We start from the raw sequence: 54,200 nt of genomic DNA on the forward strand, positions 1-54,200 counted from the left end.
TCAAAATTATTGTCGTTGTTTAGGGTGCCTCGATCGACCAAGCTAGTCATTGAAACTTTAGGGTTTCTCAAGAGATGCTTGGGTCAATCCTCAGTCGGCTGAACTTCTGACAGAAAGTTTGATAGGATTTTGGTGACCTTCGATAGATCCTCAGTTGATCCCATATTGACAAATATTAGTTAGAACAAAGAGAATAAGATTTTATTGAGGTATTTGAGGATCTTAATATTTGTCTAAGGTTTAAGGTTTTGAGTAAAGATATGAACCTAGTCGTTATAAATGATATAATGCAGTGAAAGTACTAAGTTTGTTTACGGAGGACCATTTCCAGAGAATAAACTTAAGTTATAAGTATAAACTTACTAACCTTGCATTATTTTATAAAAGCACGAGATATATGATTCATTGAGCCATGCTATTTTATAACAAATATAAATGATATTGTGAAACATCTTTACATGCGTGTTAACATGAAAATGTGAATTACAAAGGAAAAATATTTATGAAAATGTTAGGTTTTGAAAGGAAAACAAGTTTTATGCAACAAAAAAAAAATGTATAAAGTTATGATATTCCATGTGGAAATAAATGACAAAGTATGTGAACGGTATGCAAGTGAAAACTATCGGATAGTCATGTGGGGGCAATAAGCATAACAAACAATTGGATAGTTGTGTGGGTATAATATGCATGACAAACTCTCAGATAGTTATGTAGGGGTAATATGCATAACAAAACCCTCAAATAATCATGTGGGGGTAATACACATGACAAAACCCTCTTATTGTTATGCAAGGGCCAAGGGGTAATATGTATGACAAAAATGCGTTCGAAAATGTGACGATATATGTATTTAAGTGAAATGTACATGAGTTATATGATACGTATTGGTTGGTATTTGAAATGGTGTGTTAAGCATGATATAAATTGTTTTATACACTTCATATAACAAGGGTATTGGCGTCATATATGTAGTAAAGAAGGTTCAAAGGAAAATTAAGGAAATTTATGTATATATAAATATATATACAAACGTTTCAATGCGAGTGATTATTTTAACAACTATGACATTTTCGTGGCAAATTATATTTTATAAACTCTATAAACTAATAGTTGTTATAAAACTAGTTAGATGCATTTTAAAAAAGGGGCTCAAATTATGAATGGTTAGTTTGTGTAAACTTGCTTAGTCGTGCACTCACATATCCGCTTGTGAAATTATTGTTATTTTACAAATGGTACAGGTGAAGAAGAGAATAAAAATTGATACGCGTGTCTGGTATCTTAACTTTTGTGCTTGAGGCTGACGGGAAGTCTCAATTTTTTTAGAATTGCTGACTTTTGATAGTTAGTTTATAATATTTTGGATGTGTCGCTTGTGGCACTTTTGATAGATAATTATTAGATACGTGCATTAAGATTTGTAATAATAGTATTGATATAAATTTATATAAGTTAAAGTTTATCTAGATATGAAGCTCTGTTATATTTATTTGAGATGAGTTTACGATGTCAAAAAAAAATTAAAAAAAATTGTATATGATAATTTTCGGTGCGAGAGTTACTAGGTTATTATTTATGTAGTATCTACATATGAAAAATCTAAATATGTTTCACTCGCTACTTGTTAATAAGTATGAACGCACGTTGTTTGCGTCTACTTCTTCCTCTTAATTCAGTTCCGATGTGTGTGACTTCATCTCATTCCCCCTTTCCCTATTTTTCAAAAAAAAAGTATGAACACACGTTACACATTTTTTAATGCTTACCCAAATTATAAAAGTATGGTAGATAAATGCATATGGCTTTATTCATTTCTCTTTCCCCATCAAAGAATAAATATATGCATGCTTGGAAAATAAATTAAAAGAAACTATATAAGAAAATAATAAATAATCAGATGAGACTGCACTTGAAAAGTCATTAATGTTTCTTTTAAATTAATTATTTTAAAAAAGGAAAGAAAAAAAAAAAAAAAACTCGTTGTGATCAATTGAAATCCAACTCCAGCACGTCTCCTGCTGGCCTCTCCCATCCAGACTGGTTTATTTTAAGCTTTCCGTCATTTGACTTTGATGCCGACGTACTCATGTTCACGAGGTCAATCCCAATCACTCTGCGTATAGTTTTCAACCTTTTCGTCCGAATAAAACACGCTTCATTACGCTTACCGTACGTCTCCGATCAATCTGTGTGTTTAATTTTGCTCCCCATTCAAAGAATCGGAATAAAAGTAAGCGGCAAGTTGGGGAGATCGTTGGATATATCACATGCATGTGCTCCTTCGATCTCTTCCAATTCCCGCCTGGTTTTGGTTACTTTGTTAGGGCCAATGATGTTTAATTAATAAATCTTAATAAATTTCCATGCAATCCCGTGACTCCTATTTTGGAATTTTACAACCTCTCTTTTTCTCTTGGTTTGGGCTAGCTCCTTTAACGGGGTTGAAATTACTTCAATTCCCTGGAGCTACCGCAATTAGTGCACCTGCTCCTGCTGTTTTGACTGTGGTCGCCAACTTTTCCTCATCTTCCCGGCCGTCTGGTGAACACTATTTGACTTCGTTGTCGGAAAAAAAAAAAAAAAAAATGGTAATGGAATTAAATATAAATTGTTGAAAAAAATTATCTTTTAACACCCGAGTGAAATTCCCCGTAAACATTAAATAGTGCTAACCATGAGGGGGAAGATGAACCAGTTCATTGTTCTTATACATTGCCATTTGTTTGTTGAGTGCTGTCGGGGGTAATGGGTATATTTGTTAATTTGTTTTAGAGGGCGGTTTTTGTGTTTTGTTTCATAAATGCGAAAACGGTTTTAACGTTTTGAAGATTGTTTTGCGTGTTGGGTTGTTAGATATTAATCTTTGACCTGAGAACAAAAAACAAAAAACAAAATTGTTAACAAACATTAACTACAATTTACGAGATACTTACTACATTAATTACTAAACAATTAGAATTTAATTACTAAAATCAAAATTTTTTCCCCTTAATTTTTTTTTTTTTTTTAAGTTTCCTCCGAGCCTAAAATTTTAGTTCCACCCGTGCATATATACTGTATAAGACAATTAATTAGAAAACTCACACACACATGATCATGTGTTTTATAAAAAAATTATAGCACCAAATATTTCAATTCCCTCGTTTGTTTATTTTCTTTGCGTAGAATATAATGCCATTTTTTTTTCCCCTGAGCAGAATATATGCCATTTGATTAAAGAAAAAAAAAAAACAAGAAAACAAAAGGCTCGTTTGTTTGACTAGTACCATGTGGTTTCTTTTGTTTATTTACTGAAGATTCGAGCTTTCTGCATTAACAGAGAGTGATTCTTGTGCACGCAAAGCAAGCCCATGATCTTGGACAAATGATGACAAGCTTATATGCTAACCTTCCCTTACACCCTTTTTTTGGTTCTTCGATCTATTAAAAAACTGCACCGTACAGTCCCACTCTCTACATGCATCATGAATGAGCCATTTTCATGCCATTTTATACAGGAGGCCACCAACTAAGGCATCCAAGGGGCAGAAATCAAAATTTGAGATGTTTTAGACCTTTATTAAAAAAAATTAAATTTAATATTATTCGTTCAAGGCTACAACAAGTAAGAGGAAGGGGCTATCTCAAGAGGAAAATCCAATTGTAAAACAAATTTTCCTTAAATCAAATTAAATTTAGGTAAAAAAAGATCATCATATATATATATATATATATATATGACTTGTTGCTAGCCATAGGTTAAAACATTCTAAATTAGCCATAACGAATAGTTTTCATTTAGTGTGTTTACAACGTGTATAGGCAATAGAGTCACTATTAAGAGAAAAATATCTAACAAAATCAGTTCAACTAATTGAGATTATGCCATAGTTCTGTTGAAAGACAGATCCGATAAAGTGTCACAAATTCAAATGATTTCAAGGACATTAAATTAAGAGCGATGAACAAGGTGGAGGATACTTTAGTAAATTAGTATCAAATCTATAACGCTAGTGGGTCTGTGATAGAGAAAGAAGAAAAAAACGAGACAGTTTTTCAATAAATTGATTTTTTTTTTAAACTAATATATATTTAAAGTACACTTACAAATAATTATATACGGTCGAACGAAACCCAATTTAAAAAAAAAAAAAAAAAGAGTAAAAAACTTTGTCGAAGCCAAAAAATAAAAAAATAACGGGGATTGAAAAATACCACAAAAGCAATAGACAACCTTAAGAACTACTCTAATCAAAGTACAAACCAGTTGCATACACAGAACAAAAGTCAACTCTACCGTGCTGTCAATAACTGAATAACTCACCGTTCTTTTTGAACATCAGTCACACAAATCGAATGGTTAAACACTTAACAGCGTTGGTTTGACCCGGTGCATTCCCATCTCTTTAACGTTCGTAAGGCGGAAAGACCAGATTAACCTCAACAGGGCCCCACAACATTCAGAGCAGGTCAATGTCGTGACGCACAACGTTTAGAAAACCAAAAAAGAAAAGAAAAGAAAAAAAAGAAAAGAAAAAGCGTATCATTTTGTGCACGGTAATCAATAAAGCTTGTCACGTAGTTGGGGGTCTTATTCGCACCTACGGTTTGACGGGGGACGATAGCGTGACAGGCCGGTCACGCCGTGGGCCAGTAGGGGCTAAAATATAATGGGAAGCTCTTTGACCAGAGACTCCTTTTTATCAATTAATTAACAACGCTTCTTTCTCTCTCTTTTAATTTCTTGTTTCTCTTTGTTCTGCGGTCTGTGATGGTCTTTGAGACATGGCCGTAGAGTTCGTGATGGAGTACAGGAACAACAACAATTTCAGAGCGCAAATGGAAGAGAACGCTGTGCAGGAAGCAGCGTCTGGGCTCGAGAGCGTGGAGAAGCTGATTAGATTGCTTTCTCAGAGTCAGCAGCACCAGCAACAACAGCAATACCAGTCGTCCTCCTCGAGTTGTTCGAAACCGTCCATGGAAATGGAGGCCGTGGCGGACGTCGCCGTTTCAAAGTTCAAGAAGGTTATTTCTCTTCTGGGTCGGACCAGGACCGGCCATGCTCGCTTCAGAAGAGGTCCTTTGGCTTCCCAAACCCAAGAGAAAGAGAAGCCCGCAGCTTCTGAGCCCACCAGAGTCTACTACGCCACCCCGATCCAGCAGATCCCACCTCTTTCTCACCACCACAACACCAATCAATTCCAATACGGCGAGTCGTTTGTGCCCAAGAATGGTGTCATTGAGAGGAAGGAGTCGTCGACGACGATTAATTTCTCCTATTCCTCTGCGGCGACCTCGTTCATGTCGTCCTTGACTGGAGACACCGACAGCAAGCAGCCTTCGTCGTCTTCGGCTTTCCAAATCACGAATCTTTCTCAGGTTTCCTCAGTCGGAAAGCCGCCTTTGTCTTCCTCCTCTTTGAAGAGGAAGTGTAGCTCCGACAACTTGGGTTCCGGCAAGTGCGCTGGCTCCTCTGGTCGCTGCCACTGCTCCAAGAAGAGGTCGGTCTCTCTCTCTCTCTCTCTCTCATTTGTTTATGGGTTTTTGTTTTTATTATTTTCAGTTTGGTTTATGAATTTGATGGTTTTTATTTATTTGGGTTTAGCAGAAAAATGAGGTTGAAGAGGGTGGTGAGGATTCCGGCTATTAGCTTGAAGATGGCTGATATTCCACCCGACGATTATTCTTGGAGGAAGTACGGACAGAAGCCGATTAAGGGCTCTCCTCATCCAAGGTATGCCCAAAGGTTTCATTCAGTTTTTTATTTGACTCTACAGTCGTTCATCAGTATGCTTAATTAATCATTGACCTTTTCTTTTTTCTTTTTTTTTTTTCTGGAATTAAGAGTTTATGGTACTTTTTTTTTTTTTTTTTTAACTTTGGTATACTAGATCTGCGTCTTGCAACTGAGTTAGAGAATCTTTAAGAGTGGGATTTCCAGATTTCAGCTACAGTTCTGTAATACGTGTCTTTGTGTAACAGGGGTTACTACAAGTGTAGCAGCGTGAGAGGGTGCCCAGCACGTAAACACGTGGAGAGAGCTCTGGATGATCCATCTATGCTAGTTGTGACCTACGAGGGCGACCACAACCACTCTCTTTCTCTTGCCGAGGCATCCAATCTCATCCTAGAGTCCTCTTAACTCTTAAGATAACCAGCATCCATCATCATCATCATCAGAAAGATCAATCACAATGCTGCAGAGAACAGTAGTAGTTGTAGCAGCACTAGCTGGCTGAGTCAGAACCAACTCTATCTCGAAGGAGATTAGTGGGTTAGTTCGCTGCCTGTAATATATTGGATTCCTCTCTCTCTCTCTCTCTCTCTCTCTCTCTCTCTTTTAAACGCTATGGAATCATTTTAGAAGAGAAAAAAAAAGGAGAAGATGGTGGATTTGGTAATGGATTTCAGTATGAAAAGAAGAAAAAAAAAAAAGGTGGGTTCTATTCTATTCTTTTCTATTCTCTTTCTTATTGTATTGATTGCTTTACCTTTGGGTTTGGTCTTGGATGCCTACCTCTTAGACTCTCTTACTTTATTTTCCCATCACCCGAAGTTTCTCTATGCTTGAATAGTGGTAACGGAGAAAATATTAAAGAAACGAAAGGGACCGGGTCAAAGAATTCGAAAGAAGTGGACCAACATGTCGTGTTAGGGGCGGTTGACCAAAGCAAACGGGGGGGTTGGCAGTTGCCGGTTGGGACGGCCAATTTAGTGAAGAAGGTGGGTGATGGGTGGGGAAAACGAAAGAAAGAGAGAGTTTTTAATGCAATTTTGTTGGCTTGTTTGGGTCGTAGGAAAAGGTTGGCTGGATTTGGAGAAATGGTTGGTCCAAAGGGTGTTCAAGCCCACTAATCAAATGACAAAGTCAAAATGGGTGGGTGCTGAATTGATAAGTTTCTGCACTGGGAGGGCCCCTCCGCAACGTTCACTTCTTTGTTCTTTGCTTTTCCTTTGCCTTAACGTCAACCTTGTTATGCACTCGTGGTCCCCCTCCAGTGCTCCATGATTTAATTTATACAAATTCGTCATTCACACATGTGGCTGCGGCCTCATCATATGATAGAATGTATACCAACGCAAAGCAATTTGGACCATTTGGTATTAGTGGGTGCTTCACATGTAATGAACCGACAACATCTTGCGCCCACGCAATGTTGTCAAGCCACCACACGCTTTTCAACCCTTAACCCCCTTTTTGGGTTCATATTTTCTATTCAACTAGTGCTGGCTTTTTTCTTTTTTTCTTTTTTTTTTTTTTTTGAATAATTTTAAAGTTCTTTCTAGTGGTTTTTTTGGTGTTTATCTGAAATGATATAAATGTAATAAAAAAAATTATATTTATGTCCTTTTGGATGATATAGATATAATTTTTTAATTTTTTTTATTACACTTATGTCATTACAGATGAACACCAGAAAAACACTAAAAAAAAGTTAGAACATTTTTTTTTTTTTTTTTTAAAGTTTAGGGTTAATTACTTTTTCTTTTTCTTTTTTATATTCTTTAAATAATATCGCAAACAATACTTATGAGTGTATATATATATATATGTTGCGTTAATATTATTTAAAAAATAATAATAATAAAAATTAGGAGCTAATCGCGCCATGTGCCACCCATTTGGCCCCTCCTATTTGACCAAAAATGGCCGGCCAAAGAGTCGCTTATGACGTTGTCAATTATAAACACTTATGGGCTTGTTTGGCAAGTGAAGAAAAATTTTCTCTTTATTTATTTTTTTTTCAAAAACAATAAACTTCAAAACATTCTAAATTTATAGCACATTAATAATTTTTTATTACTATTTAAATAAAAAAATTTTACTACAATAGAAATTTTTTTCACTTTCTCATACAAATTGTTTTGACTTTATATCATATCTATCAATTTTTACTACCATAAAAAAAGATAAATAAATAAAAAATTCAACTCCCACTCCCTTCCCTTGACAATGGATATCATCTTACCCTTTATTTCTTGCATGCACAGAAGCACAATGGAGGCTTGCTTCTATGCGAAAAATCTGAAAAAACCTATGTAGGGAAAAGTACTTTTTATCTACCGGACCATATTTCTATTTTCTTAACCTGCCCGCAATCGTCGAATCATGAATATGTACTTGGGTGCACAGGTTTGAGAAGCTTGTAATTGAAATAATACAAACGACTTATCCACGGGCGGTAGACAAACATGAAGAAACTAGACAGCTTTTGATCAATCAATTTCATGCATTATTGGCCTCATAACATGCTGGAAATTGGAAAAAATAGGAAAGACGTGTTTTTTTTTTTTATTTAAAAGAAAGAAAACGAGAAAAGCTTGTGAAAACGGCACTATTTTTCAGTACCACGAAAACGATGACTCAGGAGTCATGACAGGTTTTGTTCACATTTTCTTTTTATTAATTATTATGATTGCGATATGGCTTGGCTGCTGTAGACAAAACAACGTTACATTTGCTGTAAAAAAATCAACGGTTCAGATTTAACGAAAAATAAATTTTAAACCAAACGACAACGTTTATCACCCAAAAAATACTCACCACCGACAATGTCCACTCAAAGTCCAAAGCCACTGTCAGCCATTTTACTGGAGGGATTATTTTGATTTGTGTTTGGTATAAAATGATTTAGTTCATTAAAAAAAAAAAGCAAAAAAAGATAAAAATAAAAATAATAAAAATAATAAAAATAAAAAGAGAAAGTATCAAAAGAGGTAAAATTTTCACCTATTCATTCAGTTCAACACTTATGCAATAATGCATTCTCTTTGAGAAGGACTATGACATAATTGTCTATTAACTTAGGCATCAGAAATATCTCCGGCTGACTCACCTTAACAAGAAGCCAATATTTTTAGTGACTTAAAATTTTTCTCTGCGTGAAATTAGCCGTGCAGATTTCAACATTATCAATAACCAAGAGAGATTTCAGCATTAAATATTTTTTGGGCAAAATATGCTAGAGGAGTGGATCCATTCCAACAATTTGTTATTTCAATAAACCATAGTTCCTAATTTTTTAAGTGTTAAATCACCACTTATTTTAAAAGTTAAAGTTGATAAGAATTAGTAAATTTAATAATTTAATTAGTATTTTAACTCTTTCTTTCATGTGTTGGCTCAAACTTTTCTCAACAAGTGAAATTCAACATGTAAAATATTTAACTGAAAACCATGTTAAATTATCACTTATCCAAAAAAGTTTAGACATATAAAAATAAATGAATTTAATTATTTAATTAATATTTGGCCACAATTTAAATTGAAATTAAGAAAATTAAGTTTATCAATCATTACTCAAACGTATATTTTTGAGGAGTGCCAGGAAAAGCATTTCAAATATATAAATCAGTAGGTGTGAGAGAATTAATGTGAATCCGCAAGGATAAATGATTGATTTCCCATTTAAAGCAATTTATGGGAAAATAGACTTGCTATCGATAAGGTAATCTCTCTCTCTCTCTCTCTCTCTCTCCACAATAATTTTTCTTGAATAATACAAGAAGTGGCACAAGTCAATGAAAATCATTGCTATCTTCCAACAAAGAAAAAAATAGCATAGCGACTTAGCGAGAGCCAATTGAAACTTCAAACTTAAGATAATAGAATAATCACAACACATGATTCCAATTATTTAAGGAAACATCGTCATACTTTGACTAAATTAGAAATTATAAAAGCAACATGTTCATATCCTTTGAAATTTGTTGGGTCTGTCATAAATAATTCTTTAGATCCTAATCATTAATTTTAAATTATATGGTCGAGATTTGGCTACACAAATATTTATAATAATAAAAATGATAAATATTAGATTGGAAAAAGTGACAAATATTTATACTATAAAATGTCAAATATTTAATCCATACAACTTTTTAAAAATTTTAGTTCAAAAGCAACACATTAAGACTGCGTTTGGAAGTGCAATTTTAAATCAAGTCGTAGAAAGACGGAAAAAAATAAAAAAAAAATTAAACGTCATTCTCCCTATCCTTCTTCCACACAATTCTTTAAAAACTAGCAATTAGATTTATAGGAGTAAGACCCACAAGGCTGAATGTGTGGGTCATACAGATTTAATTATTTACTTTTTAAAAAAATTGTATGGGAGAAGGACAAATAAAAATTTGCAAAAAAAATATTATCACCCAATATTAATGGAGAATAATTCAGAAAATCCTGGAAATAATTCAAAAATCATTTATAGCATTCAAGATGCTTGAGAATAAATTGACTCGTATTTGAAAATTCTTTTGAATAACATCAAACATCAATTCGGGCCGAAATCCTTAAATGAAAAAGGCCTAGATGTATGGATATGGGTCAGCGGGTGAGGCCCAAACTTTAAGCAGCCCTAACTTTGAAAACATAGCGTGAAGCACCAGCACAACCACGTAGTAGCAAACCTCGAAAGCTCGTTCACACTCCTAACCAATGGCGGCGATGGGCTGCCGTACAGTGCCCACCGTCCGCTCATGAGACCCAAAATTCCCTCTATACCCCTCCTCTCTTCGCACAGTTCCTCCTTCCCAACACTCAATTCTCTCATGGCCTCCTCTCTTACCCGAACCCACCATTCCGACCCTCCCCAAGACGACTTAGACGACGGCCTATGCTCCGACCCGCAATTACAAGAGGAAAGAGAGCGGTCTGCGTCTGATACGTCGCCTTTTGGCTTGGGTTCGCCGAGCCGATGCTTGACCGGAGAGTCCCGGGTCGAGCGGGCATGGGCTCACTGGGCCAAACTGGGACGGCCCAAGCTGATAGTCGCTCCGATGGTGGATAACTCGGAGCTGCCGTTTCGAATGCTTTGCCGTAAGTACGGCGCCGAGGCCGCGTACACGCCCATGTTGCACTCTCGCATTTTTACCGAGAACGAGAAGTACCGTAGCCAGGAATTCACCACTTGCCAGGTAAATTCAAAGCATTTTACCCCAGTACAAATGCGATTTTAGGGTTAGATTTTTTTAACTAATGTGAGTAATTTGCAGGAGGATCGCCCATTGTTTGTCCAATTTTGTGCGAATGATCCAGAAATTTTGTTGGAGGCTGCACGGAGAGCTGAACCTTTTTGTGATTATGTTGACATCAATTTGGGGTAATGATTTTTTTGTCCTTCATTAGTGCTAGATTGTGTTTAGAATAATGGTTAAGTGAGTAGAATCACTTTAAGCGTAATAATTTAAGATGATTTTAAGTTCGAATCTCGATTCCCCTTTATCTTTGTCCCACTTATTTAGAGGAAGTCTGGGCTCGTGAAGAGAGTATTAGAATATGGCAAAGTGATTAAATTCACTAGTGTTTTTTTTTTCTTTTAATCAATTTAAATTTGTGGAGCACCTAGTAATTTATAAGATTGGTGATGCATTATTGGCTTCATAAACATATAGACTATTACTATTGGATTAGGATCCTTAAGATTTTATGTAGGGCAACTTCATTGTAGAGTTCTTGAACTCCTAATCATTCGTTCATATTTTGTCAACAGTTTTTATTACTTCTAGAGGATTTTTAGTTTTTCCTTAATCTAATAGTATCTCATGGGATTGAAAAATACTACCGTGGTAAAATCTAAAGCATTTATTTGAAACTAATGATTAATATTTTAAGAATACCATGGAATTACCTAGTAAATGTAGTGAATACTAATCCGTGCTATTGAGCTTTAGGTGAGAATATAGTTAAGAAAAACTATCTACACTGGTAGTTGGTCACGGATAAAGCATTTTGATTAAGCTCATCTTCAGCATTGTACTGAAAATCTTGGTGAAAGGTAGGCACTGTACAGATTTATTTTGAACAACAATAGTGAAGAAGGAGAAGAAAAAAGAGGGAGGGTGTTTACCTCTGTATTCCATGAGATCAAGAACTGATTGCCTAAGCTTGTCCACACCTTCAGTAACCAACATTTGCTTCTTGTCGTGTTTATCACTTATTTCATTTCTGTAAAGGCTTATCTATTTAGACAGTGACTAATGACCAAGAAGATTTTGATACCTGTAACACCTAAATAGTTTTCAAAGCCCTCTGTGTCCCCTAAAAACGCCTTCTTGAACACTTTTAGAAGACTTAGGAGTGACTGAAACCTCTAGGATGTTTTAAAGCATGACACATGAGTCTTAAATGTTTGTTGATATTTCATTAAATACTTAAACTTGCATCTAAGGAACAAAGATCACTTTATTTGCTCTGAATGGCAACTAATATGACCCTCTTTATCCTAACCGAAAGTAACATAAATTCTACTCTTAACTTTTTGTAGATTGTCTGGTTAATGTAGCAACTGTTATGGCTTTTGTGCAGTTGTCCTCAGCGTATTGCTAGGAGGGGCTATTATGGAGCTTTTCTTATGGATAATCTTCCTCTCGTAAAATCTCTCGTTCAAAAGTTGGCTCTCAACCTTCATGTTCCTGTGTCGTGCAAAATCCGAGTATTCCCAGATTTGCAGGATACAATTAACTATGCTAGGATGCTAGAGGATGCCGGTTGCTCTCTTTTAGCTGTGCATGGCCGAACCAGAGATGAGAAAGACGGAAAGAAATTTCGGGCAGACTGGGAAGCTATCAGGGCTGTGAAAAATGCGGTTGGTATCCCAGTCCTTGCAAATGGGAACATTCGACACATGGATGATGTTCAGGATTGTTTGGAGAAGACTGGTGCTGATGGGGTGCTTTCTGCTGAGTCTCTACTTGAGAATCCAGCTCTTTTTGCTGGATATCGAGCTGCTGAATCGGTAGTGGGCAGTGAAGGAAATGATAAAGAGGGAAAACTGGACCAGACAGACCTACTGGTGGAGTATTTGAAGTTTTGTGAAAGACACCCTGTGCCATGGAGAATGATTCGTTCTCATGTGCACAAGATGTTGGGAGACTGGTTCAGGCTGCATCCAGATGTGAGGGAGGATCTAAACTCCCAATCCAAACTGACATTTGAATTTCTTTATAACATAGTTGATCGACTTAGGGAGCAGGGCACAAGAATTCCACTTTATCTGAAGGATACTCATGAAGAGAGAGTTCCAGCAGATGGACTAGCATCCAGAAATGTTTGAAACGGGTTGACTGGGTTGAAGGTCCAAATTTTTGATTCATTGCTAAATTATAGCTGGCAATCAGGTTCACAGTTATGATTTTTGTCATAATTTTTTCACATCAAATGTTTACATTTTTCGGCATCTTAATTGTTATTGCAATAGTAGTTATTGGCAATCTAATATGCTGAGGAAGTAGGAGGGTATAATAGCGAAGGATGAAGATGCTTCTTTTTATACTAGGTCTTTTCCTTTTTTTGGTATATGATTTATTGTGTCAGTATCTCAGGTCATCCATGTTGTATCAACTCCCTCTGTTAGGGAAAATGAAAAACATCTGCAGATGTATCGATTTTGGATTGATTTTTCCAAAGTGAAATTATATTTGATTGGTCCTTGATATTAGTTTAAATTTATAAGATGTTATTGTTAGGTTTCTTGGTTTATTTTTTTGTAGCTATGATATTTTAAGAAGTTTCTAATACAATTAGGCCAGTCGATTTCTTTTTATATATATATATAAACAATTAGGTTCAGCTGTTATTTTTCAAGAAGTTTCTAATTTAATTATGTGACGCCTGAGAATCCTAAAAGATTATTCCGTTTGATTGTACTTGAGTAAAGAAAATCTAGATGCCCGTGTCTGGATGCCCTTCCCATTGCCTTTTGTTGGGAATTTGAATTCCCTTCTAGAGGTGAGAATCCCCTATTCCTTTGGGCTTGGGAAACTTTTTTTAAAAGGACAAAAATGCTGGCATTATTTTGCTTTTTTATTAATAAGGCGCAGTAAACATCTAAACATCTTCGCTTTCTCAATATCCAAACCTTGCAAAAACTCTCTCAAATGATTATATATTTTATTTTAATCAACTTTTTGGGTTTCATTGTGACCGTGCAAAATATGTATATAAAAGTGAATTAACTATTTTATTCTGAGAAAAAGGAAAATGAATAGGTTTTATTTGGTTAATATATTGGCAAATGGGGGAAAAAAAAAAAAAAGAGAGAGTATATAATTCTTTTCATGCCATTTTTTGTTTAGTTTTTAATTACTTTTGTATCAAAGCCTTGTGCACTTGAGGAGAGAAGTAAACCAAAGATGAGAATCTCATATATTTTCGCCAAACGTGATTTGAAGTCAGATTTTCAGGAATCAGACATCATCATATTCCTGAAAATGTGAATGCTAGAAAGAATGTTATACTCTTCAAACCAAATGCCAAGTTAGGTTCAGCGTGGATGCTGGAAGCGTTGCCGAAAGTGTGAGAGCAGGGTGTTAAGGAGGTACGTCTTGTCAACCATAGACAAACATTTTTATCGAAAACTTTTTCACAAACTTAACTATTTATATGTTTTCTTAGATAACAACTTAGAATCATTACACGTTGGCACAACAAACCGCAGTTTAGCCAGAAATCTCAATGGCCTTTACATAAAGGCCTTGATTTCCTCCTTTTGGAAGCATCAGAGTCCGAAAATAAGCAACTTCTCTATGATCTCATATTTTTGTTCTTCATTTATGATAGTCTACAAGAATTTGCATTAACCCATCCTTATAATTATCATTTCAGAGGTGTTGGGAATCTCATATGTTGTTTATTTTACGAATTTCTACCAGACTAGGAAAATAAAGAACAAGAGAAATTCCAATAATCTAAGCGGATCTTGTCAATAGAACTTGACATATTCCTATTGGATTATAAAAAACAATAACGAGATTAACAGGTCAAAGTTTCAGCCCCTAATCGAAATTTGTCAGGACCTTGCTCACTAAATGCTCTCCATAAACAGCTCTTTCGAACTTCTTAGCTCCTGCTGTCCTCTGTATACAAATTTCCAAAGGCTCCACTGCGGTCTCAAAGTTTGTCTGTTCATGCAACAAAGCCATGTTATCAGGTATGGGAACAAATCCATTCAAGAAAGAAGAAGCAAATGGAGAAACAGACCAACCTCATAGAAGTAGGCTACACAGACCCGATATCTTGGAGAGTTGTTGGTAACCCGGTGCAAGGTTGAGTCATACAAACCATTTGAGTAAATCTGCGCATTCTTCCAGATTTCATTAGACTTTGAATTAACTTCGGAAGAGGTCCAGAGTTTTGGGATGATTATTTTGCAAAGTCATACCTTCAGCATGTCACCAATGTTGCAGACAAATGTTCCAGGAATTGGAGGAGCTGATATCCATTCGCCAGACAGGTTTCTTACCTTCAACAACGTATCCAATTAATGTCCAACAGAATTGGAAAAAAGCAGAATGAACCAGAAAAATAAAAAATAATAATAAAAAAAGATGGAAAAACTTCCTACAAAAGCCTGCCTCTCTAATTATACAAATGCCAAAGCTTCCATAATAATTTAGAAGGTACTACTATTGTAATGCAAATTAGAGAACTGCTCTTTTGACCTGTAATATATATTTTTAACTTTTTAAGCGGCTTTAAGATTAAATTAGACAGCATATATTAGTTGATAAGGAAATTAAGGTTACATGATGTATATTGTGATAGCAGCTATACATCAACAAACTTTATTGAAAGCAGAAGATAAAAGATATTAGAGGGTTTTTTTTATTATTAATATTATGAGGCTTTTTAATATCAGGCAAAGCAAGTCTTTTTTCTTTATATTTTTTTGGGGGGCGTGGGTTGGAATAACTAAAGAATGCAAATTTCAATGTATATAAGGACCACATAATACGCAACCACTATTGTATCTTCAAAAATCAAAAGAAGACTCCAGATAAAAATGCTAAAGGATTGTACCTGTAGTGCAGTTATATCATCATCCTGATTAACCAATGTCAACAAACCTATTGAACATATTAAAACAAATGAAATTGATAAACAAGATTTCAGGGCCTTTGATCATCTAAAGGACAAGAAACTTACCATAGTCAGTGTGAGCTCCACTGGATTTATTCAAACGGAAGACATGGACAAAAGAAAAGGACATCATTTTCATAAAATCCAGTAATAAATGGCAAAGTGGAAGCATCAACAGAGCACTATTGCATTACCATCCAATGTCATTTCTGGGGTCTGGACCATTCGTTGTTGGCACGCCTGGGTAACCTATAATTCGCATCACCCAAAATGCATCCCCAGCTCTTTCACCTTCAAATTCATCTGGTGACCCCCCCAATGCTAAAGCAACTCCCCGCAAAATTTTCCTTGAAAGGTCTGACAATACCAAAAACTGAAAGTTGTAAGTAGAAAACATAAAAAGAAATAGATAAGGTGAAAGGATGTAAAAGAAGAGCAGTCCTTTTGAATATCATGCCTTTGCAGAGGCTAATATACTCCTCCATTAGTTCTTTAAAGTTCGGAGGATTACTTGGCCTGCATAATGGACCATAAGAAGAAATAACTGTCAACAAGAAATTCTTTCATGTGTAACGAAAACCATCATTGAGTTAAGAAACTGTATTTTCAAAAAGAGAACCAGCATCCAACTGTCTATACTACTAACGTGAAAACTTCAGAATCACCAACCAGATGATTCAATAGGATACTTTCTCATTGAGGACCCATAATTGAATGGAAGGTACGCTACTGAGATTTAAAAACAATGAAACAGATGTCATATATATTCAGAGTTCAAACTGTCGACATTAATTAGCTATTCTCAAGATCAAGTGACAAATAAAACATATTTTAACGTGTTTAGTGGCTATTTATTGGCAATTGGGTGTTTTACATGCCCAACCACCATGGTAGCCCCATGTACACAGGGCTAGCTTTACTTATGCAAAACAGGAATACATACTGGCAATAGGCAAGCACCATTTGTTTATCATGATCAATCAGCCCATCAATCTCACTGATATGGTAATAATCCTTTGCTAATTAGTACAAGAAGTACAGTTGTTATATTGGAGCATGTTTTGTTGTAGAAAAAATTGGAGTGAAGGAGTTACGTGAGAAACCTTGATTTCCACTTACCATTGGTTACATCCTTGCATAGTTTTGCCAAGCTCTCCATACATACCTTCTTTCACTTCTCTATAGCACTGTTATAGGTGAAACAAAATCATATTATTAGTAGTAAGAATAAGAACTAGAGCAGAAGCAGCAGCAGCAATGCCAATAGCGACCATCGTAAGAAAACTTGGAAATTCATATAGACTAAATAATATATCACACTTATGCACACACCTAAAGAGAGCAACATTGAATTCAAGTCAAGCTGTTAAATTGATATGACATAGTTCCAATTAACCGGCAAGCAAAGAAATTAACACGGCGCAATCTTGAATTATGATTAGGGGTAGGGATGTACATGCGGATGCTGTTATTTGCAATATCTCCAACCGCATCTGCGTCCTTGACATGTTTTTACTAGGGGTGTGCAAAACCCGCAATCCCCGCCCCGCCCCGCAGAGGACCGGGTTTTCGGTTTTTTTGCGGGTAGGTTCTTAATTTGAGAAATTTATGCGGGGCGGGGCGGGTTGCGGGTTTAGCTTTAAAAAATGCGGGTCCTTGCCCCGCCCCGCACAGAAGAGAAAAAAGAAAAAGAAAAAGAAAAAGAAATCATGTTTCTTAGAATTTTATCTTATAATTAATAGGGCTTTTAATTTAGTTTACAAGGCTAATTCCATGGAAAATGTTCTTATATAGAAATAGGAACGATTGAAAGATATGTGTTAACATGTTGAAAGACTAAATTTAAGGAGTTTTGAAATTATAATTTTTTTCTTTAATGAAACAGAGTGGTTTCCCTAAAAATCTGACTTTGCATTCATAAGATTCTGTGAAAAAATAATATGAATTTAATTTTTTTATTAAAAAAATCAGTATTTTATTGAATTTTTATTTTTTACAAAATAAAATCAAAATTACGTAAATGCCACTCAAAATACCCGCCCCGCCCCGCCCCGCACAGGTTGTCTTTATTAAGTGCGGTTTGCGGCTTGGAAATTTCCAACCCGCATAGGTGCGGGGCGGGGCCAAAAAAGGCGAAAAACTGCCCCGCCCCGCCCTGCCCCATGCACACCCCTAGTTTTTACTAGTCGCATCCATGCGTTTGTTAAATGCAGTTATTATCCGCTATCCGCATATAAGGTAATGACCTTTTTGGGTATTCTTTGAATCTCTATTAGGGCATATTTTAAACGATTTTGAAAATAATTTAAGTCGATTTTTAGTGTTTTGGACTTGTTTTGATTTTTTTAAGCTTTAATATTTTGAAAATATATTAATTTCACATTACTTGTCTTTTTGCCAAAGTGTTACACGAGAATCATGCACCCCCGTCACAAGACTCAACATGTTCTTATTGTTTTTATTCTTTTTGGATGAATATGTTCTCATTGTTGACATGCATAGTATAACATACAAAACCATGTACAACATCATTAATATCATTTTCCAAACAGCTTAGACCATGGATATATCACATGATTATAATTCAATGTGTGCACAAATACTCCTATATATATATATATATATATATATATATATATATTGTAAAGCATCTATTGTTACTTACATCAATAGCTTCGTGCATGTCGGGCACGCCTTTGGTTATATTTTCTCCGATTCTCTGGTATCCTCTGCATTCAAAATTTACTTCCATTTCCTTAATATAAAGCTCCATATCCAACTCATAAATAACAAATTGATGATTAATCACAAAAATACATATGTGGGATGTCATTCCACTAGCAAAAACCTGAACCCAGTTGCGGCAGTCATCTTGATTTTAACTTTTTCTTCATGTGGAAGTTGAAAAAAACTGTGGCTCACTTTTTTCACCTCTTTAATGAGGGAATCGGGAATACCATGGCCCTTCTACACAAAACCACAAGCATCTTGAAATCAGAAACATTCAGCCACAAGTCTATGAAGAAAAGAAAAGAAAAGAAAAGGGAAGAAACTGTGCAACAAAGAAAAGAGCATGCTTATAGAGAGAGAGATATATCATATATCTACCACGTAGAAGAATCCCGCCTCTTTGCAAGCCTGGTCTAATTGTCTAACAACTTCAGACACGCCTGGGTCCTCCGCCATTTTTGGATCATCACACCTGGCCAGAAGAGGACTTACATCTGCATCACAATTCACAAACAAAATGTGTAGTTGGTGGCCATGGCTTGCTGATATGGGTATGGACAAAAAGAAGCTTAGAACCCACCGGAGACCAAATTTGCCTCGGATAAACGATGATCGTCAAATCAATCAAACTAAGTGAGTGAATCCAATCAATTTCAAAACTTTTTGGGATTGATTGGGCGCTTACCGATTATTGGGATGGACTTGAAATCGGTGGCCATGACATGCAGCTTAATACTTGGTACGGTACGATCGTACTGAAAATTTTCCCTATGGCTTTCATTGCTTTCCAGATCCCCAAATCGCCATGTTTGAAGGGTTTCTTTATTGTCGGATGACGTGGCGCAATTGGAAACTCGTTAGTGGGGTTTGTTAAGGACACGTAGGAAATTTTTGTCCGTTTGTTAATCTAATAACACTCAAAGGGTAACGAAAGTACAGATTACATGGACTCAACATAATACAGAAGCCCCATTACAGTTACCCAAATCACAGATTATACCAACAGCTGCTACAAATAAGCCTAACCAACAAAAATGTGCTCTACGTTGAGATATGAACCTCTACTTGCACTATGAAGTCGGTCACAAAACTGTGCTTACAAGCAATTACCAGGCCAAATTAAACCCAATGCAAACTGTTAAATACAATCTATATAAATAAATTGTACAAATAAATCATTTGAGAATTGTTTTTTAAAAAAATTATGATTTGAAAACGTAAAAATTATGATTTTTCAAATTGCAGGTAATTGGTGCTTTTGTTAAAATGGAGAATTTTAAAATCAAACCTTCAATTTTAAATGTCAAACTACGATTTTACCATACGCTTAATTGAATTTTTAAAAAACATTTATTCAAATCACATTTTAAAATCGCAAACGCAAACGAACCCTAAGTTGTCCCATAACCTCATCACCTTAATAGAAACTTCGATGAGGGGGTTAGTTTCTATAAACAGCTTCATCATTAATTTTTTTGGTCATTTGTAGAATATTCATTTCATTTTACGGTTATGATTTAAAGGTGGTACAATTAACGATATATACAAAGTCAATCTTAAGAGAAATGATTTTTACACATCTTTTGTCAGGGACAAAACCAGAAGCTTTTATGGATAAGGGCCGAGGGCCAAAAAATTTTTTTGGTAGGAGCCATTAGGCTAATTTTTTTATTTTTTTTTAACATTATAATTTTTTTTACCCTTTTTTTTTTTTTTTGAAATTTGGGGGGGGATGGCCCTTGCCAACCCCCCTTTAGTTCCATCCTTGTCTCTTGTCCATCTTTTATATACCACTGTTTTATATCAATTATTGGACCTGTAAGACCCATATGTGGATCATTGTGTGTTCTATAAATTCAATGGTTGATTTAAAAAAGTGATGTACAAGAGATGTGCATGTAATATGTCTCCAATCTTAATGTCTTTTAAAAAATTTGAAAAAAAATTAGAATCATGTACAAAGTTAGATATATCAACTTTAAATCTTGACCATCATGAAATTGATATCCATTTCATTTGAAATTGAAATATCAAATTATCAGACAATTTGAAATGTTTTTTCAAACTATCAATTAAAGTCCTCCTCAAGCTACCATAAGATTGAAATATAGTCATTTTGAATTAAAAAAAAAAAATGACAAAAATGCTCTAATGAAAAATTTAGAAAAAATAAAGTCGTGACCCACCCACAACCACCACGGGTCTTCACAAGACCCACTGACACCGTGGGTTTCTTTTCTTTTCTTTTTTGAATTTATAAGGGTATGTCGTTTTTAGAATTTTAATGAGTATTTGTCTTTTTGTGGAACAAAATTGATACATTGCAATTTTTTTAGTAGTTTGGAAGAAATTTGCTTCAAAGTTTGAGAGAGAAAATCACAAATTATCTAGTGATTTGAGAAGCTGTGTAATTTCACCTTTTTTTTTTTTTAATGAATAAAACTCTTTATAAAGCCCAAACTCAACATTCTTACACTCCAGTTAAAACTGGATACCAATCCTGCACAGGACGATCCCCTAGCTAGGAACACTACTTAAACAAAAAAAAAACCTTTTAAATCACTACTGCAGGCAACTGACAGTATCCAAATACACTTCAACCCCCTCCCACAGAAAACCGAAACTGCATAGCAGAAAAGAAAAACTGCAAAAAATACCATCAAACAGTCCATCATCTACGATTACAAGGGAATTTCAGAGGAAATTTATTAGTGGTAATATATTTTGTCAATCAAACTTGAATGATCTTAATATTTCAAGATGAATGGTTGAATTTAGTTCGGACAGTCGATTTTATTGACAATTTTTTGAAAATTACCAATTATATTCGCTATAATAAAATGATAAAATTTATATTATTAACTAAAATATGGAGAAAAATATGCAGAAATCAAAAAATGAAGAGACAAAAATATTTACGTTGGCTCAACTTTAGAAATCTTTATCCATATAATGTCCGAGTATATGTTTGTTAAATTGACTTAATTCCATTTTTATTACTAAAAGTTGTAATTATATAGAATTTTATCCGATAATAATAATACGAATAATATATTATAATGTGTACGTGAAACATATTTTAGTACTTTAATAGAAAATGCCAGATTTATAATTTTTTTCTTGATCAACCATAGATTCGCTAATATAGTGTCAGAGAAGTTATCTTACGAGACATGTGACATATATAAGAAAAAAAAAAAAAGTGAGTAGTTATAGTAAATTTTTAAAGGTTACAAGTCTGGATTGGGATTCTCTCGGAATTTTAGTCCGAATTTTAAAATTTGAATAGAGAACGAGTGAAGAGATATCGAGTTCTGAAGTGTTCGGACAGGTAGGCCTATCATTTGGGCTGTTCGCCTCTTCCCCTCTAGTTGATTGAGCTTGAAGAAGAAATTGGTGACGATTTGCAGAATATGGAGCCTCCACTATCTTGGTGCACTGTCTGAATCCATAGCCTTTGGATAGTGTAGGAGATTACAAACAACGCTGGTCATTAACAGTAGTAGTTTGAGTAAATTTTTAATAGTAATTATGTCGCAAAAGATTGATAATTTTATTTCTTTTAAACACATGTCTTTTATACGAATTAAAATGAGAGGAAATGAAGGATTCAAGATGGAGATCAGAGAAAAATTCTTCAAACCTTATCAGATGTGACACTTAAAGGCAACAAACGAAGAAGAATTCTCTGGAAAAAGAATTGTTCATTATTTAAACCGCATATGTAAACAGATTATTGGGCACAAACTTTAATCATTATGTTTGACAAAGCAAAGGAGATTAAAGACTCAACAACATGTTTATGGTAAGAGATAGTAAAAGGTTGTTTGTTATTGAAATTCCAATTAATTATACATGTAGTGCAGATCAAATTGAAAAAGCTTAAGATTTGTTTGGAAACATGGCGGCTAGAAAAAAGCTAGACGACTTGGCTGGCGATTTGTCTTTATTAGCAAATGACATAAAATCTCTACGTCACCTTGATGACAGTCAATGCCTTATTTCTTTATCTTCACTAAACGACATAAAATATTCAATCTTATCAACCAGTTGGAAGGATGAGATCAAACATGCAAGAAACTTGGTGAACCATTTTGAAAAAAGCAAGTAATCTGCTAGCTAAAAACCATAAAGAAAACTTTAATTTAACCGAGAGTAAAGTACAAAGAGGACAATCAATAAAAGAAAGGTTGCTTCAGTAAAAAAAAGCCTTTCTTCGAAGATAATGTCTTGTACAAAAACTTATATTATCTCTACGAAAAATAGAAATTCTCTTTTATTTGTTTTTTTGTCCTTTACTCTTCCATTAAAAAGTGCAACTAGTTCTTTTGTAATCATCTAATGTAAAATAGCTTGAGTGTGTTATAGGAAGAGTTTTCTCGAGTGTTTTTGTATGCTTGAACTTTCCGATGCTGCTTTTTATCCATGGTTGTTTAATATGCTTTAGAGAAGCTTTTACTATCCTACACACGTAGTTAATTTCAGTTTCTTGACTTTTAATCACCAATTCATCTGGGTAGCTCGGTAGAAGGGCAAGGTTGAAGATTAATTGTAGCCACTGGGCTTTGAGTTTGGAGAAATGATAGACTACCGTTCCCCTGTCCGGCATTTTATAATAAAATGTATCCTTTATGCATAAAATCTTGTTCTTTATGCATTTTTTTTTTTTCATTTTTTTTAACAAAATGAATTTTGTTATTATAAAATGACGGATAGTCAACCGTCCCATGTCTATCATTTCTCTTGAGTTTGATGATATGGGATTGGGCACCCACAACTACGGATTTGGGAACATCCAACTATTGGTCTAGTAGTGACTCATTGCGTCAGGAATTTGATACTCCAAGGCGTCAATGCTGGCTTGCAAATGATTACATCATTGCAAGGCTACTTTACAAGGAAAAATGGAGATAAGAATTGGAGTGGCCTGTGGTCAAAAGAATGGAGAAAATGAGGGTAGAGAGGGCAAGGAGATGATTGACAAGGCAATAGCCTTTTTTTTTTTTTTTATGAAAAGTGGAGCAGAAGCTGAAGAGATGAACGACCCAGCAAGGGAGCTTGGTTTGGTGAGCAAAGGGATGGGTAATCTCAGTACAACTTGGGCATGATCGAGATAATACATGCAGCTTATTCTGTGGTGCAATGATATATTCTCGGCTTTCAGAAGAGTTTGAGCTTAGCGTACACTAGCTTTATCTGCAATGTGTTCTATTCTAGTATCATAACATAATACAAAACACAGTGCCACTATTAAGGAAAATCTAACCAGTGGGAAACACTGCCATGAATGTTTAGATAGCTTCTTTCTTAGTGCCATAAAACAGTTCTATGAATCAATTATCAATAAGATAGCTTCTTTCTCACTTTTAGATTTATCTGTAATTTGCACTTCTTCTATGTTACATGAATGGTCTTCGCTTTTGCTACTGTTGATGAAACGGTGCGTCAGCGTGCCAATGCTACAATAGCATTGCGGTGAATAGCGTCAATGGGGCGAGAACAGAGTGTTCAACTCTACAATGGTGCAACTTTTTCTTAATATAACACCACTAAAATTTTAAACAAATTAGTATTTTGACACTTCCATCATCAGATTACACATTCTGTAATTTCAAATTCATATCAACTAGATGCCATTAATTATTAAATCCATAATCTCATATTCTTGTATATTTTTAAAATGTCAAAGATAAATGCTGCATGTACTTCTAAAGTAATTAATCTCAAATGCTTATTCCTTGATGTAGTAGTGAAAATGTAATTAAATTTCAAGATTTTCACTGCCACATCAGAAAGTAAATATAACATTTCTCTAAACCTAAACCCTCTAGCGGTGTCTTTAAATAAAAAAAAAAAAAGAAAAAAAAAAAAGTAAAACAGAGCCGAGTCAAAGAGACAAAGAAGGCAAGCCCATTGATGTCACACTGCAATGTCTAAAAAAGCAACAAGATTCCCAAAACATTAGAAATGGGGAAGTTCTTACAAATATGAAGACCAATGAGTTCATTGGTCGACAGGTACAGTGTTATATATTAACAGAAGTTAATCCAAATCTAGAGAGAAGAAACGTCTCAACATGTAGTCTCAACATGTAGTCTCAACATAATGGCAACTTACATTTACCAAATCCCGACGATCTCTTAAAAGAGCATTTTAATTATCAAACAAGTGGTCGCCACTGACAATGTCCATAGCACGGTCTCTGAAAACATGGATCTAATCTTACACAAGAGCTGGGTATTGCCTGGCCTGCTGCCGGACCCTTTTCTTATACTCCACAGCGTCCTGTTGAGAGTTACATAAGCAAATTTACTTTCTTTTTTTAACAAGTCAAGAATATAGACCCAAGGAAAAAAAAATAAAATGAAAAGTTAACCCATGTACAGTGTTACTTCTATAAACGGATTCAATATTCTGTAGTTAAAACTCTACTGTCCTACATTCAGTCACCAATGACATAATGAGAATGTGTATGATCTGCAGAAAGAACTGTTCCCTTGTTTACCATATCACCCAGTCATATTGTATCTCATCAGGCAAGGAGGGCTTTGCATCTAGACAACACAGATGTACGTCACTACTACACCTGCTTTACCTCATTGAAAGAAATGAATGAGCCCTTTTCTACCCTGTTGAGATAGTATGTGACTGGACCTGATGAAGCACACAGGCTCATTGAAAACATAATGGGATTCTCGAAGAAGAAATTCAGAAAGTCGTGGCAATATATACCTGGATGAAGAGGTGATACCCTTCTGTCTGTGCAGGATCAGCAGGATTTGGCTGGTCAAGCAAGTCCTGAATGCCCACAAGAATTTGCTTCACTGTTATGGCTGGTCTCCACCCCTACATATACCACAAGGTTTTCCATGTTATCCCAGGGCTTCACCGTTATGGCTGGGCTTCAACCCAATGTATAACACTATTTTCAAATTGCTAAGAAAAGCAGACGGTACTTACACTATCCTCATTAAGAATAGAAAGACAGACAGTTCCGGACGGGTAGACATTAGGGTGGAAGAAACCTTGCGGGAATTTACATTTAGGGGGCTTGCTAGGGTAGTCTTCACTGAAGTGGAGCGTTAGTGGGAAGTAACCACCCTCCCAATCAGTCTGCAGCATTACATGTGCGGAAAAAAAGGTCATGCCATTCAAAATAGAAAAGAAATGTTGTTATAACTGAAAGTCTGAAAAGAAGTTGCATTTTCATTGTCATTTCCATTACAAGAATTTTACTAGTCGTTTAGGCTTACTTTTAAAATTCAAATACATCCAAACACAAGAAAATGTAGCAAGAATTCAACAACAAGCCCATGTTACAATATTGATTTAGACATCCCTTTTAACCAGACACACTATACATTAGCTGATGCAGCCACTGGAAAGGGATTCAGCTGTTTTTCATGTGTGATTTTTTCAAATTTGGCAATTTTTTAGTTTATTGTGTCTGACCTGCATGGCATCTTCTATTAAGGAATCTCACCAAACTATGAAGATCAAGTTACAAGTAGTAAGTTTATTGGTGTAGGAGTCATTACTATACTATTCACCCACAGGATTGTAAGATATCTGAATCCTGCACAAAATAATTAAGCAATTTTAGTGATATTTTTGCAAAAAAGATGGATCTAGAGTTTTCTCGTAATATTTAAAAGCCATTGGAGTGTTTTCTTCAATTCCAGGTTACTCGTTTCTCTGTTTATTTCACGGTGAAAAAATTAGGATTCCAGAAGTCTACTTGTATGCTTGGTTGTACTCAAAGGAAACCAGATTTTAACAAAAGGAATTATAAGTTTTTTGAATGTAAAGGTGTTGTAGCCTAGGGTATATTTCGTCTTCATCATCATCTTCTTCCTATTTTCTCTAGAGCACCATATTCTTCTCTCAACTATACTACTAGCCCCAGACTTCTCTACCTTTCCATTAGAAACCCTAGTATTACAACCTTAACTCTGCTCTATACTAATCCATCACTCAAACAGCCCAAAGTCCCTACAGTATCAGCAGTCCAGAATTTGGACAAGTGAAAAATCATCATACAGCTGGAAAGCAACATGCTTTATGGTAGACAATATGGGGGCTTACAGAATCTAATATATTGGTGACAAAGCTATAAATTCATTCTGTCATGCTGGAATCCAATGCTCCAATAAAAAACCTCCAACCTTATATTTCAAAAATAAACATTTGATTCCAGATGTCTATCAGTTCTCAGATAATATAGCACCAATAATTATTATGCAGAGAAAAGCAGGCATATTTACCAAAAAATTTATCCAAGAGAAAATCTTAACACAAAAGTTGCCCCTGCTTCATAGGGATTTACCTATCACAGAGATGTACATAAGTATTCTGCAGAAAAAGGCTGACATATTTATCAAAGAATGAAATCCCATCTCTATGGAATACACTACAAGATGTGAATGACCTTAAATTAAAACAGGATAAGACACACTAACACTGCAATAGAAGTACAAAAAGAAGACCTACTACTTTATTTAAGTTTCTAAATCACTCTCCATGCAGATCAAAAGATAAGAAAGAAAGAAAGTAGTCACATCCTTTAGCATGTGAGAAGTACATAAGACAGAAATTTCCTCCGCAACAGTATACAAATTTGTCACATCCTTTAGTATGTGAGAAGCACATAAGACTCATTTGTTAATGCTTTTTAGAATGTGCTTTTTGCTTTTTTGTTGTGAAGTGATATAAAGATGAAACTACTGTTGAGAATTTTGTGAGTGTTTTATGTGTTAAGTTGTTTGTTAATGCTTTTAATTTTTTGCTAAAAAGCAAAAATCAGTCCAAAAAAGAATCAGCAAACGAGCCCATAGTTTTTTAAAGCATGTGCTTCTCACATGCTCAAGGTCCACATGACAAATTTATAGACCGGGTTGAAGCCAGTTTGAAGGAAATTTATGTCCTTACCAAAATGCCTAAAGATAAAAGGAACGTTACCAATGTATTGAATTTTCAGTAATTATAGGAAGATGAATAAATGTTTTCACTTTTTGAAAATGGACACTCAAATTAGAGCACTGAATTCGACACACTCATTGCATCCTACAGTACAAGAAGCACATGCACCCTACTAGCAGACAAAATGTTCCTGAAAGAATATAAGAACTACAATACTACATTACATAAAATTCAACAGTGAACCTGAATTATCTTGAAGTCCAAATTTCAACCTGAAGGGGTAATTATAGGATGATGAACAAATTTTTTCAGTTTTTGAAAATGGAAACTCGATTTGAGACATTGAATTTGAAATACTTATTGCTTTGCACCCTACTAGCGGACGGCATATTCCCAGAAACATAGGCACTAGCATACCACGTTATATCGAGTTACATAATCCAAAAACGAAAGAAACATAGTAATTTCACAAAATGTAATCAGTACACGCTAAGAACACCAAAGATTAATAGTAGATTAAAAAAGAAAAGAAAGAAAATTAGGGTTCTGAAACAGAAGCTGAAGAAGAAGAAGACGAGAGCTTACACCAGGCTTGCCAGGGATAGTGCAATGCCACACCATCAAATTGACCGTACCATCGGGCAGAGTCTCTGGCTTCGCGACAAAACCCTAGATTGCAAAACAAAAACAAAAACAAAGAAATTAAAAAAAAAAAAATTAGAAACGCAAAATTACAAAAATGAAACGATCGGGATTGAGAGAGAGAGAGAGAGAGAAAGAGAGTTGTACGGACATGTGGATGGTTTTTACGCCAAGCCTTTCGCTCCTCAGCAAGGCGACCACGAGCAATACCTCCAGACATGGCTCTCTCTCTCTCTCTCTCTCTCTCTCTTGCTCGCTGTGTGGAATTTCTCTTAGGCTCTCTCTGACTCTCGCTCGCGTTTGGAGCATTTAAAGGGGCGGAAAGACAGAGGTGGAGAGCAAAGTCGCTTCGCTTCTACGGTTCCGATTCTACCCCGAATGGTGAGGACCTTTTTTGCAAAGCTTCTTGCAATGTACGGCCCAGATTTCATCGAGGCTAGTGCAGAGCAGCAAATATGCTGGCTTCTTTGTCCTTTTATGTTCCGGGATTAGTAAAATATTTCTTCAGAAAAGTCAATCAATTTGGATTTTTTTTTTTGGCTATTCTCGCGTGAGAATCACGCCACTCTGTGCCTTCACGTGACGCACGCTTTAAACGTAGAAATTGACTGATGCGCACGCGTGACCTCATAACCACGGCCTTGGTTGGTTTTAACTCGATCTTCTTTATTGTGATTAATGGGCATGGGATAATGGGATTAGGGGCTTGTTTAGCAAAGAACAGAACAGATCATAGTAGTGGATTATTAGTTTTGAAATTAGTAAAAAGTGATGATGTGATATAAAATAAAAAAAATTTATATAAAAAAGTGAAAAAATTTAGTATTGTAGTTAATTTTTTTATTTGAATAGTAATAAAAAATTATTGATGTGATATAAAAAGTGAAAAAAATAAGAATATTTTGATGTGAATTGTTGTTGGAAAAAATAAAAAAGTAAAAAAAAGTACAGTAAATAGTGCCAAGCACTATCCTGTTCTGTAACCATGCTTATCAAACAAGGCCAGGATTTCTATGTAGTTTTTTTTTTTTTTAAACAAGAAAAGAAAATTACATCAAACTAAGGTTGGCAACTCAAAATAAACAAAGAATGTAAATATGTAGAGGCAATATTTCAAAGATGTGGACCTAATGATTCTTAGAACGGATGCAAAGAAATTGGACCATCAATAAGTGTGGTTTATGGTGTATGAAGAGTCCATAAGACTCAAACACCGATACAAAAATAAAAAATAGAAAAGATACAGAAAACAAAAAGCTCAAAAATATAAAGGAGATAAAAATAAACATAACACAACATTGATGAGTTGGAAGTCGCCGGAGCTAGCACGTGAAGACAACTCGCCAGCATTCGGCGACCTCTCTCTGGTCGAGGACGTCACGGACTACCACAATTCGCCAAACAACAAAGAAGAGGGACGGCTTAGGGGAGGAACATAGCCTTCACGCGTCAGAGAGAGAGAGAGAGAGAGAGAGAGAGAGAGAGAGGCATATTACAAAGTTTCTTTGGAGTTAATTCTATATTCTTATGGCATATTACAAAGTTTTTTACTTTGAATGAAATAATTTAGATTTTATCATCTTAATATTTATTCATATAAAATATTCTTAATTTTTTAATTTATATTATCTCGTAAATAAAATATTAAAATTTAAATATTTAATTAAACACACTTAAGATTTTTATTATGAAATTATCTTGGAAAGTAGAAAGGATTTCAAAGCCGAATAAATATATTTCTCCTATGAGGCCCACTAGCGACTTTGTTGTGGGTTTATCTTTACCCAAAGAAATTTAACCATGCCCATCCACTGAGCACAATTTAATTGGCCCATTGAATGAACCATGTTTTAGCCCATTCGTTTCGCAGCCTATTAACTGGCCGAAGTGAATAGCAATTCCTGGGCAGCTGTGTTTAGCTTTTTTCTTTTTTTCTTTTTCTTTTTTCAATTCAGCATGGGCAAAGGGGAAATTCCAGTGCTTAGCTTGACTATGTTGCTTGCGGATCAGGAGATTGTCTATTTTACAATTTAGATTTCATTTTAATTTTATAAATCTAATAGTGTATATATTGCTTACAATATTAATAGCCGATTAAACCATTAATCAGAACGAATTAATCGATTATTATTATTTTTTGTTATTATGTTATTTCGTCGTAACCTTACCCCATTCATTGAAAATTTTGGCTCAAACTCTTTGGTGCCGGGTGAAAGATGCTCCTCTTTGTATTTTATAGCTGTTCTTTTTTCGTGAGTATTCTAATTGTCAGATATTATCTTAACCTCTTTGTCTATAAATGAGCTCATACTCCATGTATAAATTGAGACCGATTATTTTCTTATATAAGTTAATTTGGGCATCAGAGCGGAATCTCGAAAGGATCTCAAGTCTTGAAAAGCGTAAAGAACAAAGAAAATAACGTGCAACTCATCACTATATTGAAAACTATACCAACACTATATAATTTTTGTACATATGTATATGAATATGTTTTCGTTTTTCTCTCTAACCATCTTCCTACTCATGATTAACATCTTCAGAATATATTGTCACTATATATACCGTTTCTTATAACAAAACAAAAATATTGGTCTTAAAATAAATTCTTTGCATTTTACTTGGAATGAAGAGGATTCTGTTAACAAATTCAATATAGGTTACGAGTAAAATCATTGTTGCTACCGGACCAAGAGGCCGAAAAATTAGGTTGTGAAAGGAGCTCCTATGTTTTCAAATCATTTCCATTAATGGATTCTAGACTATTAATATCGCAATCAATATGCAAAATAATTATGCTTTGAAGATTAAACACTGCAATTATGTCTTAAGCGTGGCCAAGTACAATTAACATGGTTAGGCCCTTGCTTTTCTGACCAAGATCATTATGGTCAACTGTTGTTGCTCTCTTTCAAAGTAAAGCACCGGATTTTAAATTGCATTCTTTTTTATATTTTTATATCAATTATTAAGACAATATATAGTTAAGTTATTAAATTAATTATCTCTTTTTTTTTTGTTATTATTATTTATTTAATTTTGTTGCATCCATCGCTACAAGAAATAAGCTTGTAAAATTGAGAGTGTATGATTAATAAATTATCACTAACTAATTAAATTGACAAGCTAAATATTTTATTTAATCGTCTTATTAATTATATAGTAAAAATTGTAGTAACAAAACAGCACTGATCTTAATGTTGAGAAAAAAGAGCTTTTACACGTGATGAGACTTCGTTGTCTATATGGGGAATTAGCCATTAGGCAGTCATGGCCCACTGGTACGCACCCTAATCTGAATTCGCCAATCGTCATCTCTATGCATGAAAGAAAAAGCTTGTCTCACACATTGTGTGGCCAAAACTTAGCATTCCAAATGCTCTCAAAGGATCCTCATCTGGTTGTTGCCATGTGTTTTCCACGTACGTAGCGATGAGTATCTTCGGCCGAGAATGAACTGCTTCAAAGTCGAGAAAGCTGATCAGTGCATAGTGCAAAGGCACTTTTTCATTGAAGTGCTGTCAAACACTGCCACTAAAGGAGGTGGATCATGTCAATTAAGTGTCCAAAACAGAGCATCATGGGAACTCGCAGCGGTGCACATGCAGTTGTTGACAACTGCGCGCTTTGAGCTCGACCTGGAAAGCTAGAACGAAAGAAAGAAAGAAAGAAAGATAAAGCTGATCTCACAGCTATAATTATTGAAAAAATAAAACCCATCTTTTCTCTCATTCTCTGTATCTGATATGACCAAGCTAGTCTAGAACTATATATGCTATATATGCATATAACTTTAGCACTCATATCATCATATGGTAATGGATTAGAAAGTCTGCGAACCGGAAATAGAATTGATTCCACTATCCGATAAAGAGTACTGTTTGTGGGCAACGGTCAAGTTGAAAAGGAAGCGAAAATCGGTGATCGAATCAAAAGGCGCGAGCACGTGATGAGAGGCCCACATAACCCAGAAAGCACAATGAAAAAAGAAAGGTGGATTATCATTCACCACCACTCCTATACTGTGCATTGAAAGGAACCGAGAGAGAAAGAGAGAGAGTTTGCTGTGCATGAATGTAACTCTTTCAAAGAAATAGGCAATTTAAGGAAAAAAGTTTGTCGAACAATTATAAAGTCTACAATTTTAGTATATATTGAAAATGTGAGACTCTTACACCCTCTTCACGTGTTATGTTATTGTCTAAACACATATACAAGGAAAGAAATGCCTAACATTGTCCAAAGTTCTAAAGTTATAATATTATAATAAAGTCTAATGAGCCTTACTCTTCTATAAAATGCATTTTAAAAGAAAAAGTTTGCTAAAAAATTATAAAGTCTACTACCCATATATAATTCTTGAGTAAACCGCTTCATCTAAAATGCATTTTTGTAAAAGAATAAGACAGTACAAACTTTATCAATGAATTGGGTAAACTTTGAGGGTTTAACGATGTCTGAGGATCTTACCACCGCTAAGAAAAGCAGAGCAGTACACGGAATTTGGAGTCTGCCAAAAAGTCACTTTACCTGGGATCATGCTTTTTCTCATGAGGCCAGGCTTTGTCTTGACTTGATTAACTCTTATCCTTTGATTTTTATTTTTATTTTTCTTCTTTCTAAACAAGTAGGGGAAAAGAGAAAGGGCCAGATCTTCTTCTTCTTCTTCTTCTTCTTCTTTTTTTTTTTTTTTTTTTTTTTTTTTTTTTTTTTTTTTTCCTTCTTTTTTTAACAAAATAGTATGTACTATCATTAATACTGCAAACAATCCATAAGCTCTCTAAGCCAGAAAGATCTGACTTAGTATAACAGCTGCCTAAATAGAAATACAAATTTTACAAGAAGGACATTTGAGCCTCTCTTACAATAACGCTCATTCTCTAAAGAAAAAGGGTTGATCTAGCAATTTGCCAACGAATATTCCCATAAAATTTGATCCAAACACAAGTAGGCTGAGACTGGACACAACAGGATAAAAAACACAAACACAAAAAGCAGAAAAACCCAATAAGCCAAAAACAAAAAGACAAGAAAACAAGTTTTTTTTTTTTTTTTTTGGGTATTAATTTGGTGGCGGAACCACCTTGAACGCTAGTTTAACCAACCCATTAAGCAGATTTTAGAGATGATCGAACCACTTTCAAGCACTTGAAGGTGATTCGGCCCCCCTCAAATCACTCTTCTAAGTGGCCGAACCACTAGTTTTGAGTTGTTCGGCAACCACACATTCATTTCAGAACACCACTCAAACATTTTTTTATTATTATTAATTTTTTGTTTTTTTAAAAAAAGGTATTGTGCCCAACGCAATATCCTAATTTTTGCATGAGATCTCAATATACACTCATGCTTTTATTTCAATGAGTAATGTTTATTACATAATTCTTACACAATTTTTGCATAATTTTAACTATTTTTTTTTTTTTATGAGCAATAATTTAATTTGTTTTCCTACATGGGGCCCTAAATATTCAATGGTTGATTTTAAAAAAAGTTATTAGAGTTATACAAAAGTTAAGTTATGTAAGAAGTGCAATAAATACACTATCTCAATTTGTGCATTCAGAGCAATGCCCTTAATGCGCGCGCATATTGCCATTCACCACAGGTAACGAGAGCCCAGACATTGGAGTAGCTCTAGAGAGTGGAGTTTATGACCATTTCTTTGAGTCTGAACAACCTATAAATTAGGCCTCTATTTTATTTATTTTTTTAAAGTAGTTGAGCAAACTTTATAAAAAAACAAATTAAGCATGTTACTCAACAGAGATGACATGAGCAATACAATGAGAGATTTCCTCAATGAAAATCCGTTCCTCACTAAGGTTGAGGGCTTTCTTCACAAGACGGTAGGCAGTTTCATTGGCGATTTGCTTGGTATAAGATATATTCTACTGTTGAAGACTGCTTAATAGTTAATACTAGATGCTCATATTTACTATATATTATTTCAACCTTTTTTCCGTAAGGCCTGTAAGAGCATCTCCTTCCAACCCCATTCGACTACAGAATATATTTCAACAATAACATGGTCAGTGAATCAGTGATGATATATTCCTTCTAAGCAAATGAGGTCTCTATTGCTCAATAGGCACTGGCACTTTGAATATGTGTCTTACACTAGATTTTTGCTCGGCTGCTGTTGAAGCCACTCTTTGCTTAAATCTACATCATGCGACAAGAAGCAAGCCTTTCTTTCTATCTACAAAAGTGAATGGATTTTTATGTCTCCGAGACACAAACAATGTGATGAAAAGTTTGTTGAAATTTTCAGTTGTTTTCACTCTTATTACCCAAAAACTTAAAGCTGATAGTGAGTAATAAATTAAGGGTTAAATACATTTTAGCCCCCCAAACAACCACAATTTTTTCGAATGGCCCCCCAAACTACCAATGCTTAGATTCTGGCCTCCCAAACTACTACTTTCTGATTTTTTGGCCTCATCCGTCCATTTATGCCGTCAATTCTAAACAGAAATTTGAAAATACCCCTCCTACACTTTGAAATTACCACAGTTAAGGGAGGGGTATTTTCGGATTTTTGATCAATTTCTGTTAAAATTGACTGCATAAATAGACGGATGAGGCCAAAAAATCAGAAAATGGTAATTTGGGGGGCCAGAATCTACGCATTGGTACTTTGGGAGGCCATCCGAAGAAAGACTGGTAGTTTGAGGGGCTAAAATGTATTTAACCCATAAATTAATTATTTAATTTATACTTCAAGTAAAAGAGATGAGTCGTTTTACGATCAAGATTTTGTTTTGTTGTATTTAACGGTGCAGATTCCACATGCATGGTGCCATATCATTTCCATTAGATGTTCGAAATTTAATCTTGACCAATAAATAGTTCATCTCTATTTTATTTTTGGATATTCAATTAAATGAAGTAAACCGTGAAGTCGATGTTCAAATATGTTAAATCCCATTAATTAAAAAAAATTAGTTAATAAATTTAATCAATTAACATGTTGCCCCTCTCTCTCTCTCTCTCTTCTTTTATAACTCAACCCAATCCAATCACTCAAAAAAAAAAAAAAAAAAAAAAAAGAAGAAGAAGATTAAGCTAACGTCAAATTCTTAAAACTAACCCAATCCAAATCAAATTCGGCTAGCTGAAATCATTCAAGTGGGGGTTGCCTAATGGTTGGAGTGGGGAGAATCCAATGAATTGAGAGTTAGGTACCGACAAGCTAGGAAACTTGAGGTTTGATCTTTGTATTTTGTCTTTAATTTTCTTAATTTCTCCATTTTTTCTGGACAAGGTATATCGAAAGCTACATCTTACAGAGAACAGTTTGCTTGACTTGGGTTTTACCGTAAACAAATTCAAGCAATGTGTTAATATGAAGACACAAGTAGTTTTCTACCATTATTTTATGGGCACGCCAAATTGCCAATACACAAAAAGAAAGGGGAAAATTAGTTGCTATTTTTATCAGCACACTATATATATAAACAAATGAATATATATATATATATATATATATATATTAAATGTTTCAATAAATGAATAAAACAAAAACCAATGTTCCTCCACAATTTAATGTTGGAAAATGCTTAAACTCACCTTTATAATCGGTTAATATTGTACTTAAACCATGTAGACACTTAAGATATAGTTACTAACTAATTAAGTTGACAAATTAGAGTTATCGTCTAATCATTTCATTAATTAGGAATTGTTACTTCAGTTTACAAGAAAACTTAATTAAAATACTCCTAAGAACACTCTTTTAATAAAGAACTTGTCAAGCATAAGTCGGAATATTGGATAACCCTCGTGAATTAATAGAGACTTTTTTTGTGTGGTAAGTATGACTTAACAGAGATTAGAAGATAATTGCAAAAAGAAAACGGAAAATTGTCTCTAGAAAATGGAGTTCATGGGTCTAACGGAGACTTTTGGGATCATTGCTTATTAGAGTATGAGAAGTAGACCAGGAGGCATGTGAATGAGGGCCCGAAAGCTGCTCAATGCTTAAAACAAGTTTTTTTGTGGTTGTGGCCATCGCTTTCGGTCCCAACCTTTGAGTCCAAACTGCCATCTAGGCTTTATATTATCTCCAAACTTGGACCCCTGTTTTTTTTTTTTTTTTTTTTTTTTTTTTTTTTTTTTTCTGAAAATTAAAAACTAGACATAATAAGCGGGACCCAATATGTAAAATATTTAATTAAAATTGGATATGAGTAAGTAAATGACGGAGTCAAGATTCGAACTCAAGACTTTTAGATGTTAAATCATTTTTTATCACAAAATTTTAGACTGATAGGAACTTTAACATATTGTGAAGGAGCTTGGCAGCTAAATAAATCTCTACTTTGTTGCTAATGTTTTTCAATCTAGAATGTGTTTTTTGTTTTTTTATAAATATTTTGATGTGACATAAAAATCAAAATAATTTTGAGTATTTTGTGTCTTGAATTATTTATTAATAAATTTGTTTTAAAAATGACAAAAAAAAATGTTATAAAATAAAGTCCACCTATTTTCCCTGACAAGGTTCTTCGAAATATATTCTGTTTATTTTTTGCGGATTATACGAACAATTTTTTTATTTTTTTATTTTTTGGAAACGAACACATTTATATATGTTAGAAACTATAAAAAGATTATCAAGTCATCAAAATTTCAGTCATATATATAAACTGAAAGAAGGAATCATTATACACAAACAATTGACTTTAAAAATATTTATTCAAGTTATATTGAAGATTCACATAATTAGTTGGAGTTTTTAAAATGACTAATGATAATAGTAATGAATGAATAATATCATTATTATATTATTTTGGATGAATAATATCGTCATTATTAAACCTAGACTTAATAATTTAAATTTATTTTTAATGTGTTATTTTAACGTCTTTTGTATATATTCTGTGGACGTTTTTCTCTCTCAAAAAGGTTATATCAGGACAGAAGTGATGGTTGGATACGATTGCGGTAGGACAACGACTTCATGTATTTTCCAGAAAAAGAAACAGGTGTTGGAGGTGGAATACTGGAGCTTGACAATTGCCACAACCACAATAAACAAATACTACTAGTTATACCAAAAACAGAGGAGAGAGACAGAGACAGAGACAGTCAGAGAAGGCGCCCTTTGAGTGTGTGAGAAACCAGAGAGTGAAGATTGTAGAACAAGCGAAAAATATGAAATAAAAGCAGAGTAGTAGTTGTTAATTTGTTATAGTGCTTTGCAGTTGGGTCTTCCATCTCTCTCTCACTCTGTGTGTGTTAGGAGTTGAAATCCACAACCCTACCTACTGACCAAACAATAACAAGATCAAATTCCTAACAGAATCAGCATTTGGTACATAATATACGTGGCCACCTGTCTATCTATCTTTTTGTTTCTTGGGTATCTGTTTTTTGTTTAATCTGGTCTTGTTCGAAGGGCAACATATTTCATATGGAAGCTTCTGAGAATTGTTCTGTCAAGGTTGCGGTTCATATACGCCCTCTTATCGCTGATGAACGCCTTCACGGTTGTAAAGAATGCGTTACTGTTACACCCGGGAAGCCTCAGGTAACTATGCATTTTTCGCCGCTTGAAAGGAACAAGGGGTTATTGAACTCGGTGCATGCTCTGTTTCTACAATCTTAGTATATGAGATTGTTTCTTTAAGCTAAAAGCTGACACCTTTTCTGTCATTTCGTGCAGTATCTATTGAAGTCTAGGTGTTTTCGACTTGTATTTTCGGTTAATTAAGGGCGTTTAGTAATTTGTGTTGGTTTAATTTCTATTGGTTTGTTATTTCTTTTCCGAGGAACTGGGGTTAATGAACTTGGAGCTGCTTTGTTTCTACATATTAGCATATGTTTTTTTTTTTTTTTTTGGGTGTTATTTTATGCTTTAAAGGTATCAGCTTTTCTGTTGTTTCGTGCAGAATTTGTTGAATGCTAGGTGTTTTGGTTTGATGTTTCTCCTTTTATATTTACGCATTGTCTCTATTGGTTTTTGGGTGAGAGCAATAAGGAATCCTACTTTGTCCTTTGTTGCTATTATTGTTTAAGAACAAGTATAACCCGGTTCCTTCATTCTATATGTGTACATTTGTTTCTTTGACAAAACTTAATTGGGAAATGCTCTAGTTCCCAACTTTTTATCCCAAAAAGTGGTTCCCAAATGATGTGTCATCATCCCATGAGATGATGACACATATCCCAAAATGATAAATCACATGAGATTGTGACACATCATTTGGGAACCAAATTTTGGGAAAAAAATTTGGGATGTGTAGCACTCCTCAACTTAATTTGCTCAAATGGGCACATAGAAGCTGGATATGAGCTAAAATATTTGGCATCTAATCTATTATTTTGTGCACTTTCTGCCCATTTGTAAGTACTCCTTTTGAAGTATCTGTGCCTGTTTTGGGGTCAGTTGCATGTGCTGAATCCCAGAATCCGGTCGTTGCTGCTCAACTAAAACAAACCACAGTTTGAGAAATTGAGGTCTGCTGCAAAAATATTTATTTTGTTTATCATCATCCTGCTTTGTATAAGGCAATTTTATTTGGTAAACCGTAGGTTGTTGAGGCGTTGATCCAAGGTTCATTTTTGGTTAATATTTATTTTGTTTATCATCATTTATGTTTAGACAAGAGGGTAAGTGCTAACAGAATCAATCTTCTCCCATCCCCTAACCCCTTCCTCCTTAGTGGTTGTGGGGTTGGAACTTGGGTGTAATGACCCAAGAAAAGCGTAGCCATATTTGCAGCATCACTCCAAAATAATTAGTTAGTTTGGAGCTTCTTAAAATCACTTATAAAGTCCAGTTTAACTTAGTAAAGAATTAATGTGGGACTTAACACCCATGAGTGCTTTTATAATCTGCCAACTCTATGTGGTTATTCATCTTGCTAATTTGGAACTGAGGTGTTACAATCTCTTCTCCTTCCTCTCCTTCAATCCTTGACATCTTTGTTAGGGCCACTTCATGCAGTACTTTAGTACCACATGATGTTACTAGGTTGCTTTGATATCATTTATAACGACTCAAGGAAAACATTAGTCCCATTTGCGCTATCACTCCAAAATGATTAGTTAATTTGAAGCTCATTATAATCACTTATAAAATTCAGTCTCATCTATTAAGGAACCAATGTGAGACTTAGCACTCAAGAGTGCCTTTATAATCTACACACTCTATGTGGGTTATTTGTCTTCTCAATGTGGGACAGGGTTGTTGCACTAGATCTTTGGTACAACACCAAGGGTCTTTACTATCTGAGCCAGCTTTCACCTACGATTGCTAATTTTGTAATGATATGCAGCTATATGCCATCTAAGTATATATTGCATCTTGGGAGTTCGGGCATCTTCACAATGTTTCATATCATAAACTGTATTTCAGTTTGTGAAATTTGTACATGTTACTTGCTGATATAATGAGTCGGTTGTAAAATGTAAAGTACTTAGCCACATTATGAAATGTGGCTTTAATGCCTCCTGTTTTTAGAGGAACATGTTTCAAATTTATTTTTGCAATATGCGAAATATTTTATAATGATATTTCCTGCAACATTTTCTTTACTGCCTAAGTTGCTGAGAATGTGATCTTAGTTTTTACTTTGGAGCAGGCACAAATTGGCACTCATTCCTTTACATTTGATCATGTCTATGGAAGCGGTGGATCTCCTTCATCTTCCATGTTTGAAGAATGTGTTGCTCCACTTGTTGATGGTTTATTCCAAGGATATAATGCTACTGTGCTAGCCTATGGTCAGGTAATAGTCTACCCTATGCCAAAAAAAACAAAAAAAAAAACAAAAAAACAAAATGCTTTAAGCAGACCAAGACCTCTCATTATTTCTTGTTTTCTTTTGGGTATTAACACGTATTTATGCTGCAGACAGGATCTGGGAAAACATATACCATGGGGACTAGCTTCAAGGATGGTTGCCACACAGGACTGATTCCTCAAGTTATGAATGCACTGTTCAACAAGATTGAAATATTGAAGCATCATACAGAATTCCAGTTGCATGTTTCTTTCATTGAGGTAGTCATTATAAGGTTCATTTTTATGCATTAGCTAGATATGCCGCTGGTCATGTGTCTTATATTACATTAGTTCTTTCTGAAGCTACTGATTTCCTACTTCTAATCATATTCAATGGCTCAAGAGAATTAAAACAGGACAAGTTCTTAAGCATTCTTGACTTATAAATCTGACCCATGGGATAATAGGTTCTATTACTTCTGAAATGCTATTCTCATGACAATTTACATGGGTCCTCTTGAAGATGAGTCCACCTTGAAACAATGCATGAATTTGCAAGTGTGATGTGATGGCTAGGTTACCCTTTTTCCTTTCTAAGAAATTAATTAGAATGTTTGAATTTGAAGATTCTGAAGGAAGAAGTAAGGGACTTGCTGGATTCCGTATCTATTAGTAAATTGGAGACTTCTAATGGGCATTCTGGAAGAGTTTCTGTTGCTGGGAGGCAGCCAATTCAAATTCGTGAAACGTCAAATGGAGTTATAACACTAGCAGGATCAACCGAAGTCGCTGTTAGTACATTACAAGAAATGGCTGCTTGCCTGGAGCAAGGATCTTTAAGCAGGGCAACTGGGAGTACAAATATGAACAACCAGTCCAGGTAATGAGCAAACACTGAAATGTTCAGTTTTCCAGTAATCAACTCATTGAAGAGCTGGATTGAGGGTATTTTTTTCATAGTGGTATAAGACGTGACATTGTTACGAATTAAACGTATCGATATCATTGATATTGATGCAATTGGCTTACATTATAGTTTACACGTTCAGTGTATATTTAGCAAAGAAATTTCAGGTGCTATTCTTGTTTGATATAACATGAGTGTTAAATGAAAGACATAATATAATGTGCACATCGGCTTATCACATTATTGTAGCTAAATTGTGATTTTCTCCTGAAGTTTTGTTTTACAAAATTGAGATTCAAGTGATGCATTTCAATGCTTAGAGAGGCTTATTCATGGTTATGACTTATGACTGAATCTACATAATCTAATGGCATGTGCTTTCCATTTGCACATTTGTATTAGTCGGTCACATGCCATCTTCACAATCACATTAGAGCAGATGCACAAACTCCATTCAGTTTTTCCTGGCAATGACACCTCAGATGAGGAAATGGGTGAAGAGTATTTTTGTGCAAAGCTCCATCTGGTAGATCTTGCTGGATCTGAACGAGCTAAAAGAACAGGTTCTGATGGTATGCGTTTTAAAGAAGGTAAGTTAGACTGCTTATTGATACATTCCTACTGTTCTTTTTATTTTTATTTCATAATAAAATGGAATTTCTCAGTTTTGTTTCTGTGAATAGGTATACACATTAATAAGGGGCTTCTTGCACTTGGTAACGTCATTAGTGCACTGGGGGATGAGAAAAAGCGGAAAGAGGGTGTGCATGTACCTTACCGAGACAGTAAACTAACTCGACTGTTGCAGGTGGATTAATGTTATGTTGATCTATATGTTATATGTGAGATGTGAGTTTGTTTATAGCTACAGTTAACTCAAATATTCCACATGCTGATGTTGACATGGAAAAGTGATGATCTGAGATTCCTAGTGGTCTATATCAACCTCCATCTTTCTCGTGGATTTGTTTTTCCAACTTAGGAGAATATGACAAATGTATGCATAAGCTAGATGTGACCTCTTAAGCTTATTTAGAATTAGGTAGAGACAGATTCATCACTCCTGATGACCACTGGGCTTGATAAATTCTTAGAATTCATTTTTTCAGAAATTACTCACAAATACTTTCCTGATACTGTGATGTTAAGGGTCTTGTCACCTTAAATTTCCCTACCTAATATCAAGGCTCAGATTTGCTGAGTATTGAGATAGCTTGTTAAGGTCTTCAGTTGATGATGATTTTTGTGATTTTAAATATATTGGTTGTAACCTTAATTTACAAAATTTACGGTTAAGTATATTTGTTGGTCTTACAAATAAAGAACAATATGGCTATTATCATCAGGATTTTAATTGTATTGAGTAATTAAGACCGACTTTCAGTTTGCTTGTTCTTTTCTTTTTTTCTATCTTTTTCTTCTTCTCTGGTAGTTTTCTGATTGTTGTTGTTTTGTGCATCTTGGCAGGATTCACTTGGTGGAAACAGCAAAACTGTCATGATAGGTAACTTCTAGGAGATTGTTTAATTGTTCAAGAACTTTGGTTCTAGGGCACTTACGATATTAGAGATAATGTCACATATACAGACAAAAACATGCCCGCACACAGCTATATTCATGAGTTGCCTTGCTAAACAATTAAATAGAACTGAGTTTTCTTCACCTTAGTTTTCATTTGTTTCAGTCATATCCTAACAGAAAGAGGAATTACTTTCTTTGGTCAATTCCTTTTTTTTTTAACATGGTGTATTCATTTTCAACCCGTTGTTATGGCAGATAATTCCTGCTTCTTAGAAACATCCTTTTTCCAAATGTGATACGTTCTCTTTCTTAACAGAAGATATATAAACAAGGTGGAGCTGCCCTTTTTTTTTTTTGTCCTTCTTTCTTTATAGAATTTGTTGTTCACTTCATTTTTTTACTGTCTTTCTAGAAGTTGTATCATGTGTGAGGTAATAGGAAGGTGTTTGATTTTGATTTGGATTGCTCCATTAATTGAAATTGGAAATCTTTTCATGTTTCTTTAATCTATTGTAATTATGAATCTATGATCCTTGTTCCAGCTTGCGTCAGTCCTGCTGATATCAATGCTGAGGAAAGTCTTAACACTCTCAAATATGCAAATCGTGCCCGCAATATTCAAAATAGGCCTGTTGTAAGTTTGTTAGATGACTATGTTATGACATATTTTGTACCTAATCCCCTCATTTTATGCTAGATGTAGATAAGGAAACTTTATCTGCTTTTTAAGTTCCATGTATTCTAGTGCAAAGTATAAAACTTTTTTTTTGGCTGCAGGTTAATAGAGATTTGATATCCAATGAGATGCAAAAGATGAGGCAGCAGCTAAAGTACTTACAGGCAGAGCTTTGTGCACGTGGGGGAGGAGCGCCATCAGATGAAGTGCAGGTACTTGCTTTATACAGAATAGAACTGTTGTTTGATCACAGTAGTTGCTGCATTATATGCTTAAGGTGATAAATTGAATGTGCTTGGTGGCAAAATGTTTTTCTTTTTTCGGTTGTATAGGTTCTTAAGGATCGGATTGCTTGGCTTGAGGCTGCCAATAGGGACCTTTCTCAAGAACTTCATGAATACCACAACAGATGTGGTGTCACACTGCAGGATGAAATAGATGCTGAAGTATGTAATAGAAACTCTAATTCTTTATCTTCTTCTTTGCTTTTCTTATTCTCATAAAGGTAAATTTTCCTTTCCACAGTTGTATGGAGTGGAACGTCAGTGATTTTTCTTAGTATCAGTAGAACATGGCTGTATTATATTTATTCTATTCCTTTAATAACATACTTGAGCAAAAGTGTTGCATTAATATTTATATCACTTAGTGTTTTAATTTTCAGGAAGGCCACATCCAAAGTGATGGACTTAAGAGGGGCTTTCTGGGCATGGAATCATCTGATTATCAGATAGTTGAAGCCATATCAGGTGATCCACTCATTTTGCTGTATAGTTTGAACCATTTTGATAATGATTGTGTTATGGGCCTGGTTTAGGGAATGTGTTTGTGATCGAGTGAGGGGTTTGGAAAGGGGCAGAGCCGCCGGGTTGGTTTTCCTAGGGTTGCCTATGATGAAAATTGGGAATGGGATATGGGGTATTCGAGGTACCCCTGCCTCCTACAACTGAGAAGTTGTTTGTTGGTTAATTTCTGCATGTCTTATTCCTCCTCAATAATCCCTATAAATAGGATACAATTGATTATAGAAAGAATACAGAATTAGCCTATTCTAGGGAAAGTATAATTCCCTTATTTGCTCTCCTACAATTCTGCTGCCAATCGACTACTAAATGGGAAATATAATCCCTTATTCTTAGGCTTACTCTTAGGCTGCTAATGGGCATCTCATCCCTTATTCCTAGTCCTTCCAAACTTGAAACCGTGCTCCCCAAGTACACGATCTCCTCCCTTACATTCCATACATATCTCAGCCGCCACCCTGATTTACTGCTAGGGTTTTGTTCCGTCTAGTATAGGTGCGTAACAGATTGGTTATAGGCTTGAATAAGCTTCAATGCACTGCTCCCTTAGATATACAATGGATGACCATTTAATTAGTAATTAACTAGCATTCCTATCATGAGATGGGCGAAACCATAACAGGTATTTCACTCATTTTGCTGTATAGTTTGAATCATTTTGGAAGAATGATGTTGGTTACAGGCTTGAATACGCTTCAATGCACTGCACCAACGGATTAAAAAGTTACTTGGGGTAATTTTATTATGAAAAAATCTCTTATATATTTAATCTCAACCTTTTCTTTTTGGTTGTCGTGTGTGTGTGTGTGTGTGTGGTGTGGTGGATGTGAGGCGATAAATGGTTGACTGTGGTGGGGTTGGGGAGTGGTCTCTTCTCTTATTATTGAAAAATCCCAATTGACCCCAAACAACACCTAGAGAGGGCTGAATAAGTGTTTTACAGAGTTTATACCAAATTTTAAAATATAGCAACCACATAAAACAATCACCAAATAAATGAAAACAATAAATCAATCAACACACAATTTGGTGACCAAGTGGAAACCTTCTCAAAGGTAAAAAATCACTCTGGGGCAACCAAACCCAGAAAACTCATCCACTGGATAGAAGAATTCAATTACAAGAAGTTTACACTTACAAAATCTTTGTAACGGACACTCCATTGTACCAAGCAAACAACCCGTTTGCTTCTACCGCAGTAGCTCTAGAACCTCTGAAAAATTATTCTATCAATCTTCTTCTTGCAATCCCAAAACTCCGGTGGCTGAAGTCTTTTTGTAATATTTGTGTGGTTTAAAGAGAAACTATAAGAAAGATACAATTGTAAGCACATAGAACATATTTTCTCTCTTAGCACATGAAAGAATATGCACTATGCTCTCTACAAAATTCATGCTTTGAAAGCCCCTAAATAGACTTGAGAAAATTAGCTTGAAAATATAAAGCCGGTTTCTCAAATATGGCAAATTTTAAGGCAGTGTCTTGACCTATTAGTGATCTCGTCCGGACATCTCAAGGGTTTCACAGATTTCTTGAGCGGTGCGTTCGGACCTCCTGCGTACAAGTTTGCGAACGAATTGTTCTGCCAAACTTTAGTGAGCTCTTGTCCGGACCTGTTGCAACCAAGCAATCGAATGACCAACACTGCCTAGGGTCATTGATGAAGTCTTTTGGACCTGACATCGAATGAGATTTGCGAATGACAACTTTTGTGTTGCAATTTCTTCAAACTTGTCTGGACTTCTATGGAACGAGGTAGAGAAAAAGCAGTTATGTGTAATCTTGAATCTCTCTCGTCCGAACTTGTTTCCAATTGAGCTTGCGAACGAGTGCTTCTGCCTTCCTTGGTGAACTGTCTTGAATAGCCTTGTCCGGGCCCAATTCCGAACGAGTCATCGAACGAACTATTCTACCACTCATTGTTGCTTAGTTCATCGATCTTGTCTGGACCTGTATGAAACGAGATTTCCGAACGAGTAATACTGACTTCTGAATTAATATGAATCCTTTAGCTTGTCCGAACCTGAAGAGAACTAGGTCAAGATGATGTTGTTCATTGGGAATTCCAAGTAACTCCTCAACCTAGAGTTCCGCCTGAGGAACCATACTTAGTTTATGACATTTCAAATTATAACCAAGTGTTTTGGACACTGAATTTGCCAACATTATTATTAAAAAAAAATTAAAAAAATTAAAAAAAAAAAAAAAAAAAAAAAAAAAAAAAAAGAAAGAAAGAAAGAAAGAGGAAAAAAAGAGAGAAAATACTAACAATTATATATCAAGTTTTGGTTTGCTAGCCCAGTTCTTCAAAGTTTACCGCTTTATTCTCATTTCTACAGGTGAAAAACCCAGGGAATTTGATGCAGTAAATAAAGAGTGGGAGCATGCACTTCTACAAGATACTATGGACAAAACATTGAACGAGTTGAACAAACGTTTGGTGCAGAAAGAGGTTTGTTTATTTGCCGTTCTTTATGCATTTATATGTATAGATTATAGGATTGATAGGGAATACTTAACAACATAACTAATATTTATGTTCCTTGAGTTAATGAAGTTGGAATATGTTCACAATTTTATTATAACATCTGTAGTGGTTTGTATTAAAAAACCAAAGTGGTGACAGAGATGAAATCCTCAACCAATGTCATATGGAGCCAAAATATTATTATATTGTATGCATTCTGCGATGTGCCTCTCTGGGTGTCTATCCTCCTGCAGGAGAAAATCTTCTTGGCCACTAAAATAATTCTCAATCATATATTTAGGTGCCCTATGTTTTGAAATCACTCTCTTTTTAATACTATATTCTCCTTTTATTAAGATATCCAAGTGAGAAAAACAAAAAGGCTTGGAAATGCAATTTTAATGAAGGATGAATCCTTTTACCTTATCTGAAATAGCCACCTATACCTTTTTTTCAGAAGTAAGTTGGCCTCATTATCACCTTGTAGATTTTACTCTAGCGGCCATGTTAGGCATGCATGCAACTTCTGTATGAATCAACTAACCATATGCTAGGATCTAAGCCCTAACATCAAATTGGCGGCTTGTTAGTACTTTTAAACACCTTTATCAATCTCTAATATGTACTTGCTTTTGTGCAGTCTGAGATGAAACTTCTTGGGGGAATTGACACTGAAGCACTCAAACAGCACTTTGGGAAGAAAATCATGGAAATTGAGGAGGAGAAAAGAATTGTGCAGGTCAAATAGATTCTTCTTGAATTATTGGTGTCTACTATGCTTTCGCTTTAACTGCTGATGTTCAATTTCACAAATACAGCAAGAAAGGGATCGTTTATTGGCAGAAGTTGAGAATCTTGCTGCTAATTCTGATGGACACACGCAGAGAATGCAAGAAATTGAAGCTCAGAAATTAAAAGCACTTGAAGCACAGGTTAAATATCATCCTGTTTTCATAAAATATTAATTAATGTTTAAAACTTGCATAACTAAGTGTTTTCCTGTTTTCATTAACTAGAATTCTTGATTTATGTGTAAACTTTCCAATGAACTTCAGATTTTAGATCTTAAGAAGAAACAGGAAAGCCAGGTCCAACTTTTGAAGCAAAAACAGAAAAGTGATGAAGCAGCAAATCGCTTGCAAGCTGAAATACAGTATATCAAGGCACAGAAGGTTGGTTCTTATTTTAGTGCTTAACCGAATTTAGATTCGCACATCCAATTTTACAATATCTCATGATTTTTGGATCCATCCTGTTTGTTCTCTGTTCATGTTCTAGGTCCAGTTGCAGCAAAAGATAAAACAAGTTGCAGAACAATTTCGACAATGGAAGGCCTCTCGCGAGAAGGAATTGCTTCAGGTGCTTCACCTTCTATGAAACTCTATTGGGTTACTTTCTTAATTTCAAGTCCACAGGTGTTGTCTTGGAAATATCATGTTTCATTGACAGCAATGTAGTTTGTCACAAACTAGAAATGTGAAACGCTGCATGTGCATTCAGTTTACACCTAATGCTTGATTTTCAGTTGAACCCATCTTTATTAAAGTTATTTATTGAATATGGTGTGAAATTCGAGAATGTGCTTTCAGCCCAGAGATGTTATGCTTACCAAAAAGGGAAAAATAAAAAACTGTAGAGATGTTCTTTGAATTGACGGGCGATTTTAACAAGAGAATTGAAACAGAATCAAAAGATGTTTTGGTATATTTAAATAAACCTAAATGTTTAAATTTTAAGAAAACAAATTGAATCAGAAACTTGCCTAGATTGCTGTATCTTCATCAAAATGTATTTCTAAAAGAGGCTAATATTTCCAAATCTTCAGATATTAGAAATCTTAATATTGAAGCAGTCAAAAGCACTTGATGCTTTCTTATGGTTTTATGTTGTGGATTGCAGCTTATCAAACTTTTTTCGTGTTTTGGAGTGTTGTTATGCTTCTTGGAATTTGTTTCAAACTCTTCATGCTTTTTTTTATTCTTCTCTAATTGACATTTCCATGGATTGAACCTTGTCACATAATTGACATTTTGGACCATGATGTCATGCTCTTTTTACTACCTTATTTTTTGTTATGGTTTTTGTGATGGTTGATTACTTTAGTCAAGCTTGAGATATCGAATCCTGTGTCTTCTGTTAGTGTAATTGTGTTATTTACTGTTTTGTTCTCAAGCAGCTAAAGAAGGAGGGAAGGAGAAATGAATATGAACGACATAAACTTGAAGCTCTGAATCAGCGCCAGAAAATGGTAAAATTATATATCCAGCTATTTTTATGGAGCTATTGGAATACCTTAATGCAACCTAACTTTGGAGCTGACATCCTCTCTCTCTGTGTTTGGTACTGTTGGAAAACATTTAGGTAAATATCAGCATAAATCTAGTCTAGAGTGAAAACAAAAGTCAGATAAAGAACAGTAACAAAAGAACTACTCGACTATACCCCCTTCTCCCTTTGTGGACTTCAAGATAGATATACAGTCAAGAGAATACGACTAAAACTTTACTTAATTAGATAATAAAAATATAGTACAAGAATTTGGATGGACTAGGGCTATAATTTGGGAGTTGGAACTTCGTTTAAAGAGGAAGATCCAGTAAAAGAAAAAAAACTGCAGAAAGAAGAGCAAGAAGAAGGCAATTTAAGCCAAAACTAACTTAAGCACAGTATAGAGTACATTTTCTTAAAACAAAATGTCACAGAACTTACCACTTCCATACAGATGAATCTGGAGAGTTGGAAGGTTCAGTCGTGGAAGAGTGAGGCAGTTGTGAGAATGATGAAAGAGAAATCCTGTAGGCAGACTCAGATTAATCATTCTCTTAACCGAGGAACCCTCAATTCAAGCTTCCTTGTTTGCATATAGTTTGTGTGCGATAACACTTCAGGCTTTTCTCATGCTGATCCATGTGATGTGGTTATTGGAATTTATAGAATCTCTGGCTAATCATTATAATCTTTTCCCCAGGTTCTTCAAAGAAAGACAGAAGAGGCTGCTATGGCTACCAGAAGGCTGAAAGAATTGTTGGAAGCCCGTAAGCCTGCTGCACGTGACCTCCTGGGTAAATATTTTTCTTGGAACTATTCTGTCATTATATACTTTCACCTCCTAATCTTCTTCTTTTTCTCTCTTTCTTTCTTTCTTTTTTGTGACTTTCAGTGACATACAATGGACATACACTGACTGGGCAGGTAAATGAACTGTAACACCCTGTGAAATATGTAAATGGCAACATCCATTCAAATCAAAGCAACATGTTTATAGATATACCATTATCAAACATACATTTGATATGTGAGGGTTGGAAGGTTGGTTTCAATTGATTCTAACATGGTTTGGTTAGAGGTTCTTTCTAATATGAATTGCATCTCTAGGGCAATGAAAAATATTTGCAAAGGTGGCTTGATCATGAGCTGGAAGTCATGGTGAATATGCATGAAGTTCGTTTTGAATACGAAAAGCAAAGCCAAGTGTATGTATTCAGCATTTTGTTTCTTTTACATTTGCTGTATATTGCAACCTTTCTCAATTGCATTCAATCAGCTTATTCATTAGAATTATTGTTCAGACAAGCTGCACTGGCAGAAGAATTGGATGTAATGAAACAAGTGGATCGATTTTCTTCTAATGGGCAGAGTCCCCCTAGAGGGAAGAATGGATATTCCAGGTATATAACTATGAAATTTTCTTTTTAAGGTTCTTCCCCCACTTGCCATGATTGTTGTAACTATGCATGTATGTACCAGTATCTTTGGTTGCCATAATGGAGTTAATTTCTTACTTTTTTTGTTTTCCAATCAATCAGACTGCCATCCATGTCACCAAATGCAAGAATGGCAAGGATAGCTTCACTGGAGCACATGCTGAGCATGTCTTCAAATGCACTCACGGCAATGGCTTCACAGCTTTCAGAGGCAGAAGAAAGGGAGCATGCCTCAGTTGGTCGTGGACGTTGGAACCACTTACGCTCAATGGGAGATGCTAAGAACTTGCTTCAGTACATGTTTAATGCTGCTGCAGAAGCAAGGTGCTTATACAACCTGGCAAAGAGCTTATAGTATTTTGGCCTTTATATCTGAAAATTTGAAGTCAGCATAAATCACATTTTGATACTTGCCTAAGCATATAGTGATAATAGGCTAAACTCTGTACCAAAAGGCCATAATGAAATTTTGTATGCCAACAAGTCCATTCCTGCTTGAGCCAATTCGTGGTAATAATAAGTTTTGCCATCTTTCCTAGATGAAGTATGCAAACATGCAGCACGAAAACAGGAAAAGAACGCTGATTGTGTTTTACATTGATGAGAATGACTTTAATATATATATTAGTTTATGCATTTTTAAGTTTGTATTTCCTTTCAATTTATCCCTTCCATTCTCTGGTAGTGTAGAAAATAATAAGAGATGTTTCTTCATGACTCAATATAATGTTTTCCTCCTGCCACGTGATGTTATGCATGTTATTGCATTGTGATGCATTCATATCTATGCACATCGAAGTAGATGAAATGAAAATTGGGATGACATAATTAATTAATTCAAAGAATGAGATCTTATCTTTTGCTGGTGCGATTGATTTGATATTTGTAGTGTTAATCATAGAACTTATGTATCAACAGGTGCCAGTTGTGGGAAAAGAACGTGGAGATTAAGGAAATGAAAGAGCAACTGAAGGAGCTTGTATCTTTGCTACAACAAAGTGAAGCACAGAGAAAAGAACTCATAAAAGAGCAAAACGTGAGGGAACAAACTCCTGCAATTGGCTTGGCTTCATCAGCTTCGGTGATTATCTGCTTAGCCTGTATTATAATGTATATTCTGTATTGTTCTGATTCTAAGATTGCACAATAAATTTGGAAACCCAACTTTGTAACTGACATGAATGCAAATCTACAAAATTGATATATGGTACGAGTAATTTTGACAGTGGCGAATTTACTAAAAATTAACCTTCTATAACCTCATGCTCTTTTTTCCATATGTAAAAATCATGAACCGGGCTGAATTATGTAGACCAGATTCTAAAGACTCGTAGAAATTTACTCTTCAATCAAATATTGTCACTCTACCGACTGTTTCAGTTTTGGTTATTGTTTTGACACTTCTGAATGGAAATCAACAGGGCAATTCACGTGCTTCGATAAAACACTTTGCGGATGATATGACTGGCCCCTTGTCTCCAATGTCGCTTCCAGCACCAAAGCAACTGAAATTTTCACCTGGAATTGTTAATGGATCAGTTAGGGAGTCAGGAACATATCTAGACCAGACGCGAAAGGTAATTCCCCCACCCCATGCTGCCTTTTGGATTCTCATCCTCCTCTTTGATTTGAGTAGAGATGTTTGTGGCTGTAGATGGTGCCTATTGGACAATTGTCAATGAAGAAACTAGCAGCTGTAGGAGGACAAGCGGGGAAACTCTGGAGGTGGAAGAGAAGTCATCATCAGTGGCTAATACAGTTCAAATGGAAGTGGCAAAAGCCTTGGAGACTCTCAGAATGGATCAAGCACAGTGATGAGACAATCATAAGGTCAAGGCCTCGCCCACAAGCTCTGGTTGATATGATATGATATGATAACCTCAAATTCATCAGCTTTCTTTTTGGTATACATACGTTGACTTCCATATACGATCCAAGACATGGTTTGGTGAGCAAATCAATAGGTAATTTTCTCTTCTTGTTTTCGAAACCCATGAAATTTGTTACCTGGAGAGACAGCTAGTCTACTCATTTCTTTGCAGAGCTGTTAGACATCTTACTTTTGAATATATGCGTTGTGCTGCCTTGAGTAACCAAAGTGACTTGGTCACTGTCAGCTGTTTTTTGACCAGACCAGTAACAGTTGCAGTATAAGTTTATACTCATCAATGAACTTCACTTTCTTTTTCTCTTTTTTTCTCCGTATGGACGCAGGCATCTCATAAATTGGCTAGAGGAGATTGGCATTTTTCCATGGTCTTTTGGATGAGATATTGATGGGATTTTGGGGTATCTTTGGTTGTTCTCTGGGTTTGATTGGTGAAGATTACAACAGAAGCACTTCTCAGGCTACAGGATCACGAAAGTCATAGGAAAAGGCAGATGAGTGAGTGAAAGCATTGCGTAAGCTGGAAGATATGTTTTCTGATGCTAATGTGTTTCCTTGTTTCTTGTACATCGTGCATGTTTTTTTTGTGAAGAAAACAATCGAGATTAGATTGAATATTAGTGAAAGTAGACTCCAAGCCTTTTCAAGGCTTGGACTTGACTTCAACTAACTCTCAATCTAATATGAATTTACAGGCGATACCAGGAATTGTTCTCTGCCGAGTCAAAAGTCAGTGTGTACGTGTAAATGATTGTTATGTACATATTATCATTTTCGTCTAGTTTGGAAAATATGTTAGCCGTGATAATTGTCTTCACCGCCTTCTCTCTCTCTCTCTGCCTGCATGTGTGATATATAGAAACACAATAATCTTTGTTTAAACAATCCCAAATAATCCTTTGGAGATGCTTTGTATTTATAGAAGGAGATTACAGTAGTTGTAACATAGTAGAAGTGTATAGAGATAAACATTCTACACGTAATCAAACTAACTTAATAGATCTGTACATTTGAATTCTATTCTATCTTAGTAACACTAATATAGCAGTTATCCTCATCTGCTAATTTGAAAGACTATCCACGTGTGACTTTGTTGATGAAGAGTCCTCATGAGTTGAGGTTCTAATATGATATGTGTCGAGTGACAAAGTATATAGTTCAGGCCAAACAGGTTGGATTTGGCTCCATTGGTACAAGTCAACAATCTTGGTCAGAGAGCTTAATTGGCAAGGCCCTCTCTGTCGGTGGTTTTGTACTTTTTGTGGATGGCAAAAGCGCCATGTCTCTGTAGACCCTTAGCGTTTAAATCTAATCTAATCTAATCTAATCTAATGTAAGACGGCTGAAGGAGAGTAACATGTCGATTGTCGAGGCGGCTGAATGGCAATAAGTAAAGTCATTTGGACAATATTCCATTATGCTGTATGCTACATGATTCGCGGCCATTTTATGTAAATTTATGTGTTCTTGTAACGAGGCAAAACGCCACTAAAATGTCAATTGCCAATTCGTTTCCCACAAAAGACAAGTTCCTGTCCTTAAACTACCATTTCTTGATTTATATATGTAATCTGTTTTTTAGACATAAAAGGATGTAAATAACCTCAAATAAAACAAATACAAAACTAAAATCTAGGAAAAAAAAACAATGGTGATCATTGAACCACTCATGCATTGTTTGGGAGTAGTTTAACCACTTTCAAATTACACGAAATGACTTGACCATCCTTAAATTACATGGGGTGGTTCAGCCACCCTGAACCACTTGGGGTGGTCCGACCATCACTAGGGTATGTCCCCCCCTCCCTCCCTTTTTTTTAATTAATATTTTATTTTTTGAACTTTTTAACCGTAAGGGTATTTGAATAAATTTAGTTTCTAAACTTGGTGGATTTTCTTCATTTCACGTTCTTTTAACGATTTTGACTACGGGTTTTTTTTTGAAAGAAAATGGTAGCTCAAAGAGATTTGAGTGTGACATGTAGTAGTTCATAGGCCCATGTGTAAATGAGTGGTAGTTTTGGGGAAGGTAATTAATATTTTAATATCCCTCAAGTGATTAACTATAGGATTAATGTTTGAACTTAAAACATGACTATGATACCATGAAAATTGAAGAAAAGGTTTTGGTTTAAAACGATACCAAAATTGTCTTCATTATTTCTATTTAACGGTATACAATGTATGCTGCTTATTTTTTTTTTTCTAAGCAAATACAATGGGAAAGGGGAAGGGCCAAGAAGAGTACATCAAATTAAAAATAGAAAAAATGGGAGGGGCAACCCAACAAAAGCCTGGTACAATCATAACAGTGCAAGTAAAACCTAAAAACTATTGAGAATGGGCCAAATGAATGATCTAGTCCGAT

At 35.1% G+C, this 54,200-nt stretch overlaps 5 protein-coding genes across 8 annotated transcripts; 3 read left to right on the plus strand and 2 right to left on the minus strand.

The window, feature by feature from the left end:
* The first annotated feature begins 4,684 nt into the window (after positions 1 to 4,684).
* On the plus strand, positions 4,685 to 6,433 carry LOC133863533 (probable WRKY transcription factor 7). Of its 2 annotated transcripts, none has more exons than XM_062299509.1 (3): positions 4,685 to 5,483; positions 5,588 to 5,716; positions 5,965 to 6,433. In XM_062299509.1, the coding sequence occupies exons 1-3, from the start codon at positions 4,768 to 4,770 to the stop codon at positions 6,122 to 6,124; spliced, it is 1,005 nt and encodes a 334-aa protein (XP_062155493.1). In that variant the 5' UTR covers positions 4,685 to 4,767; the 3' UTR covers positions 6,125 to 6,433. The 2 variants fall into 2 exon arrangements, with proteins under 2 accessions (XP_062155493.1, XP_062155494.1); XM_062299510.1 differs by having other exon boundaries at positions 4,687 to 5,483; positions 5,591 to 5,716.
* Positions 6,434 to 10,362: 3,929 nt separating this feature from the next.
* Positions 10,363 to 13,435, plus strand: LOC133864988 (uncharacterized). The gene is made up of 3 exons (XM_062301448.1): positions 10,363 to 10,899; positions 10,978 to 11,084; positions 12,290 to 13,435. Exons 1-3 carry the CDS (start codon positions 10,462 to 10,464, stop codon positions 13,035 to 13,037), a joined length of 1,293 nt encoding a protein of 430 aa, XP_062157432.1. The 5' UTR covers positions 10,363 to 10,461; the 3' UTR covers positions 13,038 to 13,435.
* A 1,104-nt stretch (positions 13,436 to 14,539) lies between these two features.
* On the minus strand, positions 14,540 to 19,375 carry LOC133864928 (probable 2-oxoglutarate-dependent dioxygenase At3g50210). 2 transcript variants are annotated; one of them, XM_062301373.1, is made up of 12 exons: positions 19,257 to 19,375; positions 18,950 to 19,065; positions 18,690 to 18,808; positions 18,507 to 18,570; positions 16,961 to 17,028; positions 16,299 to 16,357; positions 16,036 to 16,198; positions 15,908 to 15,927; positions 15,782 to 15,828; positions 15,144 to 15,224; positions 14,967 to 15,056; positions 14,540 to 14,883 (listed from the first exon to the last, which is right to left on the minus strand). In XM_062301373.1, exons 1-12 carry the CDS (start codon positions 19,288 to 19,290, stop codon positions 14,758 to 14,760), a joined length of 987 nt encoding a protein of 328 aa, XP_062157357.1. In that variant the 5' UTR covers positions 19,291 to 19,375; the 3' UTR covers positions 14,540 to 14,757. The 2 variants fall into 2 exon arrangements, with proteins under 2 accessions (XP_062157357.1, XP_062157358.1); XM_062301374.1 differs by lacking the exon at positions 19,257 to 19,375 and adding an exon at positions 19,152 to 19,247.
* Positions 19,376 to 24,465: 5,090 nt separating this feature from the next.
* Positions 24,466 to 28,448, minus strand: LOC133864241 (SUMO-conjugating enzyme SCE1). Its single transcript, XM_062300527.1, has 5 exons — positions 28,284 to 28,448; positions 28,076 to 28,159; positions 25,532 to 25,684; positions 25,304 to 25,417; positions 24,466 to 24,856 (listed from the first exon to the last, which is right to left on the minus strand). The coding sequence occupies exons 1-5, from the start codon at positions 28,350 to 28,352 to the stop codon at positions 24,794 to 24,796; spliced, it is 483 nt and encodes a 160-aa protein (XP_062156511.1). The 5' UTR covers positions 28,353 to 28,448; the 3' UTR covers positions 24,466 to 24,793.
* Positions 28,449 to 37,132: 8,684 nt separating this feature from the next.
* Positions 37,133 to 52,649, plus strand: LOC133863490 (kinesin-like protein KIN-4A). Of its 2 annotated transcripts, XM_062299443.1 has the most exons (27): positions 37,133 to 37,667; positions 39,724 to 39,870; positions 39,996 to 40,145; positions 40,493 to 40,746; positions 41,176 to 41,363; positions 41,457 to 41,581; positions 42,241 to 42,277; positions 42,837 to 42,928; positions 43,072 to 43,182; positions 43,303 to 43,416; positions 43,635 to 43,719; positions 46,113 to 46,225; positions 46,881 to 46,979; positions 47,059 to 47,172; positions 47,296 to 47,412; positions 47,519 to 47,599; positions 48,417 to 48,488; positions 49,209 to 49,302; positions 49,401 to 49,432; positions 49,616 to 49,713; positions 49,810 to 49,908; positions 50,047 to 50,268; positions 50,863 to 51,025; positions 51,366 to 51,521; positions 51,599 to 51,908; positions 52,159 to 52,330; positions 52,528 to 52,649. In XM_062299443.1, exons 1-25 carry the CDS (start codon positions 37,551 to 37,553, stop codon positions 51,812 to 51,814), a joined length of 3,096 nt encoding a protein of 1,031 aa, XP_062155427.1. In that variant the 5' UTR covers positions 37,133 to 37,550; the 3' UTR covers positions 51,815 to 51,908; positions 52,159 to 52,330; positions 52,528 to 52,649. The 2 variants fall into 2 exon arrangements, with proteins under 2 accessions (XP_062155427.1, XP_062155426.1); XM_062299442.1 differs by having other exon boundaries at positions 52,159 to 52,649.
* Positions 52,650 to 54,200: the final 1,551 nt, after the last annotated feature.

Source organism: Alnus glutinosa, chromosome 3, assembly GCF_958979055.1.
Source record: "Alnus glutinosa chromosome 3, dhAlnGlut1.1, whole genome shotgun sequence".
In the NCBI taxonomy this organism is placed as follows: domain Eukaryota; kingdom Viridiplantae; phylum Streptophyta; class Magnoliopsida; order Fagales; family Betulaceae; genus Alnus; species Alnus glutinosa.

Coding starts and splice junctions, on each gene's coding strand:
- LOC133863533 (XM_062299509.1), top strand. CDS start 4,768: ATGGCCGTAGAGTTCGTGATGGAGTACAGGAACAACAACAATTTCAGA. Junction 5,484..5,587: donor TGCCACTGCTCCAAGAAGAG/GTCGGTCTCTCT, acceptor ATTTGGGTTTAG/CAGAAAAATGAGGTTGAAGA. Junction 5,717..5,964: donor AAGGGCTCTCCTCATCCAAG/GTATGCCCAAAG, acceptor TTTGTGTAACAG/GGGTTACTACAAGTGTAGCA.
- LOC133864988 (XM_062301448.1), top strand. CDS start 10,462: ATGAGACCCAAAATTCCCTCTATACCCCTCCTCTCTTCGCACAGTTCC. Junction 10,900..10,977: donor AGGAATTCACCACTTGCCAG/GTAAATTCAAAG, acceptor AGTAATTTGCAG/GAGGATCGCCCATTGTTTGT. Junction 11,085..12,289: donor TATGTTGACATCAATTTGGG/GTAATGATTTTT, acceptor GCTTTTGTGCAG/TTGTCCTCAGCGTATTGCTA.
- LOC133864928 (XM_062301373.1), bottom strand. CDS start 19,290: ATGGCCACCGATTTCAAGTCCATCCCAATAATCG. Junction 18,571..18,689: donor ACTGCCGCAACTGGGTTCAG/GTTTTTGCTAGT, acceptor TTTTGAATGCAG/AGGATACCAGAGAATCGGAG. Junction 17,029..18,506: donor ACATGCACGAAGCTATTGAT/GTAAGTAACAAT, acceptor CACCTATAACAG/TGCTATAGAGAAGTGAAAGA.
- LOC133864241 (XM_062300527.1), bottom strand. CDS start 28,352: ATGTCTGGAGGTATTGCTCGTGGTCGCCTTGCTGAGGAGCGAAAGGCT. Junction 25,685..28,075: donor CTATCCCTGGCAAGCCTGGT/GTAAGCTCTCGT, acceptor GTAATGCTGCAG/ACTGATTGGGAGGGTGGTTA. Junction 24,857..25,303: donor GGTATCACCTCTTCATCCAG/GTATATATTGCC, acceptor AACTCTCAACAG/GACGCTGTGGAGTATAAGAA.
- LOC133863490 (XM_062299442.1), top strand. CDS start 37,551: ATGGAAGCTTCTGAGAATTGTTCTGTCAAGGTTGCGGTTCATATACGC. Junction 41,364..41,456: donor TGGTATGCGTTTTAAAGAAG/GTAAGTTAGACT, acceptor TTCTGTGAATAG/GTATACACATTAATAAGGGG. Junction 41,582..42,240: donor AACTAACTCGACTGTTGCAG/GTGGATTAATGT, acceptor GCATCTTGGCAG/GATTCACTTGGTGGAAACAG.